Source organism: Argentina silus (genome assembly GCF_951799395.1).
Source record: "Argentina silus genome assembly, chromosome: X".
Lineage (NCBI taxonomy): Eukaryota > Metazoa > Chordata > Actinopteri > Argentiniformes > Argentinidae > Argentina > Argentina silus.
Window position 1 is genome coordinate 37134170 of NC_139653.1, and position 65415 is coordinate 37199584.

Sequence of the window (65415 nt, forward strand, 5' to 3'; positions counted from 1 at the left end):
CGGCCCAGGGTCGGCAGGAGAGCGGGTAGTCAGACAGGCAGGAGGTCGGGCAGGCAGACGGGTAGTCAGACAGGCAGTGGGTCGAGCAGGTGGGGAGATCCAGTAACAGGCAAGGGGCTAGGTCCGTGGGAGGGTCGACGAGGGGAAACCAAGGAGGTCGGGACTGCAGGAGGCAAACACAGGAGACAAGGGGTGAGGCAACGACGAGGAGACGAAGGGAAAAACACAGGCGGGCTGAAGCGTAGCGATGAGAATACTCTAGGGGTTACCGTATGGTCACAGTACGTTCTGGCACTAGACTGAAGTTCAGGCAGGGTTTAAGTAGGCCGTTGATTGGGGATGGGTTGCAGGTGTGTTGATTGGGGATCGGGTCCAGGTGCGCTGTCGACTGGGAAGACGCTCCAGTGATGACCGCCGTGGCCTCGAGGTGGTGCCAGAGGGTTGGTTAGGAGGGGGAACCGTAACAGACGGTACGCTATCGTTTTGGTGTTGGTGTAGTTTCTGCGTTAAGATCTTTCCCTCAGCAGTTGCAGACAATGAAGAACGTCTTAATTTTGCGGATGCTATCGCAGAGGCAAACTACGTAGGAACAGATTGGGTGTCTTTGTGTGTGTCTACACATGACATAGGCCGACTTGTATTTTATTTTTTCCAAATCAGTTTTTGCTGTCAAATGTGAAGGCTATTTTATTTTGGTATAATGAAGAAAAAGACACTGAAACCAGATGGATATTGAGAAACACACGTGTGTGTGTGTGTGTGTGTGTGTGTGTGTGTGTGTGTGTGTATGTGTGTGTGTGTGTGTGTGTGTGTGTCTGTGTGTGTGTGTGTGTGTGTGTGTCTGTGTCTGTCTGTCTGTGTTGGGTGATAGAGAGGACTGTCTGTTTAGAGAAGGCTGTTGGAGTGTGTTGGGGCCCTGCTATAGCCTACAGTATAACAGGAGCTTGTGTGTGTAACCCACAATGGGTGGGGTAATGGAGGGGCGAGGATGGTTTATAGGCAATAGGGAGTGGGAGGATAGGAGGGGTACAGAGTGAGAGAGGGGGGATGGAGGGAGAAGGGTGCATACTGCATCGGGCGAGCGTGTGGGCACTGGATCTGCCACATCATCGTTAGGCTGCAGCACACTAGACACATTGTCCGGTCCTCTCCCTCCTTAGAGCCAACGCAGCCCTCACCAGTCAGCACTGCACTACCCTGTCCACAGACACAGCCTCAGCCATTCCCAGTCTGACTGTATGACTCTACAGGGGCCTCATATCACTACATCATAACAAGCTCATAACCTGCACTGATATGTAGTACATGTCCTAATTTGCAAATAATAGTACATTTCCTACTTCACTATAACTATTAAACTATGTGCAGACTATAAAAGAGAGATTGCATTGAAAAAAACTGTGCTCCGTGCTCATACTTGACTCATACTTGACCGTGCTGTACTTGACTCTCAAACTTTGAAGTCACCAAACTATATTTCTAGTCTCACTAAGTCTATCGACAAATAGAGAGGAGAGGAGTTGACACTGCTCATTAGTGAAATGAATATGAAAAATATTCAGCTAACCTCCAGCTAAGCAGGAATGGGAGGGGCATTGTGAGCAACGCAGGCAAAGACTTTAGGGGTAGAGACGTGCTGATAATTTACAGTCCCCAGTATTTACTTCATACACCCCCAGAATCTTAATCGAGACATGAGATTAGAGATTAGTCTATTTCTAATCCTTCTTACAGTACTGTTTCTGTGCTCATCTGTGATTCCAGGATTTCAACAAGTCCACCAATGTGGTGTACCAGGCCCACCATGTCAGCAGAAGTAAGAGAGGCGAGGCGGTGGGGACTAGAGGAGGCTTCAGGGGCTGTACTGTCTGGCTCACAGGTAACCTGGACACTCCATCCATGATCCCTCTCCCACTCACCTACGTCAACTCCATCCCTCTCCCACCCACCCACATGCCACTCTATCCCTTTCTCACTCTGGTTCCTACTACACAAGCCTGTTAGAACTCCTACCTTATGCTTTGAAAAAATAGCCCCCTTCCATCTGTACACCTCCCAGGTCTGTCGGGGGCCGGGAAGACCACCATTGGCTTTGCCCTAGAGGAGTACTTGGTGTCCCACGCCATCCCCTGCTACTCGCTCGATGGGGACAACATCCGCCATGGCCTCAACAAGAACCTGGGCTTCTCTGCCACTGACCGTGAGGAGAACATCCGCCGTATTGCTGAGGTGGCCAAGCTGTTTGCCGATGCCGGCCTTGTCTGCATTGCAAGCTTCATCTCCCCTTACACCAAGGTCTGAAATCACCCCAAGGACTGGGCAGCAATGTTGTGTTACTCTGTTACATTGTAGGCATGCCTGTTTACATAACGTCACCTGTTAACATACAGTAACCTAAAATCCTTTGCAGAAAGTAGCTACACTACAACTAACGGTGCTACTAAGCAGGGGGAAACCATTTGAAATGATTGACGCCATGTGACACGTCAAACCAGTCAAATACCTTGCTTAGGTGGAGCTCCAAAGAAAACAGAATTAAGTTTTTCCTTTAACATTCAATGTTGCAAGCTAGCATAGGCAACAACTCTCTGGAAGGAAAAGACCACGCACATAACAACAAGAAATCATTCTACGGACATGTGGGGGTTCTTGGAATGTCACGTCCAATGAAATTGCGACCACATTCTCCCATCGCTCCGTCCAGTACAGTCCAAACCAGATCGCCTAATGTAAAATCCTCCAGATCTCCAAAGGAGGCGTGAGAACAACGTATGACTATGCAAGACTATGTTAAACATGACCTACTGGGTACTGTATGTTAGTTGTGGATGAGGGGATTTACCCCCATACAATATAAAGGGGCTCAGAGAAGCATATATAAATATATAAGCATATATAAATATAAAACAAAAACAAAAACAAAAAAAAAACGTTTTAAAAAAAACATTTTACTGAATTACATTTTTCTCAGCACTATTGATATGGCATTGTTGATACAGCAGTGAATTACACACACCTGAGTGTGTGTCACGTCATTTTCAAGAGATCATCTGACATAATTTTTCCTATTCTCTGTAAAGGATCGTGATGAGGCGAGGAAGATTCACAAAAATGCGGGGTTGCCCTTCTTCGAGGTGTACATCGATGCCCCACTGGAGGTGTGTGAGAGTCGCGATGTAAAGGGACTTTACAAGAAAGCCCGTGCTGGAGAGATCAAAGGTAACATAAACAATGTTTTATTTTATTCAATTCTATTTAGTGGTCCAGACATAAATATGTAATGCATATCAGACACAACATCTCTACCTGTGAGTGTGGTACCAATGTTAATGAACGGGACATCTTTGGAACACATGTTACTCTGTTACCAGGCTTCACTGGGATTGACTCAGAGTACGAGCGGCCCGAGGGTCCAGAGTTGGTGCTGAAGACAGGAGAGATGACAGTCAATGAGTGCATCACGCAGATGCTGGAGCTGCTTAGAGAACAGGTGAACATGACAAACCTGCTTTCATTCCCCAAGTCTCTGGAATTATCTTATAAGAAGTCCAGCAGTTTTCATTTACTGCACAATTTGACCGAATGTGACTATTCCATTTGCACTGAATTTGAATTGAACTAGATCACAAGTAGGATATTTTGGTCCTCTGTGGCTCAGTTGGTAGAGCACGGCGCTAACAACGCTTAGGTTGTGGGTTCGATACCTGCTGGAACCATATATACTGAAAGAATGTATGCACTCACTGCAATGTAAGCTGCTTTGGATAAAAGTGTCAGCTAAATGGCATATATTATTATATATATTATTATTTTCTCAATTCATCAAATCTTAATTTCCTAAATTGACTGGATTGAAACTGAATTGACCCCAGCCCATATTTAACTTTGTTTAATAACCAGTAACTCCAAGTGCACACAAATCACCTATGGATAGAGAATAATGTTACATATGTTATCGTCTCATTACATTTCCCCCTGTCCTCTGTCCATACACAGAGTATTGTTCCCAATGGGATCATAGAGGAGGTGAATGAACTGTTTGTTCCTGAGAACAAGCTGAAGCTAGCTCAGGCTGATGCTAGCACACTGCCCACCATCAGCATCACCAAGGTAATACATCTCTCCAATACGGCTCCATATCTTTTTATAACATACCAAATGGAAAATGGGTCAATATTGGACCGGATGGCAGGTTGTACACATGATGAGCTCCTTATATCTCTCATGTTTGGATTTGGTGTTCTAATGAACTGAGCTGATACCCCTAAAGGCTTTAAGTTTCTTCAAACTGAGCCATATACAGAATGTTCTACTATGTAGCTACAGTATATGCATTGAATAAAGACAGATCAAGAATGCCAATCCCTAAAAAAATGATCTGCTTACAGTTTCATTCTCTTACTTGACAACAAGTGGTTTTATTGCTGCTATGAATGTTGCTACGGTAGCAAATAACCAGTCCCTCTCATACTGAATAGCCCCATCTGCCATTTCCTAGTCCCACCTACGTATTTCATTGCTGTATGTTCATGTATGTTAATGTGAATCCCCTCCTGTGGTGGTCAGCTGGATTTACAATGGGTGCAAGTGCTTGCAGAGGGCTGGGCTACCCCCCTGAAGGGCTTTATGAGGGAGAGAGAGTTCCTGCAGGTCCTGCATTTCGGCAATCTCCTGGACGGTAAGCACAACATGCACATGCACATACACACACACACACACACACACACACACACACACACACAGTTAGTTTGGTCTTTTACTTCTGCACATAATCTCGATTTGCCTCAATAAAATAACACTATTTCAAATGAAGACAAAGTTGCTATAACATCAATGGTGCGTCGAGTTTTAGACCTCACACAAGATTATTATAACATGATTCTTGGCATAGAATTTTAAGAACAAGAATGATAAGATTACTTATATTATCTCTATCGTTCATGGTTCAGGTGGATGCATCAACCTGTCCGTCCCCATCGTGCTGCCTGTTACTACAGAGGCAAAGGAGAGCCTGGATGGCTGTGCTGCGGTTGCCCTGGAGTTCCAGGGTTCCTGTGTGGCCATTCTACGCAACCCAGAGTTCTACCAACACCGCAAGGAGGAACGATGTGCCCGACAGTGGGGCACCACATGCCCACAGCACCCTTACATCAAGGTACAGTAGACCTAACTGACACTAACCCTATATCAAGATAGGCCCAACTAATGCCAACCACCACACCTCATTGAAGCTGAGGAGTTGTTCATCTGTTTATTCAGCAAGTTATATTAGAATGCTGGTATCAGTAAAGATACACAAAGCTAATTGAAGTCAAGTTTAACTTGAATGACGTGTATGTTATACAGTACATGCTGTCTAAAATATATTCATGAAGTTAATCATTCATCTCTCTAAATCCAACACTTTATGCAGATGGTGATGGAGGGAGGTGATTGGTTGGTCGGGGGTGAACTTGAGGTACTAGAGCGAATCAGATGGAACGATGGACTGGATCAATACCGTCTGACGCCACGGGAGCTCAAGCAGAAGTTCAAAGAAATGAAAGCAGGTGAGATTTTATTTATTCATTTATGGATGTATTTATTTATTTATTTTTATTTATTTAATTATTTATACAATGTCAGCGACAGTGCACATTAATCAACATTTCAATGTTCCCATTATTGGAAATCAGCCAGAGTTGGCAAATTAATTAGTTAATTTTTGGTTAGACCAGGTGAAATTACACAATAAATACCATACAACAATAGAAAACATCACCAATACACCTGTACACACAAAAACATGACTAACTATAAACAAAACAAAAACATGATTTGACTTAGCCAACAGTGCTATAATGTATAGTATTATCATGCCAGAGTGATGTTGGCTAAGGCACATACAGATCTTGAGTCAGGCCAATAACGCAGTACATGAAGCATTCACTGAAGCTACAAACATGTCTCATATCTGATTAAAAATTATGTCAAGTTATTTTAAGATATGTGCAGCAATGTATAATTTGTTTTCCAGGATCATTCACAAAGGACCAGATGCAAAAAGTACCATGGTAAATTAAGATTTGCATGGTGGAATTGTTAGTTTGTGTGTTATAAAGTACTTGATGACTACTGCACACCTATGATTTTTGCACTCACAGAGGGTTGACTGTTTTTGAGTTTTACACATTTATCTATGCACAAACAAAACTTACAAGTTCTGCGCATTGGCTTACCTATTTTTGTTTCATTGCATACTGAGGACTGATGATCTCTATTTCTGATGTAATTTTTGCTTTGTTATGGATGCCAGCATGTTGATGTTTGCTTGCACCATGGACAGTCTGGATGTCATATTTACAGAATATGATACATCCAAGATCAGCTGTATGTAACATACATCACGCTGCTACAAACAGTATTGCTTCCTTGCATGCCGAGCACACACAAGTCTCGTACCTGCATCCTCTTTATTCTCAACACATGTGACCATCACAAAATAACAGATGGAAACCAGCTATGCCACCAAAAAGCTAGTAATTCGATGGCACAGGTGGGGGTATTTCAACTTACCATCTCAACCTGGTTACAATCACCTCTCTAAACTCACGACACCACAGCAACCACAGCCATTAGTGAGTGCAACTGCGGATCTGGGTACCAGGCACCAATGTAATGTATAAATGAGACGTCACGCTGCTGCAAACAGTATTGCTTCCTCACACTCTGAGCTCACACAAGTCTCGTACCTGCATCCTCTGTATTCCCAACACCTGTGACCATCACAAAATACTCGGAAAAGAAAAGCTAGCAGTTTGATGGCATGGGTGGGGGTATTTAAATTTGAGTGAGTGAGTTTACCATCTCAACCTGGTTACACCTATACCAAAATTATAAATTGTTGATCTTTTTTGTGAATTATGAAACCATACAGTGAAGAGAGCATACTGTATACTGTGAATGTTGAAATGTCAATGTAACATATCATCCTTTGATAGAGAAACTCATTCCACTGCTCAACATACAGTCTAAGCGGGGCGCTTAGTGGCATAGCACACTAATACGCATACCACATAAGCGCATGTCATCCCATCTTTCTCTCACCCATCCTTCTTGTCAATCTCTACTATGTCTATCCCAATAAAGCAGAAATGCCCTAAAAAACATACAGTCTAAGTATGAATTTACGCATGACATCCCCACAGTACCTCTCACACTCTCAGAAGAACAATACATAACATTATGTAACGTATTTATGTTAATAAAAATTATACAATGGGTACACAGGATGCAGTATACAAACAGATTTTGTTTGGTTTTTCCCCGTGTCAACAACCACTAATACAAAAATTCACTGAAACAGGCAGTGTGTTAGGTAAACAACCTGCACCACAGATGTTAATTCCCCCCACCCACTCATCTCTCTTTCTCCTCCTCCCTCCCCTCAGATGCTATTTTTGCCTTCCAGCTGCGGAACCCAGTCCACAACGGCCACGCCCTCCTGATGCAGGACACCAAGCGGCGCTTGCTGGAGAAGGGCTACAAGACCCCTGTCCTCCTGCTGCACCCGCTAGGGGGCTGGACCAAAGACGACGACGTCCCCCTGGACTGGCGTATGAGGCAGCATGCCGCTGTGCTGGAGGAGGGCGTACTGGACCCAGCCAACACCATTGTAGCCATCTTCCCCTCGCCCATGATGTATGCTGGTCCTACAGAGGTACGTATGGGTTAAAACAGCCTGGACCGCTTTCTACTGACTTCCTCAACCAAAGCTCATATTATATACAGTATTTGATGTGTTATGCTGGTGGTACTTGCTAGAAGATTTTTTTAATCATGCTGAGTAAAATATTGCTCCACATGGTCTTGATCAGGGCACAAATTAACCACAGCTGAAGCTTTACAGTGTAATGGCCAACAATGGCAATAACTAGGATATTTATTTATGTCACTTGCACTTACATATCCTGGTCCTGGAGAGACAATGGGTTTTCATATTGTATTTAATCATGTATTCTAATTTCTAGAATAAATATTTGTAATTTCTTTCTTGAATGTGTTTGTGTGTGTTCTAGTTGTGTGCATGTACATCCATGTATGTATAAGTATGTGTGTTTATGGTAACATTTACGTTTCCATGTGTGTGTGCTTCTTCTCCTTCAGGTCCAATGGCACTGCAGGGCTAGGATGATTGCAGGCGCGAACTTCTACATCGTAGGTCGTGACCCCGCTGGTATGCCCCACCCAGAGACCAAACAGGACCTGTATGAGCCTACCCACGGAGGGAAGGTCCTCACTATGGCCCCAGGCCTCACATCAGTAGAGATCATCCCCTTCAGAGTGGCTGCCTACAATAAGACCAAGAGTGCCATGGACTTCTATGACAAGGACCGGTGAGCTGAGTGTTTATTGTATTTAAATAGTGCTTTTCTAGGACCCACAGTAAGAGGTTTTCAATATAAGACAGTACAACACATGGAATTTTTCCCTGAATCGTCCCTCCTCTTTTGCTCTGTCTGTCTTCCTCTCTCTCCATGTCTCATCTCCACACCTCTTCTCTCTTACCATTCCATCCTTCTCTCCTACCCCTCCACTTTTCCCAGACATGCTGAGTTTGATTTCATCTCCGGGACCAGAATGAGGAAGATGGCACGGAGTGGAGAGAACCCTCCTGACGGCTTCATGGCCCCGAAGGCCTGGAAGGTTCTGACAGAGTACTATAGCTCTCTACAGAAGGATCAATGACCAACAGCAGCACTCAGCTCAGCTCACAACAACCAGTTGCCTTTTTCCTAAGCACCTTACATTGTTGTAAGGTGCCTAAGGCCTTACATTGTTGTCAAGAGAATGTTCGCACATCTTTCTGAATTGAAATCAAATTGACGATCGTTACCCTGTTCTGGAGGACCAGAGTTGTGTACCGATCTTCACTGAAGAAAAAACATGTGATTTTGCAGGATGATCCTATACTTGGGCCTCAATGAAAACATTTCCTTGTTTTACTATCCATCTCCACATTCACATTTGAAAAGGAAATGTTTATACTTACAGTATATACAATGAGTAGAAGCTAACATGTGTCGTCGTCCCCCCCCCAAACACACTCTTAATCGGTGAGATTTATGTGGAAAATTATCAAGGGTTCAACTCCAAAAGCATTTTTAGACTTTGATATTTAAAGGCAGTGTGTCTGTCAAAAATGATTATGCTGTAGGCTACATAAGTTGCATTTGAGATTTAATTACTTTAAGGGGATTACTTTATTATTATCATTATCATCATCATTATTGTTATTCATTTTTATGCTCTGATGTTATGATGTTTCATGCTCAAACAAACTTTGTTCCAATAGAAGTGCCTTCTCCTCAGAATGTATAAATACCATTGAACTATGAAGTCTGAAATGATGAGCCACATGACCCATGAAGACTGTTATATCCTCATTATGAAATAGTTCACTCATCAACATTTATGTTTATGTAAATGAATGTTGAAAAAATAATATATGTATTTCATTAAAACTATAACTCTATTTATATTGGAATAGTAAGTTGATTATATGTCCATGAATGTATCAGAGTAGTTTTTAAATAAATATTTTACTCGGCAGTGATACACAAAGACTGATATCTCCTTTACAGCAGCCACATTGTTCCAGGCTGTGTTTAACCTGGCTTGCTGAATCAATCAGATGAGGGTGAAAGGTTGGCCGTGACGTCTGCGTTTTTAGATCATTCACATCTCTTCAGAGAAGTTTGTGATAGCCTCAAAGAAACAAGACCAAAAGTGCAATGCTGCCTTCTGCTGGCAGGAGATCGTAAATCGGTCAGTAAGGCACTATGAATGTCTCAGAGCCAGCTCAGAGGAAGTGTTCCAGCATAAACATCTACAAATATGTATAAGCATTATAAACATGTATAGGCTTAATTAATACTTAGCATTTGGAAACATTTGCAAACGTTTATGAATCCTTATTTATGGAAACGATCATTGTTACCAATATATTTCCGATTGTTATAGGGGTGGTCACCTGTAAATAATGTATTTTAAGACTTAATAGGGATGACTTGATTTTCTGTATTAGTTCATATAAAGCTATTAAGCTATGTGCTATATGAACTGTAGCTATACTTCATAGACTGTGTACATTACAAGGCTGAGAACACCTGGGCACCTGCTATGACGCTTATATTGTGTATCACATTTTCCTCAAAGAAGTGCCTTACATTTTGTTGTTACATCATATCATCTATTATGAGCTATAAAGTTAATTATGGCCTCATTGGACCCAAAAACTGCACATTTCAATATGAAGAGCCTGTGTGAATGAATTCCAATCAACAAGAGTGGCTTTATGAATGCCTGCTTAGATAACAAATGCATCAGGGATGTAGCGAGATCCATCCCAACTTACTGAGTTAGGATGTTAAAAATATATATTTTAGCAATGGGTGGGTGAATTGTCTTCATACAATCTCAATTCATCGCCATAAATTGATGAATTAATTCAACCCAGGCCAAACTTCAAAGCCATTTCAATTCCCCGCCATGACTCAGGAGAGATGGTCCGATGTTCTTGGGGCAATGATTAATAAAGCTTGGCATTAAGCTGTAATCTGTAAGGACCGATATTGCTATTGAGATGAGTGTTCTCCTGTGAAGAAGAACGGCCTCTCTTTAAAGAAGAGGATTTCTAATTAGCATTACAGGGGATCAGATCGTTTAATCTACCAAGTCCCAGGTAACCCCATTTAAATCTTCTAACTGCACCCTCAGTGCTTTGTAAACCCGTATACAAGGGGACAGGACATCAAATTTGTACATCATGTCCACGCCAGGTGCAGTCTGCTGCAGTACTGTACTGTATATCCAGGAATTTCCAGAGGGGTGCAAGTGTAAATCCTTGAGATGCGAGTGCTGCAGGGTTGCATTCACTAATGAGAATGTTTCGGAAAGTTCTCCAATGTTTCAGTTAGTTTCAAAGCGTTTACAATTGCTAGATGATATTGCTGGGCTAGCATGTGAGGAAAGAGAGCCCAGAGACTCTCCACATAGATATTTTTGACTCCTACTCTTCTGAAAAAATTATAATAATACACACAGCCACAGATACGTTTGGTGAAATGTTACACTCCATCATCTGCTCCTCTTAAACATTCCGGGGAACCAGAATCCAGCCATGAAGAACCGTGAGTGACATAAGAAATTCAAATCAATATGTCCATAACACAGCTCCAGGGGTGACTGCACCTCAGGATGACCCTATGGTCCTCCAAAGTGTTTGGTATGTGTTGTTGTGTGTGTCGTCTATAGAATGTATGTTGTAACAAGTTAACAAAACACAATAAGATAATGGCTTTATTGTCCCCTTGAGGAAATGTTGTTTTTAACATTTTGCATGAAGTAAAAGACTTTACAGACAGAAACAGAGACATAGACAGTTCCATACTGTACAATATATATACAATCAATGTTAAAGTGCAGAATAGAACAGAATAGGATAACATATTAGTACAATTAAAAGCACTAGTATTATAACAGATTACACATCACAAATCATTAAAAAAACCAAATCACACCATAGAGCACACACATGCTGTACACACTTATTAATCCACTGTTATAATGCACCACTCTCCTTCCATTAATAGAATGGAGTTCAATTATAACTGGCTCCTGGCCTAACTGTAAAATGTCCTTACACTACCTGGTCTCACCTGACAGGCTAGTGTCGCCAGACATGAACAAGATTATACTAGACATATAGCACTCACCATGTATTTGTCACCATTAACAGAATTAAAAGTCATGCTATACTCCATTTGGTTCAAGACTATGCAGCTACTAAAAACTAAAGGGTTAACTAAGGGTGAACTGCAATTCCTATTTAAGAAGTGGGAAAATTCTCAATGAAAATAAATGGAACTTAAAACACCACAATGAAATGTAATCATCAACCCTTGTAGGGTGAGATCTCAAATCTTTTTTTTGTTTATAAACCCTTGATTTCTTAGACGTTATGGCGCAGGTGACAGCTGTTTTGTATGAAGTGAAATTGACAACTAACTTTTTGAGTTTGAGTGTGTGTGTGTGTGTGTGTGTGTGTGTGTGTGTGTGTGTGTGTGGAGTTAATTGCATTTAATTTCCAATCAGTTACATTTATGCAATTTAAGTTAGATTGTATCATAATGTTTTATTGTGAAATCCTCTCTATATTCCAGCGATGAACAAGACTTGTGAAAAATGACAGTATGTTGCAAACTTCCATAATTACAGAAACACGTGATCATTTTTACAGCGGAGAGCGCTGCATGTGCTCTGAATGTGTCCTTCCGCTACCAACAAAAGAACTAGCAGGCCACAGAAAAATATAAATCAGCAACATACTTAAGATATCAAACTTATGTCATTAAATATCCATTCCGCGAGTGAAAAATTGTTTGTTTGATGGTAAGAAACTGGCTTGGATTTCGCTGTAGAACTATATGTTAACGGCGGTAGGATATTTCTCTCAAATCCTAGCCTGTTCTACCTTCTTTTTTTCCTCTGTTGGAAGCCATGATGGGAGCTTGAGAGTGTTCAGTTGGAGAGAAACGAGAAAAGAAAGATGATTCCCCGGGACGTAACTGTCAAACGAATCCGTGCAGATATTTGATCTTTATATAGCCAGTATACATCGAAGGTGGAGCCTGTCAATTTTTCAGATGTATTTTGGCAATTAATCAACAACTATGTTGATTCGCTAGGAGGGTTTTTGGATCAAAAAGGGGTAGCTATTGTTGCTAGCTAGCTGTGCTAGCTAGGAAGCTAGCTATCTGAGCTAGCTAGCTACGTCTGAGTGGATACGGCTCGGCTTTGCGAGGGTAGCTAGCTAGCTAATCTTGACATTTTTTGCGCCGGAGAGTTTTCTCTCCTTGCTGTCAAGTCGATCACGGCGGCCGCGGTTGAGCCAGAGCCAAAGGCTGGGACCGTGTCTGATATTCTATGGTTCGGCGGGGGAGAAGTGTATGTATTTTTGAGGGAGTTGAAAGACCAAATCCAGGAGATTGGGGAAGTCAGGCCTGCGCGGAGGAGCAGAGCAAGGCCCGTCTTTATGATCCAGAAGAAGCCATTCTAATCCTACTCACAACGACAACCACTGCTGTTTTTGCTAGCTTGTCACTGCGGGAAAGGAGCTGCAAAATCAAGAGAGCAAAGAGCGACCGAGAGACAAAGCCATTGTTAGCAAAAGCAACGATTACTTTTCATAATTTCAAACCCTAAAAGACTCCTGTCACTACAATGGCTGCGATTATAAAAGAAATGGTCAGCCGGAACAAAAGGAGATACCAGGAGGATGGGTTCGACTTGGACTTGACATGTATCCTTCACTAATTAACCAGCTAAATTCCATGTTTGCTTATGCTATGCTGATAATTGCCTGCTTTGGTAGGTCATGTTGGCTATCCAGCTTGTTAGTGACTGTTGGTCAGCTAACGTTAGCTAGATGATTGGCCAGCTATACTGCGCAGCAAGCATGTTTGAACGGTAGTGGATCTGTCAAATGAGCACGCAGAAATGTCAGAATAAACTATGATAGCAGTAACTTTGTCAGCTAACTTATCATTAACAAGCAATGTGATGTTTGCGAGCTGGTGTAACTAATGTTGGCGACGGGGCTATCGAAAAGCTATAACGATAGACATCCACAATATGAGAAATCGTACTAACAATAAGACTTCAATACTTTATGCCGTGTTGCAGTTATAGGGCATCGATCTTGCTGCAGTGAAACATATCAATGGATTTGCTCAAGGTTCAGCAATAGTTCTGACTTAATTTTTCACAGTGGTAGTTAGCTGTTGACCCTTTCCCCCATAAGAATTCTAGCTAGGCTAGGCTACCTGGTCTTATCGATGGTTAGCAGGGTATCTATTGGATTTTCTTTCCATAGAACTTTTCCAATTCCTTTCCAATCTCTGACATTTTGGTCCAATGTCAGCCCCACCTAAACACTCCCAAATTGATTGTAAAATAATTATAATCCCTATTATCTGATGTGCTTTATCTCTCACTTACAGAACAGCTTGAATGAAGCTATATGTCAGGTGATATTCATTTACTGATCCAGGCAATATCCATGTAGTGGCCCCATTGTTTGATGGTGAATATTGTTACCTGGGCCAAGGCTCTAGCTAGCATACAAATACGTCTGAGGTGATCAGTTGGGCCTTGATGTGGATGACAAGTTGAAGTTGAAGGGTGTGCACTTGGCTTGGAATCAGCTGTTGATGGTAGAACACCTTAGTAGAATAATGACTGATGGAGCTTGTCTTGTAAATTGGAGACAAAGGTCGAGTTGTGAAATTTTCCACCTGTCGTTACATTTTTAATGAAGTTGACTATGTTTTCAGTATTGAAAATTGATTTATTATAAAAAGGCATGGAGTATTGAAAACATCTCTGAACACTAGGCGATTTGCATGGAGGAACTGGGTTTGAACTGTGTGAAGACCATAACTGTACGAAACTGTACTTGCAGTTGTGTTCAACACTATGCTGTGGGGTTATAAGAAGGTGTCCACACTAACTTACATAAAGCCAGTGTTTGTTCATTGAGACACAGGGTTACTAAGATCTGTGTGTCTGAGCATAGTTTTTGGAAGTTGTAGTTGTCACAAAATGTGTCTCACACATATATATGCCATTTAGCTGACGCTTTTATCCAAAGCGACTTACATTGCAGTGAGTGCATACATTTCAGTATATATGGTCCCAGCGGAAACACATGAAAAGGAATGGATTTTCAAGTGACATGAATGATTAAAACAAAATTGTTTCTGCATTCTGTAGCCTACAAATTAAGTTGGAAATCACCCAAAGTAGGTGGGCCTAAATCGGTAGGCCTTAACATTACATAGACGTTGCTTTAAGTTGGAGCATTTGGAGACACAATTGTTAGCTTTATTCAGTTAATTCAATGCAATACTGAGTGATTTTTGTTTCTTCTATCTGGGCATACATTTTGCATGTGTTTTAATTTTGAATTGGCATGGACAGGGTTTTGCAGTAGAGGTGTGGATGTGAGAGGGGTGTGTCACTGTCTCGGAACCCAAGTGGGGCCTGTCTGTAGCTTGATGATGAGTACAGTAGTCAGCCGGTTGTGCAGTCCTCTCTTGGCCTAATTTGAGTTCAAGGCCGATCTCTGTTTTATGTTGTGTCTGGAATGGTGTCTTAAAACAATATGCCCTCTTCAGTTATGTAATGCAGTGTCTGACAAGAGTTCTGGGAATCACCCTTAAAATAGAGCAGTAAACTAATATCAGCAATGCTGCCTGTGAATGCTCTCTCTCTGTTTCTCTCACCCACCACCTCTATTTATTTCCTACCCCCTCTCCGCTGATTATATCTTTCCCACTCTTATTTTCCCCCTGCCCCTCTCTTCTCTGTCCTCCCGTCTGCCTCTCCCCCACACACACATTCTCCCACTCTCTCTCAGCATTGCAGTTATGGAGAGCATAGAACTGAGGCAAGGCTGGCTTTGGAGAAAAGGCGTGCCTTTTTCTTTTCTTTAAAAAAAGAAGAGAAAAAAAAGCTTCCGTCGGGGGTCCCGCATGTGCATTTCCTCCCAGCTGCGGTGCTGTGCGAGCCCCTCATGCCCTGGGCTGAAGGTCCTCTCCTGGGAGCTTTTTAAAAACACTTACAATAGCCTGACTGGGTCCTAGGACAGAGAGGTTGTAGCCCATTAAGTGGGTAGGCCTATACAACATTTTTATTTGATTCCTAATTAGGTCTTTGAGGCGTTGGAAGTTATAATGGAAGTTATTATGTTCCAGTATGTATCGACAGGCTCTCATGTTGAAGGCCACAAGGAAGTATCTAGGCATTATGCAAATACTTTCATACAGTACAATTGCCGCCGGGTTGGTTGAATTAATGCAATGCATTAGACTACATTCCCCAAAACCAAGATCTCTTGAATTTTAATGCCACAACCACATTTGGGGTAGATATTGTGCCTGCATCTGAATAGGGTGCTCACTGTTGGACAAGGTTACACGGTTGTTGCTAGTTGCATTTGATCTCTACAAATTTGTCCAACCTCTAACAAAATAGGCAAAATGTGAAGTTGTCACATTTTAGGGTTAGGGTTATCAGCAGTTCTATAAATTAAACCATGCAACATGATATACAGCAGTTAAATATGTGTGTGTGCATGCACAGAGATGAGAAAAGTCTGCAGTAAGAGGCATGGTAGTCTTCACCTTTCTTACTAGAGCTGTCAGTTGCGTGTCCAATTTTTCAGACGGGTTTAAAAATGATTTGCGCAACAAAAATAAGTTATGCCAGAAACGAAATAAACATATCCAATTAGAAATGATCAGCCTCTTTCTATTTCTGACACCGTGGCACAGAAGTGTATGAAAAGTGTGCCCTTTAGACAGCAGTTAATGTGCTAAATCCCACAGCTTATGTAGACAGGCTGACCTCAGGATGACAGTTACAGGTAGGTGTTGAGTGTGAGTTGATAAGTTGTGCTTGCCAATTCAATTCTTCTTCTTAGTGATATGATGACTTTGAAGTGGATCTGGACATTAGAAACATGTCTGCAAACAGAGTCCAGTGATTTTATTGCATCTTTAACGAAGTATGGAGAGGGAAACTGTTGGGGTCCAGAAAAAAGGAGAAGAGATGTTCATGTGTTTTGGGCAGTCAAATATTGAGGCTTTTATTAAACAGAATCCATTCCTGAGTCAAACCTTTCTCGGACGCAGCCGGAAGACAGAACACAATTTTATCTATTTTATTTATTTATTTTGTCTTTGGAGCAAACATCTTTTGTTTTGGTTGATAGGCGATGATTTTTTCACAGGGTAGGTGCATGTTTAGATGAAACAAGACCAATGTTTGGAGGCCATTGGGGACTTGACTCATGACTCAGAGAAATGTTTATAGGAGACCCAGGCACAATCATGGGGTTAAAATTAATTCTCTGGCTCAGTTGGTAGAGCATGGCGCTAACAACGCTTAGGTTGTGGGTTTGTTTCCTGCTGGGACCATATATACTGAAATGTATGCACTCACTGCAATGTAAGTCGCTTTGGATAAAAGCGTCAGCTAAATGGCATATATATATATTTAACAAAACTACTGTAAGTGCAGCTGAAAGTGACAGGTGCGTTTGTACTGAAGGTGTGTGTGCATGTGTGTGAGCTTCTCTTGCGCTCTCTCTATCAGGATGATGGTGGTATCCTCCCCACATCTGTACCCTAATCCTCCAATGTAACATCAAGGACATCACTCCAATGCACTCAAGGCTGTCTTTGTCTGTCGAGGCTCCACACTTGCATTCAATATATTCAATGTTCCATGTGATTGGGCTGGGCCTGCAGGAGAGCTAAGCCCAACATTTGCGATGATCTCAATATAACTTGGACTCTATAAATACATGCGGGTCAAGCAGTGGAGATTCTCCGAGTGCTCCCACATGTGGTCCCAGCTAGATTAGGACTGTACTCTAGTACTCCAATCCTTTCTACCTCTCATAGTCAAGGTCCATCAGAACCCCTCTGCCCTGTAAATCAACCCCCCACATCCCACATTACTACAGTGCCTTCGGAAAGTATTCAGACCCCTTCACTTTTTCCACATTTTGTTGTGTTATAGACTCAATTTAAAATTGATTAAATTAAAAGAATTTGCCATCAATCCACACACAATACCCCAGAATGACAAAGCGAAAACAGGTTGATAGAAATTTCTGTCAATTTATTCAAATTTAAATACAGAAATACCTCATGTATATAAGTATTCAGACCCTATGACACTCTTAAAATTAGCTAAAATGCAAAAAAGATGTCATCAACAAATCACTCAATCAGAGACCCTATTAAAACAAAGATATTAATTCCAAAATTACATGAACTATTATGCTTGCATTAAGGTGGACGCAATTCAACTTATTGATTGATTTGTTGATGACATTTTTGCATTTTAGCTAATTTTGAGTGTCATAGGAAAGGGTCTGAATACTTATGCACATGAGGTATTTCTGTATTTCAATTTTAATAAATTCATTGAAATTTCAAAAAACGCTTTGTCATCCTGGGGTATTATGTGTGAATTGATGGCAAATTCTTTTAATTTAATCCATTTTAAATTGAGTATAACATGATAAAATGTGGATAAAGTGAAGTGGTCTGAATACTTTCCGAAGGCACTATATGCAATAACACCCTCATAGTGATTAAGCTACAGCAGGGTTGGGCTCAGTTACATTTCTATTAAGGATGTGCATTGAAATAACAATTCAGTGATTGCAAATATGGCACATTTGCTTGCAATGATTTCTTATTAAACTGAAAATGATAGGTTTTTTTATGTCTCACTTCCTGAATTGACAATTTAAATTGAATTACCCCAACCCTTGATTACGTACATATTTGTATTTGAATGTGTCAGTGATGTTGTGTAGAAAGTGAATGTCATTACTATTACTTAACTGTCATTTGTAGTGCCTTGTTCAGATTTGGTATGTAGCCTATGTGTATGAGTTATGTATGCATAACTGTATGAGTCCTTGACCCTGTGTTGAACACAGATATCTACCCAAACATCATTGCTATGGGCTTTCCTGCTGAGAGACTCGAAGGAGTGTACAGAAACAATATAGATGATGTTGTACGGTGAGTAAACTGGGAGCTGACTATTGAGTAGTTTATGAGCTCACCCCATGAGGACTATAATGGTTATGTGTAGACAAGAGTTGAACATAATCTGTACCATTTCCAGTCATTTAAAATAATGAAAAATACCCTTTGATTATGATTGATATGATTTCTAAATACCTTATTGACAGAAGTACAACTTTCTTTTACCTTAACTAAAACATAAGGACCTATTATTACTCCATTGTTCATTTTTGTCTTCAGAGGAGACTTTGTAAACAAACAGTGCATTGGAAAAATATGGTTCTGCTCTATGGAGTGGCATTCCTTGAGCACTGCAGATGTCATAGATAGATCAAGAGCTATATGCATGTGGAAAAGCATTTGTTGGATAGTTTACTTTTTTGTTGGTGGCCCACTCTTTGATGGTATGCAGAAATCCAGAAGTAGAGGGTATTGTTGAATAAATATAGCAGGGTTATGTAAACTAGAATGCCCATTGGCTCAATTGATTGTTATTATGTAGAAAATATTATTTTCTGAATCTTATCATCTCTACCTCAACAGGTTTCTTGACTCAAAACACAAAAACCATTATAAAATCTACAATCTGTAAGTATACCCCGAAATGTTAATATTTCTTTTGTGTCTACAAATTAGTTTTTCCCTATGTGACCACTGACTGAGAATGTTTTTTTCATTTCAGTTGCGCAGAAAGACACTACGACGCTGCCAAATTTAACTGCAGAGGTATGCCATTATCACAAATGTTTCATACCCAATTCACTCTTCTATTTGACTGTTGACTTAGAGCCATGGCCATTTGAGGTTGTTGAAAGCTCTCTCCCTCTCTCCCTCTCTCTCTCTCTCTCTCTCTCTGTCTGTCTGTGTCTTTCTTTCTTTCCCCCCTATCACCCCCCCCTCTCTCCCCTTCCCTCCATCAGTTGCACAGTACCCGTTTGAAGACCACAACCCACCTCAGCTGGAGCTGATCAAGCCTTTCTGTGAAGACTTGGACCAGTGGCTAAGTGAGGATGACAATCATGTGGCGGCCATCCACTGCAAGGCAGGGAAGGGCCGCACCGGCGTCATGATCTGCGCCTATCTCCTCCACCGAGGGAAGTTCCTGGAGGCACAGGAAGCACTCGACTTCTACGGGGAAGTGCGGACAAGGGACAAGAAGGTCAGTCAGTCAGTTGTACGGGGAGTATAGATTCTGCATTACCCTCCTTTGTCAAAAGTCGCATTGATCATGGTTTCTCAGTGTGTTACTTAGTGTGATTCCTAATTACTTGAACGATTCTGGTGAATAATTATTTTGTGATTGGTATATTTCTTAGAATAACATTTGTTGTAATCTTAGTTCAAACAAATCCTTAAGGGATGCTTTCTTCCATTTTCCAGGGAGTCACAATCCCCAGCCAGCGACGCTACGTCTATTACTACAGCTACCTTCTGAAGAACCAGTTAGAGTACAAGCCCATCGCTCTACTCTTCCACAAAATGGTGTTCGAGACGCTCCCGATGTTTAGTGGAGGCACCTGTAGTGAGTCACCCCCTCTCTTCTCTGATGACATGCCACCCACCATGAAGTTTAGTTTAAGCCAAGATCTGGGATTTGTTTAAATGTCAAATGTTGATTAGTTAGTATGATAGAAGAATTGGCTATTGAAACTCCTCTCTACTGCATTCAGCAAGACAGGTTATATTATGTAATGTAGATTAAAATCAATGTAGTAGTCTAGCCTACATCTTTTCGTTTTTGATTATTATTGTTATTGAAGGAAACTTAATTCATCATTATAGCCTAGGGTTTGTCTGTAAGGCATGATATAAGTGAATGTCAGTTTCTGGACATTGTTTGTTGCCTACATGCCTTGCTCAAGTAGAGATGCTGATTCTCACCACACTGATCTTAAAGCAATTCAATCTGATTAGATACACTTCACCTCAATGCTATGCATGTTGTCCTACTGTATGTCATTTGTCTGACAAGCCTTCCTCCGTGAAGCATTGATTTTAATATTTTTCCATTTTGGTCTTAATGAAAAAATATGGCAAATAATCCTGTTTTCTGGTCTAAAGTGCAAGAGTGTCTTTCCTCCTGGTGTGTTTCGTAGTATGTCTGTTTCGCAGAGTCTTGCCTGTTGAAAATGCACCATTTTCTCATCCTTGACTTCTCTGATACTTCCTTCCACCTAACACCTGAATGTGCTGATCTATTCATCACCCTTCTCTTTCCGTCTAACCGGAGTTGTGGTCAGTTTGATTTCAATTCAGTCAATTCTGGAATTGATTTTGATTTACAATTCAAAATGAAAATACATTCAAGATGTAAAAAGCTTAATATTTTAGCTCATTGAGAAATCCTAAAGAAATAACTACCTTATCTGCAATCACTGAATTGTTATTTCATTGAACTTCCTGAATTGACTGAATTGAAATTAAACTGACCCCAAACCTGCCTCCGACCCCAAACTTCTCCCTAATGAGGGCCCTATTCTGAGTTGGACGTTCTCCTTTCATCAAGACAGACAAGTCACCATTGTTGGCAGTATTCAGTCTAAAGTCATCAGCAGAGTTGTAGTGGAAAAGAAGCTCATATGAAAACAAAACTAGTATGTTATTAACCATGATCAGACAGTTTTGTATGAAGTATATGGTTAATTTGACATTCTCAAATGTTCATTTGTGAAATATTTATGAGTCACTACCAGTAGCCTTGTTGAGTAGATAGGGACGATAAGGTTTCTCTCATTTCTATTCCATCTATGTTTTATTTGTAGATGTGTGTATGTGCATAATTGATATGCTAACATCCTTGTATAGAGATGTGACTGTTGTGCTGTGAAGCCCCTTTCTGTTGGCCTAGCTAGGCTTTCTGTTAATCTCCTTCTCTCTCTCTAAGGGGACAGTACCGTTAAAAACAGGAGCGAGCCGATCCCTCAGGGCTTCAAGAAAGGGAATTGGCATTGGGGTAAATGAGCCTTTCATCCATTTTTACTTCTATGATCATAATCATAAAGCATTCATGTGGCCCTGAAGATCCACAAGGACTAGTCACAGGTAGTAGTATGTAATTCAGCTTAGCGAATCACTAAGAAGGCATAGAGCTCAGATATCACTGCTATGAGGCATAGGATGGAAGACCAACCGACCACCCTAACTTTAAAGAGAAGTTTGTAGATGAAGTTGCAGTGTGTTCGTTAGCTGACCGAACTGTGACTGTCATAATCAGAATAGGGCCCCATGTCTCCTTGGTTCTGGTTTTCTGGGTGTTATTTGTGGTCTGGTTCTTTCCCTCTCCTCCTTGAGTTTGATACAACATGTTTTGTCTGTTCTTACAGTGTGGTGAAGGGGGCTGCTTTGTCCTGTCAAACTGCTTGAAACTACTCCATGAAACTTACCCTGGTTTCCTAACTTGTTCTCTGGTTCTTTCCCCCTACACCTTTTGTTCTCTTGGATGCCTCTCTCTCACTATCTCTCTATCTATCTACCCTCCCCCTGAAACATTGACACTTTGCAGATCCTCAGTTCGTGGTTTATCAACTAAAAGTCAAGATCCATACGTCCAACCCAGCGCACACACGGCGAGAGGACAAGCATATGTACTTTGAATTCCCCCAGCCACTGCCTGTGTGTGGAGACATCAAAGTGGAGTTCTTTCACAAACAAAACAAAATGATGAAGAAGGTTGGTTTTGTTTCCCTGTCACACTAGTGTCCCTCATCACATTGCTCAATCAGGCAGTGTTTTCTCTAAACCCAGCCCTTTTGAATTAGTTTTAAAGGCCCATTAAAGTGGCTTTGATTTTCAAATGAAATCATTTCTACATTTTAGGTTACATACTTTAATTGTTTACAAGATAACTTTAGCTACATAATTATATTACCTCTGTATTCTCAACAGCCTTGCTGCATTTTACCACAACATTCTAAATGACCAGTTTTATATAGTCTTGGCTGTTATCTGTACCTGTCGGGAGCTGGCAATGTGTGCACTATTAGTGCTGGCTAAAATTGGAGGGATATAAAATGTAAACAAATGATAATTGGTTTATTTTATTGAGTGTTACTACCCAAAACATGCATCCTATTGGAGCATAACTTGAGCAGGTCGTGGTGACGAACCATTAATTATATACAGTGCCCTGCATAAGTAATGGAACAGTGAAGCATTATTTCTTCTTTTGGCTTTTAAATTAAACAATTACTATGAGGTTAAAGTATAGATTCTCAGCTTTTATTTGATGGTATTTGTGTACATATTGGTTTCATCATTTAGAAATGAAAATTTGTATACATAGTCCCACTATTTCAGGGCACCAAAAGTAATGAGACAGATTCATATAATGTCCAAATTAAGCACTCATGTTTAGTATTTGGTCGACAGTCCTTTGCATGCAATAACTGCCTGAAGTCTGCGACCCAATGACCCCGGAAGATGCTGGGTGTCTTCTCTGGTGATGCTCTGCCAGGCCTGTACTGCAGCCATCTTCAATTGTTTGTTTTGAGGTATTTTTGTCTAAAATCTTATCAGGAATTTAAATGCACGTTCAATTGGATTTACATCTGAAGACTCACTTGGCCAGTCAATAACTTTCCACTTTTTGGCCCTGAAAAACTTCCTAGTTGCTATGGTAGTATGTTTTGAGTCATTGTCTTACTGTATGATGAAGCGCCATCAAATGAATTTGGAGGCATTTGCTTGTACTCGAGCAGACAAGATGTTTCTGTACACTTCAGAATACTTTACACTTCAACTATACATGCCCAAACCATATCCCCCTTCACCATGTTTCACAGATGAGGTAGTATGCTGTCCAAACTTTCCACTTGCAATCACTCTGGTACATGATAGTACTAATTGTATATGTCCACAAGACCTTTTTCCAGACCTCTGCAGACCTTTGAAGGTATTTTTATGTAAACTGTAACCTGACCATCTTTTTTGAGAATAACTAGTGGTTTGCACCTTGCAGTAAAGCCTCTGTAGTTTGGCTAGTGACATATTCTGCCGATGGTAGTCTCTGACACATTTACGGCTACCTCCTGGAGAGTGTTCCTGATCTGTGGGACAGTTGTTTGGTTTTTTTTCTTAATTATGGTCAGCATTCTTCTGTTATCCACTGTAGAAGTACTTTTTGTTCTATTGATGTGGGCAAGCCTAAGGTTTTGGCTATGTTCTTTTTTTTTTTTTTACTTTCATTGACATCTCTTTGGACCTCATGTTGACAGACACCAATAGCAGACTATCAGCAAACGCAAAGCCTAGAATCAATACTAGACATTGACAGCTCTCTTATGCCTGCACAAATGATGTGACAGAACACACCTTGACTTCCCAGAAACACCTGTCAAGATAATTATTCCAGTACTTTTGGTGCGCTGAAATAGAGGGACTGTCATTTATAAATGGAGAAACCAATATGTACACACATACCTTCTACTTTTGGAGTATTGAGCAAAAAGAAGAAAACATGCTTCGCTGTCTCATAACTTCCGCAGGACACTGTATAATAACTGGATACAGTGAACTACAGACCGCCCACAGGATTCCTATGAGCGATACAATTGTTGCGGTGAAATCAGGGAATGCCGTTTACCGGCTCTGTCAGCTTGAATCGTCATGAATAGTCATCGACATCTTGTTGGTACTAGACCCTTGGTACCAACGCAGGCTCAGTCCATTGCTAAAGTAGAGGCAATTTGTAGTTCGGAAAATACAGAGAATGTGCTTCAAGAATCTCGCAAGAGATTGAAAGCCATGATGAAAACCCACTGCCTTCTAAATGATCAATCCTGTCAGCTGTAAGATTTGTATCTGGAGGAAAACATCAAGTACACAATCATTCAATTAAATAAATTGTAAACAATGAACTAAGACATGGGCACGTATAGCCTATCAGGGTTCTGCCCAAAGAGTGTAAGAGTGGCGCTACGCCACCTTGTTGACTTGGCTCCGCCATGTTGTAAACATTTCAGAGCAAATTAAACTGATATTCAGTAATGATATAACTATCAGTAATGAGTATCTTGGATCGCCAATTACATTGTTTTTAAAAGCGAAAATGAAAGTGTTAATAAGTTCCACAACGTTTTGGCTGTATTTTTAGGGCATTTTGACACAAATAAACAAGTTGTTTTGATTATGAATTCCAGAGCCACCTTGTTCAAAGATCCTGGGGGGAACCCTGCCTATATTACGCAAAGTAACAGTAGACATAGGCTACCTCAACAATTTAATGACATGCAATACTTGCTATCTATAGAACATGGTTAACTTTCAGTGTCATGTAATCATGGAGATGTGTGCTACTAACCTGCAACAACCAGCATTTACATTCTGCAATCACTGAGGTGATTGTTATTGACTTTGTTATACGTTATATTTTGTTATCCTAATCACTTTAGGCTACTGCAAATTTGAAGTTCAGTGTTGACAAATCAATGCTCTTGGACCCTTAATAACAATTAGTAGCCTAGGTTTAAAAGCAGGGGTTTCACAACAACATATTTTTACTAGTCATCAGGTTTGTCATAAAAGTAGTCGACTAGTTGGCTAATCATTGTTGACCTTATTATGTAAAAGGTGTTCTAGGGACACTGAATATCGTAACTTCAATGTAACACTGGCAGACAACAACAGGACTATGCACAATGTAATCAATGCACAAACATAGCACACATAGCTAGCTATGTGTGCTATGCCTACATTGTTTGAGCATAATCCTGTTGTCTGATATCATAAAATATTTTTTTACAAATGATATGACAATATTTCTAATTGTGGATAAGCTTTATAACAGGTATGCAACTGATAACCACAAGCTTTAGTGCCTATTAGCTTAGACAACATAACCACATGTTTTTAAATGAAAGCATAAATGTCCTTCAATATTCCATTATAGAGTAATTTTGGATATTCCATTATAGAGGCATTTTGTGGGCAGGCAGCTGCTGTCTGGTAAGGTCAAGTAATGACTGATGGAGAACAGTTTTGAGTTAACCTGTCAGGATTTGGCCATTTCTGGTGAGCCTATGTTAGGCTACATCAATAATTAGGTATGACATAAAACTGAGCTCTGTCATCGAACCTATGCTGCTATGGCGCGTCCTTTGAAACTAAAGCGACAGATGCTGGACATTTTATAAATTAAATGACATTTAAAAAGGAATGATAATCAGAATCTAATAAATGTAGGCTATTGTCATGCTTTGGTTATGATGATGGCTTGAGTTATTCTCATAGCCTAGCAAGGTATCTTCCAAATAGCAATTGTAGACGGATTTTGGTGGAACCAGCTTTGATTTCAACGTGTATAACTATTTACAGTTGAATGAGCCTGGCGGACATCCTGAAGAAGTCGCACCCTCACCATTTATCAATTCCTTTGCGATTGTAATGTATCTCACACCTTGTCCTTTGTTGAGAATAATATTTAAGGAGAGGGACAGCGAGGTATTGTTTGAGTTTTGGGTTAGGCCCAGCACGGGCATCATTTTCCCGTGTTGTCCTTGACGCATGGTTAAAACTTATATTTATATGTTGCTTTGGAACTGTTAAATTGGTTATTTTGTTGATACTCTGTTCTCATTTTTCCTATGTACATTAATGTGATGTTGTGCGCTAGATAAAGGCTCTTTTAATACAGCACAACATAATCGTGACCAGGTTCTCCCATTTAACGTCTAATGTTCACATGCATCGTTAACGACACGTAGAGTGAGTCATCAGCTTCAGATATTGACCTGAGCGTAAACTCCTTGCAATCTGATTTATCTTAACTTGAGGGCATGGTAAAAGTAGCATTTTGGGTATTCTTAATGGAATCTAGGATCCGATATGATCGATTGTCTGTTGCAGAGGGATGAGCAAAGCATTATCAATCATTGTTAACCATGAAATATCTTTTGGAGTCAGATATAATGTAATGTTAACTTGTGTTAGTTGGTCATGTGACCACTTGTGTTGAGTTCATTCGATCATGTCCATAACTGTTAGAAGTAATCATTGGGAATAAATGTATGTCTTATGTTTGACCCGTCATCTATTCTTCAGTGTTTTATTTTCTTATTCTATACAATCAAGATCCTATTGATTAGAAATACTAACAGGCTGTATGCTGACAGTTAATCCAATTAGATAGAAAGCTAGTTTTAACAAGCTTACTGTCAACAGAATTGCTGTGACAGCTCTTGTTTCGAATGAAAATGGAAGATTTTACATGTTTAGTTGAGATGCCAACAGTTATTCAAAAACTCGGTAGTTCAGATCAATAAACTGCATTCTACAACTGTCAAAACAGTGTTCATTTAGCCTATCATGCACTTATGTTCACACAAATGAATTATGTCCAGTCTGTCAGAAGAAAGCAAGAACATAACAAGGCTCGTTCAAGTACTCTGACGCACTCGTAGGACGTGCATGTATCGGCAAAATTAATATGCTTCTACTATCATTTTATGGGCTATGAAAAAATGCTCGTTGACCGGGCCAATACTAAATACAATTTTCAGATCTGTCAAATCTGTCAACTGGCTAGCTACCACATTATGATTTATGCAAGGTTGAGAATGTGGTCAATTAGCCAGAAATGTTGATTGTAGTCCAATAGCTCATATTTGTCTCCTGTTCCATCCTCTCCTCTCTCACCCTTCCCCCTCTTCCCACCAGGACAAGATGTTCCACTTCTGGGTCAACACCTTTTTCATCCCTGGGCCGGAGGAGGGCGAGGAGAAGGTGGAGAATGGGACAGTAGTGAACGATGTGGACGTCCTCCAAAGCCAGCTGCCCCCTTCCTCCGGTCCCGGTGGAGGTGGCGGTGGCATCCTGCCCCCTCAGAGTGCCGAGCGCAGAGACAGTGACAGGGACTACCTCATCCTGGGGCTCACCAAGAACGACCTGGACAAGGCCAACAAAGACAAAGCTAACCGCTACTTCTCACCTAACTTCAAGGTAAAGGAATGGATGAGCTTAGGGTCAATGCAAGTTTATGGATTGGAAGAGCCTAGAGTTAATGCTAACTTGTGGATTGAAAGAGCCTGGCTTTACAGTTCAGCTTGGTGTAATAGTACGAAAAGCAGAGTGTGTAGATCTTTATTTGAATAGGGTCTTTATGATGCTCAAAGGTGTTAACATGCTGAATTCACTCATTCTGGAAGGTTCTCCCAGTCTGATATCTATCCTTTTTTTCCCTCTGATCTGTTGCTGCTTTAGGTGAAGTTGTATTTCACGAAAACCGTGGAGGATTCTTCGAATTCCGAGGCGAGCACCTCGACATCTGTCACTCCGGACGTTAGCGACAATGAGCCGGACCATTATCGATATTCCGACACCACTGACTCTGACCCAGAAAACGAACCTTTTGACGAGGAGCAGCACACACAGATCACGAAAGTGTGAACTCTTTTTAACAGGAAGTCGAAAACGAAAATATACACCAGAGAAAAAAAAAGGAGAACACTTGAATATTAACTCTCAAAAGAAGAATCCCCCTCCCCCGAATGGCAATAGAACATCATCATGTCAAATGCCAATTTTAGGAGAAAAAAATATGAATATCCTGACCAATATATTGTTTTTATTATTCTTTTCTTTGGCACGGCCGTGTACCTTACGCAAGGTATTGACACTGTTGCCCCGTGGGAAAAGGTGCTGTAGCTGTAATATGTGTTTATATATATGCATATGTATATACATATATACATGTATATAAACAAAACATTTTGTGTCAAAGACAATGCAAAGAGTAAAACAATCAGGAGAAGGGAGGTGAAGTGTGGGAGAAGTTAGAATGATATATGACTATGCTGCTCCTTCTCCTGTTGAAACCAAGGCCAGTGCTGCAGTCACTTTGTTTCTCTCCTCTTCTCCCCCCCCCCATCCTCCTTTACTGTGAATGCTTCCCCTGGTCTTTGCAGGCTGTCTCACATGACTTTGGGCCTTTGTGCAGTGGAAACTGCATGCAGGCAGTGGGTGGGGGTGGGCAGGGCGGGTCGTCATGGTGACGAGGCTGTGATGTCTAAAGCATTGCCATTCCTTTTCCCACTGTGTATACGTTAAATTATGCAGAACAAGGCATCCCATGTAATTGTCAATGTTTTTTTTTTTTTTATCCTAAGATAATAAAATTATAATACAAGAAACCGCAGGGAGACAAAGTGTTTGCAGTAATCAACACATTATACATTTAAATGACAGTGGTGGTGTGCATGTATTGGAAATTCGCGTCCATCCATAATAAATGTAAGCAATGCATTTTTCATAATGAAAAAGCTCTCAGGTAATGTCTCCTCAGCCTGGGGTTCCCCAATGTAGTGTATGAGTCATAAAGGGAATTCCTGGTGAGTTTAAATCAATGGTTTAAATCACATTGTTTATGTAAGCTCCCCCCCCTGCATAGAAAATGAACATTTTATTTGAGAAGGTGTATGCTAAACAGCCTTGTTACGTAACAGGATGCTCCTCTGCCCAGACAATTTTAAGGGATAGTGCCTAGAAACTTTACACCCCCTTTCGACTTTTGTTGCATCAGAGCCTGAAATCAAAATACATTAAATTAGGATCTTTTTTCTAGTGATATACGTAGCCTACTGGCCACATTCAAAGTGAAAGAAAATTCTCCCACAATTAAATTCATCATTAAAAATGAAAAAAAGAGAAGACCTGTTTGTACCCCCTCTACACCCCCTTGCTGTGGCTCTCCTAAAGTTAGCTGAACTACAAACTTTTCTTCACCAAGTTACTCAATAAGATGAATTGAGTGCAAGGATAATAGTTACTGTGATTTTGGAATTAATATCTTTGTCTTTGTAGGGTCCTTGACTTTAATAGGAATCAATTACACACTGGGCTCCATTTTGCTTCTGCTAAAGATCGCTGTGCACCACTAAGACTGTTTTGGTAATTTGGTGTCACCGCAAAGTGCGTCTGCCCAGACCAACACAAACTTTGCACCAATATAAGTGATGCAGTAAATGGGAGTGGGACAATTATCCATTCCATGTTCAATAATAGGCACCAATAGACACGTATTTGATCACAACGGGCACAGCAGTTGCCGTCGATAATCCCTCAAACCACCAGTACAGTAGGCCGAAGTTTAGAATTTGGTCACCAGTGTGACGATGTCACAGGAGTACCGCGACAGCACTAGTGAGTTTTATTTTAGTTAATTCACCTCGGCAAAACAACCACCAGGAGGCATCGTTGAGGATGACGCATATGTTTACAAACATTACCGTCTCAAGAATTATGTGAAGGGTAGTTTATGAGTTATTTCAATTTGGAAAAAGACAAATTATTGTCTGGTCGCAGAAATTCGAAATTATGTCCTTGGATAAACTTAGAACAAATCATGTCTTCATGGACACTTCATAAAATTATGTCAGATGTGGAATATGTGTGTCCACGAAATTGCATATTATTTGGTTATGTAGCTCATAGCAATATAATGTTTCTAACTTGATTCTGCGTATTTCAGCAGTTGGTTATATGGAGCCAGTGCGCTCACAAAGCAAAGAGCACAGTTCAATAGTCAATAATTTTCTGCGTTCACGTTGAACGTATTTCACACGATTGAAGTGAGAGCTTTCATCAATCAATAAAAAATGTTGACATGCCATGTGCAATGACGAGAATAAAACAAATTATATTTTCACTGTTTTACTGCCCGTATCCAACGAGTCATTTGTAGTTGCCCTACTGGACGTAGAAGTATATTTCGCGAGTGGGTGCTGCCTAAAATGTTGTGAGGGGGGCTGTTGCATATCACCTGTTAAACAAGCAATTCTGGTGACTTAATGGGAGAATAATGTAGTGTGAGTGAAAAGCATGGAATGATCGGGTGAAGCATGAAATGACAGGCCAATAAACAGCTCTGATCACGAGCGTTACATATTTCTCAGTATGTCAACCCCAACTCATTTAATCCTGCACTACAGTATAGCAGACGCCTATGTCAACGTGCACCACCACACAAAGTGATCGCATATAGTGAGAGAGAGCAATGTAATTGGAGATGGAGTAAGGTGAACACCTCGCATTCTGGCTATTTGTCCAGATTCCGACAATGGCAGAAGACGCCCCACCCCCTTTATGTGTCTGTTTTTGACTGTTCTTTTTAACTCTCTTGGTGTTGTGGCTAGCGCGGCCGGTTTATAAGCGAGAGGTTGCGAGTTCGATACCCGCTTAAGGCAAGCTACTCTTCCCCGCCGTTCGCTACATTGGTGTTAGCTGTGGGATGGCGCCCGTGAGGCCATCGGAGAGGCGTGTCCACGTGAGAGACTCGTATAGTGAAGCGTGCGGGCACGCGCTCGCGAACGCAGGGGATAGTGTAACGAGATAGTGTAACGACCTATATAATAACGACCTATATAGGACAGTAGAAGATGACATTAGCCCACATTTGCCGACAAATTCGCTCACCTTCCCCCACTCATAGCAACTTGCGCTCTGGTAGTCTAGATATCACACTGGTTAAGCTCCTCCTAAAGCCTATATATGATGAGTTTGTGTAGTGGTGTGCATTGGCATAGGCGCCTGCTAGATTGTGGTGCAGGTTTGGAGCACTAGTCTGCTGCACTAAACACTCTGTTATTCTTCCATCAACCAGAATGTGATTAAGAGACACTTTTTCAGAGCAGGACACACAGTTTAATTGACTTTGTCCTTGGTGCAAACTATATGTTGTTTTGGGTGATAGGAAATTAATTTACAACAGGGTAGGTATGTTGAGACAAAACAAAAACATGTTTGGTGGCCATATGGGGACTGACTCATGACCCAGAGAAATTAGACCCAGCTACAATCATGGGGTTAAAATGTATTCTTAACAACTGTAGTCTACTTTTCTATCCAGTCTCAATCCCACTGAAGCCCAATATCCTTACTCCTGTCTCGCATGAAAATTCCTAACTTCATTCTGTAATCATTCTGTTACATTATTAAAGCCGACTCATTTACATTTAAGTAAATAAGTAATTTAGCTTTTTTTCCCCAAGCGACTTACAATAAGTACTTTTGTCTAAGTAAGTGAATCAAATATACAAGTCATCATAAGTAAAGCCTTTGATAAGAACAAGTGCAATTGGCAGTCACAGTGCTAGAGAAAGGAAGAAACTTTCTTTAAAATTGTTTATAATGTATATAAAAACGGTTATGTAGGGTGTTGGGCGGTGGAGAGGTCTAAGGAGAAAGAGCCCAGGTGTACCCTAAAGAGATGCATCTTTAGTCTACAGCGGAAGATAGATAGTGACTCTGATGTCCTGACAGTGGTGGGAAGATCATTCCACCACTGGGGCAGCAAGACAGAGAAGACCCTTTATCGAGCAGAGTGAACACTATGTCCTTGTAGAGAAGGTGGTGCTAAGCAGCTAGCAGAGTGAATGGAGTGATTTGGAGACTGACCATCGATTGCTGTTCCCTTTACCGCTCTGTAGGTGAGCACCAGGGTCTTGAATCTGATACGAGCTGCTAGTAGGAGCCAGTGAAGGATGCAGAGGAGGGGGGTGACAGGGGAGAATTTGGGGAGATTGAACACCAGACGGGCTGCAGTGTTCTGGATGAGATGCAGATGTCTGATGGCGGAGGTAGGGAGCCCAGCCAGAAGTGAGTTGCAGTAGTCTAGGCGGGAGATGACAAGTGCTTGGATCAGGAGTTGCTCTGCGTCTCTTGTGAGGAATGCGCGTATCCTTCAAATGTTGTAGAGGAAAATCTATAGAATCTAAAGGAGTAGGACACTAGGGTAGGATGCTCATTTTAGAAAGCGCTTTTTCATGGGATCTCATTCCTTGATGTTACTGATTAAACATAGTCATAACAACCATTAGGAAACTTTTAGATAGTTTCAATGTTACTTACTGGACCTTTAAGCGATTCTTTCTGGCCACTCATTTATACAGTATAGACCAATTTTGTAGAGTGACTGGTATGATGTTGTCCCATCGACACTGCTTTTCCCTCTCAACCATTCAACTTTGTAGTCACATGGTAGCATTCCTTAGCAGTTTTGATCCTCTCCATTCGCTCAGTTTGCAGTGACAACCTGATCAACAGAATGCATAATTGATTCCTATTCAAATGAGGGATCATGCAAAGACAAGATTATACATTCAAAAATAAGTTTCATTGCACTTAATGAACTCAATTCAAGTTATTGAGTAACTTGTTGAAGAAATGTTTGCATTTGAGCAAATTTAAGGTAAATAGCTAAAAAAAAGGCTCAAATGAAAATTTATGTGAAAAAGGTTGTCTTTGTTTTTCATTTTAAATAAATTATTTGAATTTTTTTAAATGTTCTTCACTTTGAAAGTGTCCAATAGGCAGTGTAGATCAGTAGGAAAAAAAACACAATTGAATGTATTTAGATGCCAGGCTCTGGGACAACAGAAGGTGAACATTTTGAAAGGGAGTGTAGACTTCCTATAGGCACCATATTTAATTCACCAAACTATAACCATAATGGTCAGGAGGCTTAGGTTAGTAGGTTTGCATGGGGTTATGTAAAGGAGGTGAGTGTGAAGCTGAGAACTAGTCTGCAATGAAGGATTACAAAAATGCAGTAAAGCAAGTTGACAAAGCAGCATGCTGCCACTGTGTTTACAGTAACTTCCTTTTGCCAATAGTCTAGGAAACTTGACTGTCTTCTGTTCAACCCCTATATGAAATGGAACTTTACACAGATATTATGAAGGAAAGGAAACCAGTCATAATATTGAGCCTGAATCTCAAAGGTATTTCCTTGATGCCCGCTTCCTCTCTTCTTGCCTCCTTTCTCAAGATGAAGGATATGGGCCCCTTTTCAATTGTTAGAAACTTGATTTCTCGCGTCCTCTCCTCCGCCCTCCACCCGCTTCCTTCTCAAAATGCATTGGAGGAAAATGTCTAAGGGTAGGAACCTATATCTTCTCCCCCAATGCGTTTTGAGTAGGAAGCGAGTGGGGGGGGGGCAGAGGAGAGGACGCGAGGAATCAAGTTTCTGAATGAAAAATGGCTGAATCTGAGCTTCCTCCCCATGGTCCTTCTCCTCAAATGCATTTTTGGTGAGCATGTGAGGAATCGAGGAGAGACTTTTGAGATTGGATTTGAGACTCTGCCCTCGCCTAGAGAGAGTAGCCTTGCGTAAAGCAGCTTGCCCCGCACACAGACTTCAGTGATGTCACACACACACACACACACACACACACACACACACACACACACACACACACACACACACACACACACACACAGAGACTTCAGTGACTCCCTCAATGAAAGAAAAACAGGATTAACGATCATGTCACTGTGATAGCAGGCAGGAAGCCAGGGAGAGGCAGGACCCTGGCTAAAGCAAGGCCCCAAGTCATTTGATAATGAAATAGAAATGGAAATAAAGTAAAAGAAAGTGATCCCCAGAGGCAGACAGTCCCATAATCCCCTTCTGCTCTATTAAGACTTGGTCTCCTCATGTCTCCTCATGTTGATAGAGACATCAAAGACTTGCAGTGCCAGCACCAGTGCCCCGGCAAATCAGACTGGCAGGAATCATCCAGGCCTACTGTAATTGGCTCTGCTGAAAAAGAGGGAGAAAAGTGGAAAGAAGAGAGTGTCTTCTATGTTAGATCAATAATGAATGTGCAGTGTTGGGTTGTGAGAGACTACTCTATGAGTAAGTCTGAATGAACACTGGTCTCTGGAAGACAAAGCTCAATCTGGAAACCCACACATTTTTAATCAGCTAAATGGCAGTGGAATCTAGATCAACATAATCCATTCACAACTTCATGTTGTGTGTTACAGTCCTCCGGAGAAACAGAATTGGGCTTTACACATTACAGGGTCGATCCGAACGGTGCTGTGCTGGCTTAGATATTTCCTTTTTCACATTGTCCTTTCCAGCACGGTTACAGCAACCATGGATGCATAACCAGGACAGCCTAGGATAGCTTGACTCAGCTTGATTTGGCTCTGTTGTGTAATTAGGCGACAGTCTTCTACAATTACACTTCAGAGCCGAACCCAGTTGTAGTGGGTACCTAGTAGATCTTTCTTATCTCCTGGTATCTATGTGGATCACTGTCCAAAGGAAAGACAACACCAAAAGTATAGGCCCTGATTTAAACACAGTACAGTGTTATGACCAAATGGTGGTCAATTTGGCCTACAAATGGGATTTAGGCCCATGCTGGCAACCCTGTTTTCCCCTCCATCTGCTGGTAGCAGTTGCAGAGCATGGCTCAGCTCACCAGAATCTGGCAACCCATCCCCCCACCCCTCTCTTCCTCTCTCTCTCTCTCTCTCTCTCTCTCTCTCTCTCTCTCTCTCTCTCTCTGGCTGACTGCACAGCTGTGTTGCGTTTGGGTTACGCCAAGAATAAAACAGGAAGTAAAAATTAAACAAAAGCTTAAAAAAACACAAGCACTGTAAGTTACCAAAGACTCTGCGGCACGACTCTGACAGCCAGTGGAGAAAGTGTGAACACACACACACACACACACACACACACACACACACACACACACACACACACACACACTGCAAATATGCATACTCCCTACTACTCCCACCTCTCACTGACACAAACTCAGACATAGAAGCATATTACCAATGCCTATTTTTCATATGGTCTTCACACACATGCAAAGTGACTCACTGTTTCTTTTTCTCCAGTGGTTTATTGTAGTAGCTGATGAAGGGTATAGAAGTCGATCAGCATAATAAATAGCAGTTAACAGCAGTTATTTGTTGACTATGGCTATCATTTCCTTTAGTGTTGATTTAGTGAAAGAGAGCCAGACCATCAAATAACACATACTGAATTTGTTTACTGCATTTCTTCTATTCTTTTTCCATAATTGCATTGATTTGTTCACCAAGTTTTCATGCAGAGGATTATAAGTGAATGACAAGGGACTGATAAGTAAATGGCTTGGGAGGACTAGTGTTCTGATTGTGCTTTTATGTAAGGGTACAGAAATTGTCCTGCTTCCAAATTTAAAACAGGAACTACAGAGGGTGAGGAAGTAGAATAGAGAGGTTAAGGCCTGGATGCTTCGGGGTAGAACGTGCAGTAGTTATCTGACAGCAGTAGGATATATATTCATGTATTAGACCTACAGTATCTATACAGGATCAGGAGAGACAGATGGGTTGAATTGTATCACATGTCAGGGAGGTTATATTGTAGTTTTGCAGGTGTTAGAGCTGTCCCAAAATCAGGGAGTTTTTTATGATGATTTTTAAAGTGGTAGTAGGCAAGTTTTAATCATTCAAATATTTCTAAATTACCCTTGTATATCTGTAGCGATGAGAATTTTTTGGGGGCTAATTCGCGAAATTGTCTGAGACCATCTTTATCCTATCAAATCCCATTCAGAAAAACAGTGGCTCGGCCAAACCACATTTTGTGATAATAATAATGCAGTGAGCGGTCCTTGGTGAGTGAGTAGCTAAGCTACACTGATGGTACTGTAGGAAGATATGGTATGAGACGATGCCAGGGGAGGAGGGAGCAGGGAGGGAGGGGGGAGAGAGGCATTGTTTTGGTTTCTGTTTGAATTAGAAGGGGACTGCACCTTGGGGACAGTTTTCAGCAATCCTGCCTACTGCCACTTTAAGCAGCAGTCAGTTCCATTCCCACTGTTGTCTTTACCTGGATTGGATGTGAGGGCCTTCTTGGATGTGTCAAATTTTCTGTTTAATTTAGTTTCATTGAATGTGTGGTAAATGTTGCCCGAGGCTGAAGTGTGTTGCGTCACCATATTACTGTAATATTACTTAGTCATCTAATGAGTCCCATATGTAATTCTGTGTATGTGTGCGTGCATGCGTGCATGAGGGCATGCGTATGCATGTGAGAGACACATGGAAGCAGTTACTGCTTTCACCACCAGCACTGACACACACACACTCACACACACACACACACACACACACACACACACACACATACACACACACACACACACACACGCACACACACACACACACACACACACACACACACACACACACGTACACATATTCAACTACTTCTCCAAGGAGTTGTACGTAGAGCACATGTCTCTAGGTGCACTGCCCACTGCAGGGGATAATGAAAGACATGCATATCCATATATAAATAGGCTGTGTTAAGAATTAATTTTAACCGGTCTGATTGTGCCTTAGGTCTCCTATAAATGCACAATTTCTCTGGTGTGACGTCTCGCCCTGCTCCTTAGTTTTTTGTTCTTTGTTTTATGTCATTCATTCATTGTTTCCTGTTTATTTTTGATTTACTCATTTCGTCTCTCGTTTCAGATACTTCACTCCCTGCCCTTCTGTGTTTCCCGCCTGTGTGATGGTCTACCCCGCCCTGATTGGTTTCACCTGTCCCTCATCATCCTTCCCTCTCCAATGTATTTAGTCTGTGTTCCCCTTTCTCTGTGCCAGTTCGTCTTTGTACCTTTGTGTCATACGTTCCAGCGTTTCCTTGTGTTCAACACCTTCAACACCCCTAAAGGACACTACGAGTATCTCGTAATGCCTTTTGGTCTCACAAATGCCCCAGCTGTGTTCCAGGCTCTGGTGAATGACGTTCTCCGAGACATGTTGTATCGGTTTGTCTTTGTCTACCTGGATGATATCCTCATCTTCTGCCCTGACGAGAAGACTCATGTCCAGCACATCCACCAAGTGCTTCAGCACCTCCTCAATAACCAGCTCTTCGTTAAGGCAGAGAAATGCAAGTTCCATGCCTCCACCATTGCATTCCTGGGGTTCATCGTCTTGGAGGACAACATCCAAATGGATCCTTCCTGTCTCCCATCGTTCTCAGGTCATCCATTGGGCTCACACCTCCCTTCTCTCCTGTCACCCTGGAATACGGCGGACTCTCTTTGTGGTCAAGCAACGAGGTTGGGGAATATGTGGCTGCCTGTCCTGTGTGCGCCCAGAACAAGGTCTCCTGACGCCCGCATCCTGGTCTCCTGCGCCCGCTTCCTGTGCCTCATCGCCCCTGGTCTGACATCTCTCTGGACTTCGTCATGGGGTTATCCCCCTCAGAAGGTAACTCCACCATTCTTACGGTAGTGGATAGATTTTCTAAGATGGTTCACTTCAGCCCTCTGCCTAAATTGCCGTCCGCCAGGAGATGGCAGAGGCAATGTTGTCCCGTGTTTTTCGTCTTCATTCCCTTGGGATGTGGTGTCAGATTGGGACTGCAGTTCATCTCCTGGTTCTGGAAGGCTTTCTGTTCCCTTCTCGATGCCACTGTCAGTCTCTCTTCCGGGTACCACCCCCAGTCCAACGGCCAGACCCAGTGGCTTAAATAGAAGCTGGAGATCTGTCTACGCTGTCTCATTTCCCAGAATCCAGCCACCTGGAGCAAGCACCTCATCTGGGTAGAATATGCACATAACACCCTGCATGGCTCTGCTTCTGGTCTCTCCCCCTTCCAGTGTGCCTATGGTTATCAGCCGCCGCTGTTCCCTGACCTGGAGAAGGAGGGCAGCGTCCCCTCTGTTCAGGCACTCGTTCGGCAGTGTCGCTGCACCAGTACAAGAGGATGGCTGACTGCCAGCAAACGGAAGTCAGGTGCTGTCCCTAGAGGGAGTGGGCACTGTGACGTCTCGCTCTGCTCCTTAGTTTTTTGTTGTTCTTTGTTTTATGTCATTCATTCATTGTTTCCTGTTTATTTTTGATTTACTAATTTCGTCTCTCGTTTCAGATACTTCACTCCCTGCCCTTGTGTGTTTCCCGCCTGTGTGATGGTCTACCCCGCCCTGATTGGTTTCACCTGTCCCTCATCATCCTTCCCTCTCCAGTGTATTTAGTCTGTGTGTTCCCCTGTCTCTGTGCCAGTTCGTCTTTGTACCTTTGTGTCATAAGTTCCAGCATTTCCTTGTGTTGAGTTTTCCTGGTTTTTGATCCATGATAGTTTTTCCGACTTTGCCTTTTGCCTTCTCCTTGCGGGATTAATCTGCCAATCTACTGACTGACTTCCTGTGTACTGTACCTTTTTTTAAAGTAAAGACCATTCTTTTTGATTCAAGTTTTTGTCTCTGAGTCGTGCATTTGAATCCTTTGCCTGAGTACTCCAGCCCTTACTGGGTCATGAGTTGTAAATTGTTGTAAATTCATTGACTATCACCCAAAACAGATGGTCTGAACCAAGGACAAAGTCAATAAAGCTGTGTTTTCTGCTCTGAAAAAGTTAGTTATGTTTTCCGGCTGCGTCTGAGAAAGATTTAATCTTTGCTCAGTTGTGTGGCCCATAGGGGAATCAAGTCTCTGTATTTATTAGCCTTTACCATGACATGCCCTTTTCTCTACCTGTTTTACTCTGAAATCTTAGAGCAGGCATAACTCCCCCCCATCTGACTCCCTCTCTCCCCCTCCCTCTCTCTCTGTCTCGCCCTCCCCCCATCTGACTCTCCCTCTTTATCTCTCTCTCTCCCTCTGACTCTCTTCTCTCCCTCTTCATCTAGTGTCATCTGTAAGGTAATGTGAGGCATAAGGCTCCTGATGACAGTTCCTAATCCTCACACTGATAGCTGATAGTTCCCCCACGCTGCAGATTTTTCGCCATGCTAAGAAGAGGAGAGAGAGAAGCTGTGTGTAGGCCAATATGCTCCTGTATTGTATATTCCTCCACTCACATGTAAACCGTGCTCTAATGTCTTTCCATGGCCATGTCTGAGAGGTAATGTGTAATCTGTAATGACTGAGATTCGTCATGAGAATTGCTGATGAACAAAACTGAGAATAGAAACTAAGAATGTAGGTGTATGTTTGAAAGTACCTCAATATCTAGGTATGAATGATTATGAGTGTATTACAGGGTTGTGTCAATGATATAGTATGTCTTGTTTTAAATAGTTTGTTTTAATGAATGTGCACGGAATTTAATGTCTGAAATAAAAGGTGCATGTGTGCCTGTGCCAGTGTGTGCATGTTCATGCCTGTGTGTGTATGTATGTATGTACAGTAACAGTCAAAAGTTTGGACACACCTTGCCAAGAGTGTGCAAAGCTGTCATCAAAGGAAAAGGTGGCTACTTTGAAGAATCTAAAATATAAACCATATTCTGGTTTGTTTAACATTTTTTTGTTTACTACATAATTCCATATGTGTTCCTTCATAGTTTTGATGTCTTCAATATTAATTTACAATGTAGAATAAAGAAAAAACATTGAATGAGAAGGTGTGTCCAAACGTTTGACTGGTACTGTATGTATGTACGTACTATGACAGTGAAATGAAGTGAGTGGGTGTGCCCTGGCCTTTCTCTTGGATCCTTCCAGCCACCAACCAGCTAGGGCTGGTGATCTGACAGAACCCTGCAACGGAAAGACTGGGGGATTAGGATTAGCAGATGTTTCCCCTCAAACACTGGAGACGTAATGCCACGGCTACGGCTACGGCGCGCTGTCTGATGGCAAATTAATAGATGAATAGAACATGCGTGACTCGTCTCAGATAATATGCTAAAACCCCTGCTTCATAAATAGCGAGGGAAAGTGTCCTTCACTTGAACCCAGCTGTGTGAAGCTCCTGACACACGTGCACACACACACACACACACACACACACACGCAAACACACACACACACACACCTAAAGAGACAGGCAGGGATAGAGGCAAAGGCATATTGCGGCTGTGAGAAAGGTTTAAAGCATCATCCCTTTAATCTAAGAGCACAAAGCCAGGTCCAGATTACCAAAGAGCAGCTGCCTCTCAAGCTACTCTGCTGCAGATCCGGTTTAGATGACCCAAACTAACACCCCCAGAGACAGGGGCTTTTAACCTCAAACACACACACTGAACCTAATGCTTCCAGCAAGTAAACAAACAAAAGCACACACACATACACACACACACACACACACACACACACACACACACACAAATACACACACAAATACACACACAAATACACACACATGGACACTTAACCCACACACACACACACACACACACACACACACACACACACACACACACACACGGATGCCAACCAGTGTTGGGTTCAATTCCGTTCCAGTTCCAGTCATTTCAGCCACTGAATTCTAAGCATTAAACTCTTACATTCTTGACTAGTGTTGAATATTAGAAAAGTTAATATTTGAAAAGACACAGTAATGTAGTGCCTCATTTTACGCTCTGAAAATACCAGGCGAGGATGATGATGGTGAGGCTTGATTCTAGGCTAGAGCCAGATGTGTTGAGGCATGGGTAATTTGTGGTATATTAACCATACTAAGTTATGCTGCTCTATAGTCTCTATATTTAGTAAAGCACTTTTGCAATACTCTTGCTGCCTTCTTCTGTCTCTTCAGAAGCCAGACTAACCAGTTATAGTGGGCTGTATTGATTATAGGCCTTTGTGAATTCTACTGCTTCAGACAGAACCAGCTCTGTTGCAGCTGGTTAGGGAGATGAGACAGACTAAATTAGTTAACTTGAGTTAGCTCACTGAGTTAGACCTGGAGCAGGCAAACACTGTGTGAACACAACACACACACACAAGCAAGCACACACGCAAGCACACATACACAACACAACACATCTGCTGTCTTATTAATAAAGCCTCAGACAGTTTACAGGTTATGCTTCATTCTACAGTTTGTTATTTCCAGGGTGTTTATTCAAAAATTACATGCTGAAACGGTTAAACAACTGTAGCATGTAGTTTTTTTGGCATGGGGCATCAATATATATATATATATATTTTTTCTAAGAAATACTGTTGTTCTGATAAATGTTACAATTGGACATTGGACAATATTTTGGAAATTTTGGGGGAAATCTATCAAACCACTAGAATTTAGCCACTGTTTTTTCTCTCAATGAACTTTTATCTATGTTGTCTGGGAATATCTTGTGTTTTTAGGAAAAAAAGTTTAAAAACGATGTTAAAGGGAACACATAGACAGCAAATTTATTTGCATACATACACAATACATTTGCATAGGCTGCATTTAAAACTTTGGCGGCATTCAATTCTAAAACATTTGCACTAACATGCACTTCACAGACTGCGTTCCCTTTAATTGCCTATGCAGCCTCGTTGATTATTCATAATGGCTGGTGTCAACTTCTTTTTCCTATTCAGCATTTACTAAAGATAACCACTTGGGTTTAAATCATTATGCTGCGCTTTACATTTCACCTATGTGTAACTTTACGTTGTTTGGGAGATCAGACATGATGTTACTTAGATCTGAGTGTTCATTTTTAGAGGTTGCCTCCATTTCAGAGCATATATTGCGTATACTGTAGGTCGCTTTCTCTTATTTTATTTCATATACTTCAGCACGGTGCGTTATATCCTTGTCCCAGAGGCGTTGCAATATGAGTAACTTTTTCCCTGAGTGTTCCATCAATGCAATTTCATGCGGTACCTGCATGTGTTTGACAAGTCATAGAAAAGTTTTCCGCGAACAAAAATCCATTGAGGAAATGTGGTGGGCAAAGAAATGGTATGACTTTGTTCTTCTTTTTATTCGAGAGCAATCAGTCCAGCGGTTTGTGCTGTCAACATAGATTTTTGACCCTTCAAACATAGCTAAATGATGCTGAAAAGGAAGTGAATTGCTAAGTGGGCGTGGCTGCCCCTTGCTAGTTTTGTGTGTTGCTGCCCTCTTTGGCTAAATCTGAAAATGTACAATATGCTACGTTTTCTAATAGCGGCGAATGTGTGCATATCCACAAAGCGTACAAATGTATACGTAAAGGCCAGTGCTCAGCCACTACACCAGATTTTAGAAAGTGTTTATTACTATGTAATCTCATTCCTTGATTTATCATGGCCATTTAGCACTATTTAAAGCATATTGGACCTTTAAGATTCACTGACACAATCATCACCATGTACCATTGACCAGGAGTTCTGAGAGATAGAGAAAGAGAGAGAGATAGAGAGGGGGGGGACAGGGGAAAGGAGATAGATAAAAGAGGACTGAGTCAAAGAGAGTTTGACAGCAGTTCACCACAATAGACTTGAGACTAGAGAATGAGTCAGACCGTAGTGGGGTCTAAAGTCAAAATATATGGAGAGAGAGAGAGAGAGAGAGAGAGAGAGAGAGAGAGAGAGAGAGAGAGAGAGAGAGAGAGAGAGAGAGAGAGAGAACTTGTTCAGCCTTTTGTTAAACAGATTTGTTAAACATGCCCTCACACCTCACACATGGAAAAACTTGCAACTTGTGTGTGTATATGTGTGTGAGTGTATATGTGTGTGTGTGTGTGTGTGTGTGTGCATGTGCATGTGCTATATTAGCTTGCTCTACAGACAACAAACTAACCCTTGTTGCTAATGTCAAACCCAGGGTCACGTTCTACATTTCTCCACAATGACACTACATAAGATATGAATGACAAAGCGCTGAGGTTTCCTGTCTTTGCACTTCCTGTGATTTCTGGAGAAAGAGAGAGACAGAGAGAGAGAGAGAGAGAGAGAGAGAGAGAGAGAGGAGAGAGAGAGGCCTGAACTTGAATGCTTGTGATTCATCACTTCCTTCCTAGGCATGAACAGTGCAAGAGAGGGCCTACACCCAGAGCTACAGCACAGAGCACCAAACTCTCTGCACCCCACCTGTTTGTGTGTGTGTGTGTGTGTGTGTGTGTGTGTTAATACTGTATGTGTGTGAGGTGAGTTAGGGGAGTGTGTTTGTATTGCAGGCATGTATCTGAGTTCTGTATGAGGTACTCATATGTTTAATCTTGTCACCACAATTTCAAATAAATAAATAAATGTTTGCATTAGCATGAGTACTGTCTTTGTGTATGTGGACTCGGGAGTGTTTGTGGGACCTCCAGTGGCTCTCCTCTCCTGCCGACCTCTGGTGCCATCTGTCAGTGACAGGACAGAAATGCAAATCAGCTGCACTCCAATAATACACCAGGGCAAGGCCAGCTCTCTCCATTAGAGCAGCGTACAGAACTAAACTAGGTCAGACAGACCAGCAGCCAGCTGTGTGTGTGTGTGTGTGTGTGTGTGTGTGTGTGTGTGTGTGTGTGTGTGTGTGTGTGTGTGTGTGTGTGTGTGTGTGTGTGTGTGAAAGTAGGCATGCACACAATCCCTTTGTGTGGGCTGACAGCTATACATGTGGGGGATGGAGAGTTGGGTTGATATGGCAGTAGGCCTTATGATATCTCTGGTGTGTGTGCATGTGTGTGTGTGTATTTCTATGTGTATATGTGTGCATGTGTGTGCGTGTGTGTGTGTGTGTGTGTGTGTGTTTTGAAATTATTGAGACCACTGTAAAATGAGTCATGTGTCTTATAAAGCAATACTCAACATATAGAAAAGAGTACTTACTGGTCGCACAAACAATACTGTACAATACATATTATGATGAAACAGGAAAAGCTGAATGGCAAATCTCTTATCTGAGAGATATAAAACCACAGCCAGCTCAGCTGATAGGGAGCATATTAACCTCCAGAAAATCAACTGCCTGGGCGGGTGATGCAATGTTGAGGCAACACTGGTGTAATGCAGAGAGACACATCCTCTCTTGTATTGCTGCGACGCTCTGAATTATGAATGAAGCATTCCTTGTGTACCACTAACTCCTCACAGCCAAAGCTTTTATTTAACCTCATTATAACATTTGTATTCATTGTTTTTTACGTTATTGGATAGTCGGTCATACTGTATGTTGAGTAGAGTGGAGTAGCCATTGAGAGCGTGGCAGAGAGAATGAGAGAAGAGAAGAGTTGAGAATGAATGAAAGGGGAAAACAAGAGGTCTCACCATTCCCTAGCATTATAAAGTTAGAATTCAATCAAACATGCAATTCGTGAATCCTGTGAGAAATGCACAGGACCCTATGTAATGATGTAGTGATGATGTTTTTATTGAATCTGGTCCAAATGTTTATGTTCTCAAATCTGCTATTGTTATTGTAAATAAACAATACAAGTTTAGACGGAGTGAGACGGTATTTAGAGCATGGCATGTACAAATACTTGGCAGGTTTATGTTTATTTCATATAATAACATAAGCATGTAGTGATGATGCAACCTTAAAGGTGCCATCTGTAATTCAAACTAACAACAAAATGGGGTCCCCGAATCTTCTTGGTAAACAGTTGACCATCCATGTTATACAGTGTTTGTTTACAATTGCATTGTTTATAAACACTGGAGTGGAACAAAATTATATGTTTGGTTCAGATGGGATAAGGCAATTGATTTAAGCTCATGAGGCATTTCTAAGTTATATTCTTTAATAATTAATGGCTATATATCATTAATTTAAACGTACAAAAATGGATGACCGTTTAACTAATAAATGATTGCATGCTTTTCAGAATGATTTTTTAGCACACACACACACACAAACTAAAGACATAATGTACTAATATACTTTGTCATATACTTTTGTGCAATATAACAAAAAGCAAATGTTCAATATCTGAACGGACCACTCTTTTTCTTTCTCTCTTTCTCACTCACTCACTCACTCACTCACTCACTCACTCACTCACTCACTCACTCACACACACACACACACACACACACACACACACACACACACACACACACACACACACATACACGCACAAAAACTAAATCTGCAAAGCTACTGCTAGATGGTACAATATGTCTGTATTTTTTCTGCAATGCATCCAGTGGTCTGCCTCATTAAAGCTGAGTAGTGTATCTGTGGGTGAGAGTGTGTCTGAACATCGAAGAGGGATTTGACTGGCAACACAATCTCAGTCAGCCTGTGTCTGTATGGTAGGAAAGACAATGGAGAGGAGTGTGAATAGTGTGCCTTGTTCCACACTGTGCCGAATGCTGCTTCGCCATGCTACAGAGAATGACAGCAATAATCCGCGCTGAATATCCCATAGAGATGGAATTATCTGGAGTAGTGGTATCAGAGAAATCCGGTTAGGGACTTGAAAACAGAGCAGAGACAGAATGAGCTAAGCCCAGTGTGCCAAGCTCCAGTCAAATCCTCACACTCGTCACCCTGTCCTCTTGCTGTCCTCCACCTGTTCCCTCTCCTCATCCTCTACTTACAGTACAACGTCCCTCTCCAAACCTTGTCCTCCGCTTGGCCTCATACTGTCCTTCCTCTGCCCTTAACCTGTTCTCTCTCCTCACAACATCTTTATCCTGACCCTGTCCTTACATTATCCTGACCCTGTCCTTACATTATCCTGACCCTGTCCTTACATTAGCCTTACTCTGTACTTGCACTGTCCTCAGCTTGTTCTCTCTACTCTACTCACACCGTCCTTCTCTTCACCCTGTCCTGTCCTTATGCTGTCTTCTAAAAACCCAGAACTAATCTTGTCCTCTCTCACTGTCCACGCCCTGCCCTTACTCTGTCCACAGCTTATTCTCTCTCCTCACCCTCTTCATACAATTCACACACACACACACACACACACACACACACACACACACACACACACACACACACACACACACACACACACACACATTTATGTATTTATTTATTTCACCCTTCCATTTTACCAGACAAGGTGACTGAGAACATGTTCTCACTTGCAGCAACAAACTATTCTCATTTGTGACAATGACACATGCATGCATACACACATGGCATGTACATGCAAGAACATACAGCCATACACAGAATTCCAACTCTACAGAAACAAAGCATATGAATACAGACACACTCCCTTACAGGCATCTGGGAGTATAGATATCATTACAGATATGTCTATAGGGGAAACAAACTTAGTGCAGGAAATGAGAAACATTGTCCCCCTGTCAATAGTGCATTTACAATCTATTCCTGAAATCAGTGAGAGCATGGAAAGAGAGAGGGGAAATGTGAGCTGGAAAATGAAATTGTGTGCATGTGTGTGTGTTTCTATGCATGCATTTGCATGCTTGTACTATATGTGTGATTTCAGCAACCCCGAGCAACCAAACGAGATTTTCACCATTAGCGGTGAGGTCATTTATTGTGGTCCTGCAGCATGCTTTACTTCCTGTTCTGTGTGCTATGCAGCATCAGATTGCTGATCAGCTTGTACAACCACTTCCACTATGTCTCTTGTATAAAAAGGGCAGAAGACCGCCAGGGCATTGGGTGGGCAGAGGTGCAACTGGCGAACACTGGCAGCAATGTACTGTATGAGTCACTTGCCCCCTGAGACTGTCTGGGGTTATTCAGAGGTAAAATCTTCATGAATGTGAAATCTTCATCAATCAGAATGTTACAGATATACTGTAAAGAGCTGACAGTCAATCAGAAAATCATGCATGTTCTATAACAATAAACCCTCCTGAACAGGTCTCTGGTTACACAGTCATCTCCTCTCTCACCCTGATCTCACAGAGAATGAGATTATTATTATTCTGGGTCATATAGAACTGTACTGTATGACTAACCAAAAATGTCCAACTTCAAAAGGTCAAAGGTCATAACCGTGAGGGCCATACCACCATGTACCTCAGTTCAAAGATCAGAGGATGATATCACTGAGCTGAAAGCAACCTTTAGTTTTAGTTACTTTAAGAATGACTGAATCCCTAAGGACATTTCTCGCTTAACTCGCTTCATCATTTGTTTACCTGTTTTCCAAAAGCTTTAGCTCTTGCAACCAGACATGTACACTTAGCAGGGGATTGCTAAACTCAGGGTGAAAGACTGACATAGAAAGAAAACTAACAGAACATCATTTAGAGTCCACTTAGATATGAACTGCTATGAACTACTTGACATTCATAGAGCGAGTAACTTAAACTACTTCAAATTCCATTTCTGTCATGAATTTTGAATTGCAATATTGTTAATTTAAAACATCTATATGATGTTATTGTAAGCCTGTCCAGTACATGTCTTTTTCAAAAAACTAACTGTAGCCATCCAAATCACTTATTTGATACAAACATCACTTTGTAACATACTGTAATCTCCTGACAGTACAATGTTTTTCCTACATTTATTTATTTGATTTTTCTCATCTTCCTCTGCATCTTTCTCTCTATTTGTCTTGGTCCTACCTGTGCTCTCTCTCTCTCTCTCTCTCTCTCTCTCTCTCTCTCTCTTTCTCTCTTTGCATATAGGTTGTTACCATTAAGGGTCACAATAGGCTGTGTGATCGTTAGAGTTCTTATGCAGATAGAAACACATTGAAAATGCTGTGGTTATTTTGTGATGTAATATTGTCGAGGGTAGTCAGAACAGAATGGAAAAAATTATACTGTCATGGGATTACAGTATGTTACAAAGAGATGTTTGTATCAAATACGTGATTTGGATGGCGATAGTTAGCCTACTGAATACCAGTGTGATGCCTCTCTGCCTGTATGTCTGTCCTTGGCTATCACTCTCCTACTTGAAGTAAACATGCAATACACCCTCTAGACTTCAGCTAATGCCATTTCATTAGAGATCATAAAAGATCATTCAGAACAGCTTCATGACCCCATCACTGTGATGAAGTTAAAGACATCTAAGCTGAAACCACTCAAATTTGCCAGCTAGTTTGCCAGGGGTGGTAAGGGCAGCTGCCAAGTTTGGTGACACATTGCTGCTGCTCCAACAGTTAACTTGCTGACCCTATGATGAAGACTAAGACAGTGATTGTGCAAGTGATTTGTACCTAGCAAGTATTCTTGGCCTTAAAACATTACCGACTGTTTGTCACACAGCCAGAACTACCCATTAATGTAACAAGTGTAAGAGATCAAACCTGGCACTAGCCAAGAGAAAGCTTATCGTTTCTCACATTAGTTGTATCAAAGTTTATTCACATTTATTCACTTTTTACTTAAAGTTACTGTTTGTTGTTGCCAGCAACAATTACTTTACTCTGAATTGAGCAATGGTGCTGCCATTTCAGTCACACACTGGCACTGCTTGTAATAAGTGAGAGTGAGAACGCAGGGGGGAGTGATCATTTTAAAGACATTTACAAAATTAAAAAATAAAACGGGACCATTTTGCCTGCTTCAAACATGCCACCCCACCACCCCCCTCCTGCTCCTTCTCCCCTTGATTTTAAGTGTTGTCTATTGTTTTTGTGCTAGTATATTCCTGTATTGAATTGTGCCAATGATGCCTTTTTAGAATTCAAATTATCTCTATCTCTGCCAGTCTCTAGGGAGCTTTCCCTACACAGTAGGCGTCTTTCTCATCACAACACTGTTATTTTTCACCCTGCTGTAGCATAGTTATATGCTCATGACCTAGGGTGATGGTGGGTGGCACACATTGGTTGGGGATGAGGATACGACAAGTTCCAACTCTGAAATCCTGTTTAAGGCTGAAAGGCAAAGCTTTACTGCGTATTTAATGCGTATTAATGGAATTATGTTGTAGAAGAAATAGTAGTACCAAGAATAGTAGCAGCGCTAGTAGTAGTGTTAGGAATAGCTGGGCTAGATGGGTATACAGCGCAGTTTAGACCAGTGGTTCTCAAACCTTTTCTGCTAGTGTACCCCCTTTAAAATATTTTTTCAGCTGAGTACCCCCTTCACCGGTACAAAAGATTTTGTTAGGCACTAAACAGGAGAACCAGGCGCGAATACAGAGTCGGACAAGCATAGCAGGTTTGGGTATTTAATGAGGGGATAAGGGTAGGGGGTAGTCTGGCAGTGGACAGGCGGCTGGAAGGCAGGTAGCACCGGCAGGGTGGAAGGGTAGGCCGGTGGGCGGACAGGCAGAATGGTGGGTAGGTAGGCAGGCCGACGGGTAGGTGGAATCTGATACGAGGAACAGGGAGATCAGAGTTAGAACAGGTACAAAACACCAGTAGCTAATACGACGAAACGTAGTAACAAGCCTCAATGTAGTAAGGCTAGAAACTACCATAGGAACTAGTACAATCTAGCGATGAGTAGTTGGAAAGCCAGGGTAGATAACTGCATGGTGATGAGGTGATGGCCAAAAGGTGTGTATTGAGCAGGTGGAGAGAGAGAGAGACAGTGGAACCGGAGCCTGGTCACGCCCACATAGAACACCAACCCAACAGACAAGATGGACAAGGACAAGGTGCACTGGCGCCCCTAGAGGGGCTGGGGGGTGTGACACATTTTTGGGAGAAAACACTTTTTTTTTTACATAAATAATGTATGTGCGTTCTATTTGGCAGTGTAAACATGAACATTAAAAGGGTGCATATACTCACAATTTAGTGGGAAACATGGGCCTGTGCTTCATTGATGAGTTTAGTCATTCTGGGTGGCAGGGAGGCAACTGCAATGATCAGGCTCTTTTCCAGGCATAGCTTGTTTCTTTGCTTTGTTTTAATTTGGGTCATTGCCAATGTTCCCTCTAAACTGCGCGCCTGCGCAATCGCGCACTGCTCGCACATTCTCAGCGCACAAGAAAATCTATGTAGCGCATAAAATAAAATTCACCATAAACTTATTAATTAATATCTAATATTAGACCTAATCTAATCTAATTAATTAGACCAATAATGTGTTTTTTGTACCATTTTTCAATGTAACACAGTGAGTGACAGGTGTCCAGCCAATGATAAGATACGGTTTACTTACGCTACGCAGCCAATCATAGCATTGATAGTGCTTGCATATGTGCCCTGCCCATGCGCACCATGCAGGTTAGCTCGCTGACAACAATGCGGCGGAGTTAACCCATTTGTGCCGGATGCTGCGCTACGCAGCATTGCATCTACCGCCGGTTGCTGCGTTACGCACATTTGAATTTGCCGCCAGTTGCTGCGTAGCGCAGCATTTTTGATTGTTGCTCACAGTGGTCCTCAGTGTGCTCAGGGAGCTTGTGTGTATGCCCAGACACATGAAAAATTAGAGGGAACATTGGTCATTGCCGAAAAGGAGGTTTCACACAAATAAGTCGATCCAAATGGTAGTAGCTGCTCCAAAGCTTTCTTTCCCAGCTCAGGGTGTTCCTTCTTCACACACACCCAAAACTGTGTGAGTGTGGAGCTCTCAAACTTCATCTGTAGGCCACGGTCAGATGACACATCAATGAGATTTTCCTGAAGACTGGCAGGAAGCTTGATTCTCTTGCTTTCAGCCAAGAGAAATGGGTTTCTCACCCAGTCCAGCTGTGCAGATTTCTCTTGAATATCAGGGAAGTAAGAATTAAAACCACTAGTCAAGTTGGCCAAATGTCCCTCTATTATTGCCTTCGCTGGAGCTCTATCCACATCCTCATTGGAAAGGAAAGCATCCACCTGAGGAAAGCAGGTGAAATCCCCTTCTGCACATGCCTTCTTCCACAGCTCTGCTTTCTTGAGAAAACCCCTCACCTTGTCATACAGGTTCAGAACGATAGTGTCCTTTCCCTGCAGAGACACATTCAGTTCGTTGAGTTTGCTGAATATATCTGCAAGATAGGATAGCTTTGCAAGCCAGTGCATGTCCTCAAACAAGGTGACATGGGGAGATCCATGGTCTCTCAGAAAGGTGCGCACTTCCGAGCGTAACTCAAACAGCCTGTTAAGTATTTTGCCTCGGGAAAGCCAGCGCACTTCTGTGTGGAGCAGCAGTTGCGTGTGTTCAGCGCCCATATGTTCACAGAGGCTGCGAAACAGTCGCGCATTAAGTGGCCTTGACTTGATGAAGTTAATGATCTTGACAGCGTCGTTCAAAACTTCGTGTAACTCAGGACTCATTCTCTTTGATGCCAATGCTTCCCTGTGTATGATGCAGTGATTCCACAGCACATCAGGGTTCTTCTCCCTCACTCGCGCAACCAGCCCTTTGACGCGACCTGTCATTGATGCGGCCGCATCAGTGCAGACACTTGTGCATGATCCCCAGTTCAGACCGTTTTCACCGAAGAATGCATTAACAACATTAAAAATATCCTCTCCAGTTGTTTTCCCCTCCAAACTCTTGCAGAAAAGCACATGTTCACAAATGTCGTCAGTATCGACGTATCTCACAAAAGCAAGAAGCTGTGCCTGTCCACTGACATCAGTTGATTCATCCAGCTGGAGTGAAAATGAAAATGATTCGCCAAGTTTTCCCACTACTTGATCAACGATGTCTAACTAACTGTGTCATCTGACAAAGGCGCAGTTTTTAATTTGTCTGCTGCGGTTTTATCCGGCTGGAAGCAGCAGGTCTTCAGCTATGGTGAATGGCTTTTTAGCTTTAGCTACAAGCAAAGACACTGCATAAGAAGCCTCGAGTGCTTTGGCTGATGTTGTGGAGGCTTTTCGCATCACTTCTTGGGATGATCTGAAGTCGGAAAGTGTTCTCTTAACCCTCCTATTATGTTCAAATAAACGTACAACTTTGATGTTTCGGGTCAATTTGACCCGAGCAATGTAAACATGCAGAAAATGATTTAAAAAAACTCTGGTGGCTTACCGACATGACATTGATGCTTTGTGCTTAGGTGCCTTTGGAGGTGGGCTGGCTTCATGCAACTGTTGGCTAGTTTCTCCCCACAAAAGAAGCACAACGCCAGGGGAGGGTCAGAGCATGTGGAGGTGAATCCTATTAAAATATGTTCTTCTTGATATTGACGGAATTTTGGCGTTTCTGGATGAGCTTTATTTTTCACTGGTTCTCCTTTCTCATTGCTGTCAGATTTGCGTTTTAACCACTTGTCCATTTTCTATTATCTAGCTTTCATAATTACTCAGGGTGAAATTTTTTTTATACAGTTAGCTAGCTGGCGCGAAAGTATTTTTTTGATTGACATACGTCAATCAATGTTGACATACGTCATTGTCCCGAACGTGATATGCTCATTGCTTTTTTAAATAAAGATTTAGGCTATCAAACTTGTATGTTGGTACCCAGATTTTACTGATTTTATTAACGTGGGATTATTTTAGAATTGTCTATAACCAATACCTTAAAAAGTACCAAATGTTTCTGAGTACCCCCTGCAGTACTCCAAAGTACCCCTAGGGGTACGCGTACCCCCATTTGAGAACCACTGAGCTAGTGGGACTGCACAGCGACTTGCAAAGCACTCTCTGCTGACCATACTTCGTATTGTTTGCTGGTGTCATTACAGGTGTAAGCAAAAATGCAAATCTCTGTTTGTGTTGCGTCTGAAGATAAACCCTTGAAAAGCTGCAGTTGTCAGCCATGCACTCGATCACCATGGAAACTATGGCGCTCGCTAAAATCGGACCTGCTTTAAAAGATGTAGGCATGGCCTAATCTCGGAACCCCGAGTTTAGTGAGCCAAAGCCATGCATTCTACTGAAGATACTAGATAACGGCCGATCATTCCATAGATTGATATCACATGTGTCTTTTATTTAATTGTGCCCGTTATTTGCTTACTTACTTGGCCTAAATCACACCATGGCAGCAGCAAGGACTGACTGTACAGTAAATGTAAATGTTACGTCAGAGTCCTTTATGACGTATGCAATTGACACAAGGCTGGACAACTCATTTTCAGCTCACTCTGGCTGTAGCTGCAGTTGAAGACGCGGACCTGGCCTAGCAATATTTTGCTCCAGCAGAGAATCATCACCCGTCTCACTGAAAGCTAAAGGGAAGGAAAAATGTAAGTCACTTGTTCTTTTGTTGTTGCCTAAGGCTACCTATACTTCATCTAATAATTGGCTACAGTTGTAGGCCTACAAAAATCAAGTGAAAACCCCTAAAGCCATCTGAGTCCAGAAACTAAATGCTAACCGGGATCCTTAGATGACCCAAGATTTTAAACAGTTTAGGGAAGGGTTAAAGTTATGGTAAGATTTATGTAAGCGTGAATGCTAAATGGCTAAATTGGTTATGGTTAGGATTACTGTATGTAAGGGTAAATGATTAGTTAGTGGGATGCTTGGTTGAGATTGAAAACGGTTAGGGTTACAGTTAAGGTTATGGTTAGAGTAAGGCCAGGGTAAGGGTTAAAGTCCCACTTTGCATCTACCATTTACAAATGCATTATCAGTACTGTTCAGTCCCCTGGGCGTGGGGACCACAGAAAAAATGCTTCAGCTAAGAGCAGACAGAATTTAGGCCTATGTGAAAAACTGATCCCAATAGGCTTAATGTAAAACAAGCCTATGTAGACCCAATATTTAGTTTTTGGGAGAGTATTATACCTGGTTATGTGGTGTTTCTGTTATTGTACTTGAACTGGATTTAACCTATACATAAAGGTCAAGTACAAACCTGTGCATCAAGCGCTGTTAAGCGCACCTGCAGATCTTAGTCAAGTGCCCAGAAGGGTTGTAGACATGGTTCAGACCCATCAGGGTTAAAGACCCCATCTAATAATTGTAGAGTAGATATATTGCAAAAAATAAAGCAAGTTGCCCAGCAAAGAGTAGACAGGCCCAGTGCAGCTTTTGATAAAGAAAGAAAGAAAGAAAGAAAGAAAGAAAGAAAGAAAGAAGAAAAAGAAACCCTCATACCAATAATGTAGAAGAAGCTTAATGCTAAGTGGGATGCTTGAGATGGTCTGACTCTGACATCACCACTTTGAAGTTGAGATTTAAAACAGTTAAGGTTAGGTTTATGGTTAAGGTAAGGGTTAGGTTTCGGGTAGGTTCATCACAAGGATCCCACTTAGTATCTACCATTCTGAGTTGCCTGTATTCCTGGTTTGACTCTAGACAGTCAGTCTATGTTACACGTTACATTTTGATACTTATAGAATCTGTCCCACCATCACAAATGTTTAACTAGAAATGCAACCAATAAAGAAGGATTTAATTCTCACTTTCCATTGTCCCTTCTCTTCATCTAGCGGAATAAACATCAAACATCAGAACCGGTGAGAAGGCTCAAGGCTGTTTTGTCTGTAACTGTATGCTACAGTAGGATGCTTCTCGTAACATGCAGTCTACTTTTAATACAATGATTCATCATACTATTTATCGGAGACCTGTTTTTTAGTGTGTACTTGTTTTGTTTATTTGTTTGTGTTCATATTTTTTGGCTCTCATGTTGACAGGTTTTGAACAGTCCCCAGCCAGAGCAGACCATTGGGAAAGTGGAATCTACAGTTTTAGAGACAGACGATATCTCACCCTCTATCAACAAAATGAGCTGCACAAAATATCTGTCCGAAACAAAGCGCCGCGCAGGTTTGAAACTCTTTCGTGTTGTTAGATAGGCTGACTCTACAAATTCAGAATATTGTAAATATAAGTTCAATGCAATGTATTGTATTTGACCCTTGGACATTTGGCCTGTGTCAAGTACAGTATTTGCTGCAATGTCAAGATATCATTTTCCCTTTCTTGCCTTACAGAACGCTGGATAAAAAAAAACAGCTCTGTGGTGGATTGTCATGCACAGCCGTTTGACCAGTTGAGGATGGATACCCAGCAATCCATTGGAAGTGAAAACAAGGCGTGCTTGGCTAACAAGAGAGACTCTGTTGCCATCACGGTTATTGAGGGTCTATCTGATGCGTAAGGTCTTTTTACTATTCCTTTTAGTTAAGGACAGGTAACGTATGACTGATCATCCAGTTTTCCCATTACCATTATTGATATGCTTGGGATAATGCACTAGAACAGTGTTTCTTAGTGTAAATACATTTAAAAAAAAAACATGTCTATTTGTTCATCTGTTTTGCAGGCAGTGGAATATCATACGGGAGGAAATGCCAAGCAATGTAAGTTTCTTCCTTGGACATAACCCTACCATCATCAACTTCTTCTCATATTTTCAATGTAACTTTTGAAAAACACTGTTTCAGTGAGATAATTATTTTCCTGTTTTCAGTTGACATTCACGTTGGCTGTACTGTAATATTTGAATTCTGACATCTCTGCCTTTCCTTTCGGGTGTCCTTACTTCTATCTCAAAAAAGATGACAAAATCAGACCTTATTGAGGTATGCACCACCATTTCTTCGTGGGTGAGAGAGGCAGTGAACATGTTTGTGGCACCTGCCCTGTCCCTGACAATGGCCATAATGGATGAACGGGACCCTGAGGTCAGCTGCAGCCCAAGCCCCAGGATAAGCTGGACCAGTACCAGCAGCTCACTTGTGCTCTCCCTTTCTCCATCAAGGTATTCTGAATGTGATGCTTTAGAGTCAGGGTTGGGGTAATTGGAATTTCAATTCAGGAATGAATTGAATTCATTAAATTACAATTCAGTGCAAATAGAGCATTTATTTTTTAATGATTTCAATGAGCAGTAAATGAGAAGCTTTTTACAACCAAAGTTTTTTTCAATTTTTGAATTGTGAACTCAAATCCCTTCCCGAATTGACTGAATTGAAATTGAATAACACTATTTCATTATGTAAACAGCATTTTATTTGGTGTGCGTGAGAGGGGGGTAAATGCACATCAACTCATAAGCGATTTTTAGTGAGTGAAAATAAAACAAGCAAGTAATGTCAATAATCATTTAGAATTGTAACCATACTTGCAACATGCAAGGCTTATGATGTATTCAAAATGCTGTACTGACCACAGCAGCATGTAAGCCTACAGTATGCCAAAACATTTATGTCTATGTTATCAGTAGTTAGTTTACAATATTACATGTTGCTTTGTATTTCTTGGTATTTCAACAGCAGGTCTAAGACCATTTTGGAGGTTGAGGGAGTACAGAATGAGTTGAACTGTGGATCAAACAGGTCCACTCCAAGTGGGAGTGGAAGCGAACGATGCTGCAAGCCCCTCTGTGAGCCATTAAGAGCCTTGTTAGGAGTGTCGCAAGATTCTCTCTTTACCAACATAGAATCTGAGATACGAGGATCAGTCAGTGAGTTCATTAACGCCTCAGAAAATAGAGAGAGTCAACACTCAGTTCCAGTACAGAGTTCCTCAATTGCCCTGACATCTGACATCTTTGAGAGTGCAGTAGGTGATATCAATTCTGGCCTCTCTGAAGTCTTTCTGCAAGCAGCAGGCAATTCAACCTTCCAAGTGGCTGAATGCAGCAGCATTGGCGCTGCCAAGGAGATGCTTCGCAATGTGTCAGAGAAATTATTCTACGCAGGGAAGGAGCTCCCAGGTGCACTCTTACATTTACAGATGATCATGGCATCAAAACTGCCCCCTTTTACAGCACAGCTTATCAGTGCAGTCTTTGACCACATGAACGATCTCTGTGGTAAGAACGGACAGGATTCTGTTGTAGATGCTCAACTGGTCCTTGTTGCTGTGGCAACCAGAATCCATGAGATGACCCTAAATGGATTTTCAGAAGACACCCTTACCGTGAGTTTGGATGGCGGTGAAACTGTCGGAAGAGAGCTTCCAGTCAACTGTCTCTCAAGTGGCCAAATCAGCGCCATTGCAGGTGATGAGATTGATGACGTTTTCTCACAAGTATTGAAGGATTTAGGCATGAATAGGAGTGAAACATCGCTGCATGGCTCGCACCAGTCCCTGAGCGATGTAGACCAGGCTCGCGCAAGCTTGATGGAACTCCTCTCCCACTACCCAGATGTGGCTGTGCCTAACGTTCTTCCACTTGAATCTGAGTTGAGTGAGGAAAAGGATCATGATGGTGATGTCCTGTGTGAAACCCTGAAGCAATCATACCAGGAGTTTCGTAAAAATGCCACAAAGGCGGCAGGCCAGATAATTCAAACTGCCGCCAATGACATCACCACCCGCCTTGATTCGACAATCTATAGCTTCAATGGAGCGGTGACACCCGAGACAGTGGCTGATGTAGTGGATGCTACCATGGATGGTGTGAAGTGTCTAGTACTTCATCCCGACAAGGATTTCATCAATGCTCTCACAGACACTACACTCTTCTGGGAGAGCGTTGAGTTGATCTCCCGAAATCTCCTTCAGACCGTCCAAGGTAAACTCAGGGACCTGTTTATTGCCGCACTGCTCCTTCAAGCCAAGGACACAGTTTACACTGGGAAAGACATTAGAAGCCAACATGATGTCATTACCAGTGCCAAGGACATCCTCAGTTGCATTTTGAGAAGTGTCAAGGAAGGGTTGCCAACCTGTGACTCCAAGGGGTCCAGGGAGTTCCATGCAAGGCAATATCTGAACTCCGTAACACAGGGTCTTGAAGATCTTATCTCTGGAGACCTTGATATCCTTTTTGATTCCACCGAGGACAAAAGTGTCTCAGATGGTTTTGGTGCTGGGAGAAAAAGTGACAGCGGTGTTGTGAACATTATAACCGATGTTAGACCCGTCTCAACACACTTGCTTAATGTTATAATGGAAACGGTTATCAAACCAGATGATCTGTGTCAGATCACAGACCCCCGCGTTCACCCATGTTCACCCGCACGGCTAGAGAAAGTCCTTTCCAAGGATCTTTTTCAGCTGTCTTCCACTGAGCTCCTTGAAAAGGTCCAACTTGTCCTGAACTCCGGCAAATCCAGTGATGATCTACAACTGGCACTCAGTAAGAACAACTCACTGGTGAATCCTCAGGAACCATGTCCAGTGAAGGAGGAATTCCAAAAACAAATTGTTTTGGAATTTGTGAAGACCTCTGTTGGGAAGTTGGTGCATCAGTGTTTGGGTTTGAATGCTTCCCATGATGTGGAATCTCATCCCTCTAAAAGCACTGTGCCCTGCTCAACCCAGACTTCACTTCACCCCACCCTGGACATGTCATATTTCAAAGTGGTTCATAGAAGTGAGGAGATACTGAGCCTTGTCCCACAGGATCATCAAAGATCAACAACAGCCCTGATCACCACCGCTATGGTCACAGACGTTATGGAATGTTTCCCAATGACCCAAAACCCCTCAATGGAGTCAACTGTTAGGATCATTGAAGGTAAGACTTCTTTTTATTTGAGAATAAGGTCACACTTTACATTAAGTAGTTGCCACTATACCTGTGTAGCAACTATGTAATTGCACTAATAACAACCTTGTATTAACATGCTGTTACATAGTACATTGGTAATTTAATTGAAATTGTATAGTAATGGAATTGAGCGGTTTATGTTATTACACAGGACTGTTCATTTTTCCCACTTGTGTAATAACACAAACCTGGACTATTCCTTCTTACACTTGTTATAACAAAACCACTCAACTCCATATGCTATGTGATTACCTAATGAATATGTAGCAACATAGTTAATTCATGTTAATACTATGTTGCTACTAGAGTTATTACAATGTTACCACACAGTTATAGGGGCAACTTAATCTAGTGTTACATTAATATGGACATCATAAAGGGTTTGTAAGGCTTTTGTAATTAGTTGAGACAGTTTCATTTAAATTGAAATGAATACATGTATTGCTGAAATAATTATCTTAATGTCAATATTCTCTTTTATATAGATCTTCCGACTAAGACTCCACTTGTGGATTGTGAAGGGCAAGGGAAAGAATGTGACGCAACAATCACAGAAATGGCTGGAAAGACATCTACAACCAAGACAGGAGCATGGAGGAAGATCGAATCTTGGTTACAGAGATTTTCCTGTTTCTCTGGACAGTGTGAAGAGGAACAAACTAAAGAGATTCCTCAAGAACGCAGTGTGAAGTCAAGCCTAGGCGCGACCCCGTCTATCTCGACTGGGTCAGTGCAAAGCTTGATGAAAGCACTTCTCTTGAAGGTCCATCTGAAATCATTTGGATCTCTCTCACAGTCTGGGCCAGAATGGAGCGAGAAGGCCATCAGTTTGACTGGTTCCGTGGTCACACTAATGTCGGAGGCCACTGGAATGCCGATAGGAGAGGACCCACAACCTGGTCCAGAGCCATCCGAGGAGATGGTTGAGACGGTCTACCAGAAGCTGCTTCAGGAGAGTGGATCAGCGACTGAGCTATGCCAGGCAATAATGGAATGCAGTGCGGAGGTCCCCAGAGCCATTGCCCTTTCCATGGTTAGGGAGATTGGCTCTGACCCTTCAAATGAGTTCCTGGCTGCCCCATATCATCTCCTCTCCGCTGTCCTCCACCCTGGTCATGATAATAGAAGGTCTTTATCTTCCACTTTGAATGCCAGATCAGAGGATGCTAGTGGTCAGGATGATTCTAAAAAGAGTCAATGGAGTCAATGGAGATCTCATTTTATACCAAAAATGCCCACGATGCTAAAAAAGAAGGTATGGTAACCTCTATATTGATGCTAATGAGAGTTGACATTTTATACTGTGTCTATTAGTAAATGGCAAGTGTGTATTCTTTCGGCTCACATTAGGAATGCAATACATCCGTAAATGCAGATGTGGCAAGGGGAAGTCACCTTCCAGAATATAATGTAATATACAGTATATTCTTGGTATAATGTATTATAGTCCACATACAGGAATATATCATATCCAGAATATTGTAATGACTGCAACATCTATCTCTTGTGAGGAATGGCAAGTGCGTATTCCTTCGGCTCACAGTTTTAGCTATTTAGCTTGGTGACTTATCAATGTGTATCAATGCTTTCTCATCTATACCTGTGTCTCTTTGTAAGAACTCTTCCAAAAGCAAAGTGGGTCCACGGAATGTCTCCATCAGGACTCCAGACCAGACCAACATGAGTGATGAGCCAAAGTCATCTCACGCCTCATTACAGTCATGTACGTTTTTTAGAGTCGCATCTCTTGTCAAAGCAATTGTTGTCCATTGATTTGAGATGGGTTATGCATTGATTTGAGTTCACATCACAACAGAAATTAGTTATGCTCATGACAAGTTATGCTCACATCTCAAGTCACTAAAATGCTCCATCCCCTTGTCACCAGTTGATCTAACTTCTGTTATTTTTAAGCTTGTAATTGTTATGTGTGGTCACCTGTGAGTCAGCTGTGGAATGTCATACAGTGATGACTATGGACTCTGCACTAACTATTGTATTTCTTACTACTGTAGCACTGCCGGGTGTCTCTTCAATCAGCCCTCCTCCATCGCCGACCCCTCCAGAGCTTGGAGAAAGCTCAACTGGCTCTGCCCCGAAACAGAAGTCCAAGAAAGCCTTGCTTTTAACTCGGCTGGCCAATACTGTCACAGCCACAGTGAATAGGCTCATTGGGTGAAGTCGTAGTGCTTCTAAAACAAGTTAATTCCACATAAACAATGGTCATACATCTGATCACTTTGCTCCGTTGTTTGTTTTCACTTGTAGGCAGTTATACAGCTAATTTAGTTGATCATGAAGGATAGTACTGACAATTAACTCATACATTCTTGTCTGTGTACTCTTGGGCGGTTTCCTGGACACAGATAAAGCAGCTACATCTTGAGTAAAAAGCATCTCCAATGGGGAGTCTCCATAGAAAGCATAGAGATTTAGTTCAAGATCCTGATATTCATTTTGGACAAAGAGAGACATCATGTTTGCATTAGGACCCACTGTGTGTCTGTACTCAGGCGATTCAATGTAAGGCTGTTCTTCAGTGAATGAAATCAGAGGAATTCAATGATGTGCTTCTATCTATCTGATCATCAGCGCATTCAAAACTTCCAAGAGAGCGCTCAGCATGAGAGGGCGTACTGTTGCTGGTCTGTAATGACCCATGGCCTGGATGAGGATGCTGTCGTGCCGTCTCCCGTGAACTCTTCCCAGCTTTTACTTTGCGATCTCCCTAAAGAAAAAAACATGTCAAGAGATGGATGTCAATTCAGAATTTGCTGCAAAAATCAAGTGTTCACAGAAAGCAGCATTACAGAACCAATGCACTTACATGTGGCCTTTAACTGCTTCACACTAGCCTTGGAATGATCACACATGGCAGCTCAGAGGGTTTCTTCATGCATTGGTTTGGCATCAAGTCTCTGCACAAACTTGCAACTGCAAATAAAAAAAAACTGAAAATTGACACTTGATACCTAAAATAGAGTAATATTTGATGTAAGTAATGTAATCCACATACTGCATCTACAAGAACACTGGTTTATGTTGACAAACACTCACTCAGCTTTGGTGATGCATGGGAGACTCTTCTAATCAAACACTTTTGAAGAGCTCTGGTCTCCTTGCTGTTTTTGATCCCCTCTTGTCTCTCTGTTAGATCTGTCAATTGCCGCTCATGCACAACAATCTTATTTCATGCAAGTGGATAGAAATGTATTTGAATCCGGTCAATACTGAATTCCACATCTCATCACAATAATAGTAGGTAAAAGACAGGTGGCTTCTCAAACACAATAGAGCAGAGGTGAGAATGGTTCCCAAACCTTTCTTTGTCTCTCCTCCATTTTTTCTTTATGTCTTCTCTTTTGATTACTTGGCATCTTCCTTAGTTCAGACGTCTCTTGCTTTTTCCATACCTGAAACAAAATTCTCATATTTTTCTCACTTCTCGTCTTTTGCAAATATTTTATTTCTCCCACATTTATGCTTCAATACTAGCCACAAGGCTAGACAGACAGATGATGATTTATAGTGCAGTGTTCTGACCATGTGACACTGGTGTTCAGGGGATACATCTTTCCTGTCCCTGTGTACATGTATGGCTTAAATTGTATACTTTATTCTATTATTGCTTCATTCATTTTGTTTGAAATGTCTTTCTTCTTTTTTTTTCTTTTTTATTTCTCTTGTGCCTTTGTAAGCAGGGCTTTGGTGAAAAAGAGACCCTGGTCTCAGAGAGACTTCTCAGCATAAATAAAGATAAAGGTCTCCTCCAGACATGGTCTGCAACCAGTTTTCTCCAGGAAGTATACGTTGTTGACCAGGGGCGTTTTTAAGACAAGAGGAAATTATATAAATACAATACAAGACATTTTGCTGCGAGGTAACTTTCCTTTCACTCTGTCTCTCTCTCCCGTCCTCTCACTTGCTTTATCTACCACTCTATTTTCTTTTCTTTTTAATTCTATCCCATCCCTCTAATTCACCTTCCTACCTGCCACAGCAGACCCTGCCACTACTCTCTCTAACCCCTCTCTCCATTGCTTTATCTGTGTTGTCTGTTGCTGTCTGTTGCTGTCTCTCTCTCTAACCCCTCCTCTGCCTCTCTCCATTGCTTTATCTGTGTTGTCTGTTGCTGTCTCTCTCTAACCCCTCCTCTGCCTCTCTCCATTGCTTTATCTGTGTTGTCTGTTGCTGTCTCTTGCTGTCTCTCTGTCTAACCCCTCCTCTGCCTCTCTCCATTGCTTTATCTGTGTTGTCTGTTACTGTCTGTTGCTGTCTCTCGTCTGCCCTCTTCTGTTGCTGTCTCTTAGTATTCTATGTTGCTGTTTCTTTTGTCTACCCCCCCCTCTCATCATATTCTAGTTGTGTTAAAGTAAAAAATCGTAATATCACAGGCTGTTTCACCTCTTTTTAAACCATGTTCAACTTGTTCACTGTCTGTATAGAACATATAGAGCATCTTGAAGTGATTGTGTACTGTGCACTCAACCCACCTCTGTCCTCTCTCTATCTGTCCTCTTCTGTCACTCTCTCTGTATCTTGTCTGTCGCTGTCTCATATTCTTGTTTGGTCTCCTTTGTCTATCTGTTCTTCTGGTGTCTCTCTCCATTATCCACTGTTGCTCTCTGTGTCTAAAACACACTGTGTCTTTTTTTTTCTTTTACTAGCATCAAAAGGTTTTGGGCTGGACTAAAAACATCCCAGGCCTAGTGACAACCCTGCTGTTGACACCAGTGTGAACAAGCCACCAATTACAGCTGACAAGCCTCTCTCCTCTGACCAGTGTGGCTGCATGTTATAAGTTGTACATTCTCTTTCTCTATCATGTCACTTTCACTTTCACTTGCTCCCTTCCTTCCCACCTCACAGGATCTTTACCATCCTCATTCCCTCATTCTGCCTCCTTTCATTTCACTCCATCTCTCTCTCTTGTTCTTCCTCACTTGCTTTTATCTACCACTCTTTATCTACCTTTCTCTTTGTCTGTCACCCCCTCTCACTGGTGTCTTTGCAAGACAGGCTAAGTGTTGAACTGTGCTGGTGGCTTAAGTGACAGCAAGTGTCTAATGTGTCCTTATCCAATTACAAAAACCCTTAGGCAGCTAAGTTTACAACAACTCTGTGAACAATGCCAAAAACATTTTAGATCAAGTGCACCTAATGTAGTTTAAATAAAAACATGCTATTTTTACCCATGTTTTCAAATCTCCAATCCTTTGTATATTTGGGAAATATAGCACAGCAGAGCTACATTGATACAAGTTTTAAGTCACAACATTTTGGTAACATTGATGAAACAAAACATACATGATTACACTGAAATGTTAATCTCCCATAACAAAGACAGCCAGCATGACAGTTAATTCGATAACCTAAACAAGGACTGTACAAGTTAATAAGAAATGTAATGAACTTGTGCAACAGACTAGCTAATTAACAGTGTGCTGCTTTGATTTTGCCAGAGAAATATGAACAAAGGTTTTCTTGCTCACCGAAGGTTTATTTCATCCAATTTTGATCTTCTGTGAGACTGAAGCGGATGTTACAGTAAACTCTATAATGACTGTAATCAGAGCATGAATATGTAGTAATCATAGTGTCACACAGAGCTATAGTCTGAGTATGCAGTTCCACTTGTCATTCACAAGTTGACATACACATACACAAGAATGCTGCCCCTCCCTTGCTGAATTTGCTTTTATTTATTTATTTTAAAAAATTGTTATTGTGTGTGCAAATCATAAATATATATATATTTTTAAATCCCTGCATTATAAGACATCTGGGTTTGGGTAAAGTAACTTATCGGGGTAAACAGAGACTCAGAGATATGACATTTGTCGTGGAGATTACTTCAGGACGAACTGCCATAAGCCACTCTGCTGCATCGTGGGGAGAAATCAGCACATTTGTCACAGTAGCTATTGTTGCTATGTTGACAGTGGCAGATTAGAACGTTTATCTTCACCTAGCATTCATTAAACCAGTTAGCATTATTGTCTTCACCATCCATTGTCTATGGACACGTGATAAGTGATATTTTATAAATGTAATAAAAACAATATTACTTAAAACACTTAACTCTGCTTAACCCTAACTCATAAATAAAACTATAACCCAAAACTAAACAGGAAATTATTGCCACTTGAGGCAAAAATCTAATCATTTTATTTTTGGGTATTTTTTTAGATGAGATCGAGGCTGAAAGAACAGCAGATCTACAAAGTACTGCTGTATCTCTACTGCTGTAAGTGCCTGACATCAGTCATGACATTTGGGGTCAAGGGTCATCCCAGTGCATTCTTAGTTAACGATCCCGAGTGGACACTGACTCTCTCCAAAGTGATTTATGAGTAAATGAGGCTTGCAATAGACTCTGGTCATAATTATTTAATGAGGTGTCGGAAATGGTGTTCTCTCCTGCGGTACATGTGCCACCCAAACATGATCTGTAAAGATATTTGGATGTTCATTTTAAAGCAATAAAGGCATCAATGGAGAAATTACTTAAATGTACTGTATGTCGCTGACACCTTATACAGTATAAATTATGTATAATAACCCGCAGACTAAATATTTCTCTGTTTGTTTATGGGATAGCTAGCTAGCTACATCATAATCAAGTATGTACAATATGTAGCTAGCGAGCTACATTCATTAGTCACTCTCTTTAGTTTTTTTGACGGACTTGTGGACCGTCACACACCAGCCATATTCCTGGAACAAGGGAGTTATTGAGGCCAAAGACGCAAGTGTCCCTATGTTTCATTGTAGATAGAAATCATGGCAGTTTGTCAGTCCCCTGGACAGTGAAAAGGCCCATAGCCTTAATAGAGACTGTTAAAATGAGCCAGGCCATGTCTCTGCAAATTCAATGAAACAGTTAATCACTCCAGCAAAAGGTTACAGACATTCATTCTCCTTGTCACAGAGGTCCTCTAACATAGAGCACACATACTTACACACACACACACACACACACACACACACACACACACACTGTATTTTGTCCATAAAGAATTTCTCAACTGAACTAAAAAACACCTTTAAATGTTGACGGGCTTCAGAAAGGCATACCAGTTTGAAAGGAGTCCGTTAGGCTTGTTTGAAAGGTCTGTAGACCAGTGTTTAGTATGAATTGGGCC

General features: G+C 41.6%; 3 protein-coding genes across 4 annotated transcripts in view; all 3 read left to right on the forward strand.

Moving 5' to 3' along the window:
- Positions 1–962: 962 nt before the first annotated feature.
- Positions 963–9583, forward strand: LOC310822366 (bifunctional 3'-phosphoadenosine 5'-phosphosulfate synthase 2-like; the record flags this gene model as incomplete). The annotated part of the gene is made up of 13 exons (XM_083694705.1): positions 963–1033; positions 1161–1236; positions 1765–1879; positions 2060–2295; positions 3081–3219; positions 3372–3490; positions 3997–4110; positions 4567–4678; positions 4950–5155; positions 5414–5549; positions 7431–7699; positions 8146–8375; positions 8586–9583. 13 exons carry the CDS (start codon positions 963–965, stop codon positions 8725–8727), a joined length of 1965 nt encoding a protein of 654 aa, XP_083550831.1. The 3' UTR covers positions 8728–9583.
- Positions 9584–12543: 2960 nt separating this feature from the next.
- On the forward strand, positions 12544–28943 carry LOC310823267 (phosphatidylinositol 3,4,5-trisphosphate 3-phosphatase and dual-specificity protein phosphatase PTEN-like). Of its 2 annotated transcripts, XM_083696086.1 has the most exons (10): positions 12544–13342; positions 18563–18647; positions 19197–19241; positions 19336–19379; positions 19574–19812; positions 20034–20175; positions 21538–21606; positions 22156–22322; positions 27306–27587; positions 27849–28943. In XM_083696086.1, the coding sequence occupies exons 1-10, from the start codon at positions 13264–13266 to the stop codon at positions 28032–28034; spliced, it is 1338 nt and encodes a 445-aa protein (XP_083552212.1). In that variant the 5' UTR covers positions 12544–13263; the 3' UTR covers positions 28035–28943. The 2 variants fall into 2 exon arrangements, with proteins under 2 accessions (XP_083552212.1, XP_083552213.1); XM_083696087.1 differs by lacking the exon at positions 21538–21606 and having other exon boundaries at positions 27849–28942.
- A 26382-nt stretch (positions 28944–55325) lies between these two features.
- LOC310822367 (SH3 and PX domain-containing protein 2A-like) overlaps positions 55326–65415 on the forward strand; it is a gene marked incomplete at its 5' end in the record, with an annotated part of 28871 nt that continues 18781 nt past the window's right edge. The window contains 5 exons of the mRNA XM_083694706.1: positions 55326–55528; positions 56046–57873; positions 58756–58953; positions 59067–59303; positions 59888–59993. Of these exons, the coding sequence (XP_083550832.1) occupies positions 55326–55528; positions 56046–57873; positions 58756–58953; positions 59067–59303; positions 59888–59993 (2572 nt within the window). The remainder of the gene's footprint in view (positions 55529–56045; positions 57874–58755; positions 58954–59066; positions 59304–59887; positions 59994–65415) is intronic.

Bases quoted from the DNA above. Each gene is read 5' to 3' on its own strand.
- LOC310823267 (XM_083696086.1), top strand. From the start codon at position 13,264: ATGGCTGCGATTATAAAAGAAATGGTCAGCCGGAACAAAAGGAGATAC. The intron at 19,242-19,335 runs GTAAGTATACCC...TTTTCATTTCAG, and splicing joins CATTATAAAATCTACAATCT to TTGCGCAGAAAGACACTACG. The intron at 27,588-27,848 runs GTAAAGGAATGG...TTGCTGCTTTAG, and splicing joins ACTTCTCACCTAACTTCAAG to GTGAAGTTGTATTTCACGAA.